This window comes from Patagioenas fasciata, chromosome 1, assembly GCF_037038585.1.
Source record: "Patagioenas fasciata isolate bPatFas1 chromosome 1, bPatFas1.hap1, whole genome shotgun sequence".
Lineage (NCBI taxonomy): Eukaryota > Metazoa > Chordata > Aves > Columbiformes > Columbidae > Patagioenas > Patagioenas fasciata.
Genome location: NC_092520.1, coordinates 132,155,738 through 132,227,191, shown reverse-complemented (window position 1 = coordinate 132,227,191; position 71,454 = coordinate 132,155,738).

Here is a 71,454-nt window from a genome sequence, read left to right as displayed (position 1 = left end):
CAGAAGCAATAGCGGACCGTTTCCCTCGGAGTGAACGCAGAAGAGCCGTCTATATACTCCCAGACACGGGAACGTGCCTCAATGCGGTCACAGAGGCAGCAGCTTTTGCACAGATGCTCTGGTGATTCTGGCACTTTCCAGGCACACTCCTGAAAGTCGCGCACACTGCTGTTCACTCGCTAAACGACCTCTTGGGAAACACGTCTCCGGTCGATGGACCGCTCAGATTGCTTCTCGTGTAACTGTGAACTGTGTCAGCGCAGGGAATCCCTCTCTGTTGAGCAGATGTCAATCCTGCCTCGCTTTTGCTTTGTTGCCTCTACCAAGATGATTTCCCGTTTCTCTCTTCACTGGAGCACGCAGACACAGCCAACGCACATCAAGTGTCAAGAGACACACTCTGCTGAGCTCAACGCTTGTGCAGATGCACATGTGCGACGAAGTCAACACACGTGCTTGTGGAGAGAAAGAAAGGGACTCCCAGGCGTGTGGAGCGACGGGGAGAAAGAGCGGGCGCTGAGGAACACAGTTTCAAACAGACTGTCTCCACACAAACAGGCACCTGTCTGCAGGTATCCTAGATCTTGATTCTTGAACTTGAGGAAACACGCGTCTGAGCAAAACTCCCAAACGCTTCCAGGAAAGACACAGGCTCTCCCACAAGCACACAAGTGTTTGCCCTCAGCTATAGATCAGGGACAAGCTTGTGAAGAGATGCCCTGCTATTCTTTCGCCTTATGGCATCATGTGTTTCGTTTCTCTTGGAGATCGATTGTTAAACGTCTTTCCTCGGGCGACTGTGAAGCATTTGCCAGCGGAGGAGAAGTAGCACGGAGCAGCATTCAGTACTGCCTACGAGTGTCTTTGCTACCCTACTAGCAAAGCTCCAAGAACAGGCACACATCTCCAGGTACCTTCCAAATGTGGATTCCCCTGCAGCCCCGTAGGCGGGCGTGCAGTACGCCAACCATCAACGGACGTTTTTCCCCTCAAGCCTGTCAGGACGTTGCTCGTCCGTCTTTCCCTCAATAGATGGGAGTAGGCGCGCTTGCGGATGTGTGCGTGTGTGTGGCCACGCGTTTGCTTAGGCATCAGTGTGTGAAAAGGTAGGTGCTTTTCTCTAGCTGCGTGTGCGTGCACGTGGTGCTGGGTGCACATCCCTGGGTGCTCGTGGAAAGGTTTCTGCATGGTTTTCGCTGAGGAATCGTGTGTGTGCACATGGACAAAGAGAAGGCGCAGCAACCAGGTTCCAGCGCCGAAGAAGGCAAAAGGCGAGGTTTCCGGCGCTATCTCCTTCTCTCCGCAGATCTAGTCGCGCAAAGCAAGCCGCTAAGCCGGCGACCGGCAAGAGAGCTACAACGAAGCATGCCGAACGGAGAAAATAGCAGCAGCGCATCTGTTCACACCTTGTTTCTGCCATGTGCTTGAACGCCAAGACGTTCGCGCTTCTGTGAGATGAAAGACGTCCTTCTGCATATGTGGTTGCTCACACCGGTGCACTTGTTAGTGTATCCATTCAGTCCTGGGCTGCGGGGCATTCAGAAGTGGCTCTGTGGAGACGTCTGCATAGAGGCAGCTGTCAGAACACGCACACTCGATTGTTCACCAAAACATATGCAGACGCGTCCTTAGCCTGTAGATTTGGATGCACAGAGTTCCCTGTGTTCGCAAGAGACAAGGGAATCGCGTCTGTACGCACAGAAGCAATAGCGGACCGTTTCCCTCGGAGTGAACGCGAAAGAGCCGTCTATGTACTCGGAGACACGGGAACGTGCCTCAATGCGGTCACAGAGGCAGCAGCTTTTGCACAGATGCTCTGGTGATTCTGGCACTTTCCAGGCACACTCCTGAAAGTCGCGCACACTGCTGTTCACTCGCTAAACGACCTCTTGGGAAACACGTCTCCGGTCGATGGACCGCTCAGATTGCTTCTCGTGTAACTGTGAACTGTGTCAGCGCAGGGAATCCGTCTCTGTTGAGCAGATGTCAATCCTGCCTCGCTTTTGCTTTGTTGCCTCTACCAAGATGATTTCCCGTTTCTCTCTTCACTGGAGCACGCAGACACAGCCAACGCACATCAAGTGTCAAGAGACACACTCTGCTGAGCTCAACGCTTGTGCAGATGCACATGTGCGACGAAGTCAACACACGTGCTTGTGGAGAGAAAGAAAGGGACTCCCAGGCGTGTGGAGCGACGGGGAGAAAGAGCGGGCGCTGAGGAACACAGTTTCAAACAGACTGTCTCCACACAAACAGGCACCTGTCTGCAGGTATCCTAGATCTTGATTCTTGAACTTGAGGAAACACGCGTCTGAGCAAAACTCCCAAACGCTTCCAGGAAAGACACAGGCTCTCCCACAAGCACACAAGTGTTTGCCCTCAGCTATACATCAGGGACAAGCTTGTGAAGAGATGCCCTGCTATTCTTTCGCCTTATGGCATCATGGGTTTCGTTTCTCTTGGAGATCGATTGTTAAACGTCTTTCCTCGGGCGACTGTGAAGCATTTGCCAGCGGAGGAGAAGTAGCACGGAGCAGCATTCAGTACTGCCTACGAGTGTCTTTGCTACCCTACTAGCGGAGCTCCAAGAACAGGCACACATCTTCAGGTACCTTCCAAATGTGGATTCCCCTGCAGCCCCGTAGGCGGGCGTGCAGTACGCCAACCATCAACGGACGTTTTTCCCCTCAAGCCTGTCAGGACGTTGCTCGTCCGTCTTTCCCTCAATAGATGGGAGTAGGCGCGCTTGCGGATGTGTGCGTGTGTGTGGCCACGCGTTTGCTTAGGCATCAGTGTGTGAAAAGGTAGGTGCTTTTCTCTAGCTGCGTGTGCGTGCACGTGGTGCTGGGTGCACATCCCTGGGTGCTCGTGGAAAGGTTTCTGCATGGTTTTCGCTGAGGAATCGTGTGTGTGCACATGGACAAAGAGAAGGCGCAGCAACCAGGTTCCAGCGCCGAAGAAGGCAAAAGGCAAGGTTTCCGGCGCTATCTCCTTCTCTCCGCAGACCTAGTCGCGCAAAGCAAGCCGCTAAGCCGGCGACCGGCAAGAGAGCTACAACGAAGCATGCCGAACGGAGAAAATAGCAGCAGCGCATCTGTTCACACCTTGTTTCTGCCATGTGCTTGAACGCCAAGACGTTCGTGCTTCTGTGAGATGAAAGACGTCCTTCTGCATATGTGGTTGCTCACACCGGTGCACTTGTTAGTGTATCCATTCAGTCCTGGGCTGCGGGGCATTCAGAAGTGGCTCTGTGGAGACGTCTGCATAGAGGCAGCTGTCAGAACACGCACACTCGATTGTTCACCAAAACATATGCAGACGCGTCCTTAGCCTGTAGATTTGGATGCACAGAGTTCCCTGTGTTCGCAAGAGACAAGGGAATCGCGTCTGTACGCACAGAAGCAATAGCGGACCGTTTCCCTCGGAGTGAACGCGGAAGAGCCGTCTATGTACTCGGAGACACGGGAACGTGCCTCAATGCGGTCACAGAGGCAGCAGCTTTTGCACAGATGCTCTGGTGATTCTGGCACTTTCCAGGCACACTCCTGAAAGTCGCGCACACTGCTGTTCACTCGCTAAACGACCTCTTGGGAAACACGTCTCCGGTCGATGGACCGCTCAGATTGCTTCTCGTGTAACTGTGAACTGTGTCAGCGCAGGGAATCCGTCTCTGTTGAGCAGATGTCAATCCTGCCTCGCTTTTGCTTTGTTGCCTCTACCAAGATGATTTCCCGTTTCTCTCTTCACTGGAGCACGCAGACACAGCCAACGCACATCAAGTGTCAAGAGACACACTCTGCTGAGCTCAACGCTTGTGCAGATGCACATGTGCGACGAAGTCAACACACGTGCTTGTGGAGAGAAAGAAAGGGACTCCCAGGCGTGTGGAGCGACGGGGAGAAAGAGCGGGCGCTGAGGAACACAGTTTCAAACAGACTGTCTCCACACAAACAGGCACCTGTCTGCAGGTATCCTAGATCTTGATTCTTGAACTTGAGGAAACACGCGTCTGAGCAAAACTCCCAAACGCTTCCAGGAAAGACACAGGCTCTCCCACAAGCACACAAGTGTTTGCCCTCAGCTATAGATCAGGGACAAGCTTGTGAAGAGATGCCCTGCTATTCTTTCGCCTTATGGCATCATGTGTTTCGTTTCTCTTGGAGATCGATTGTTAAACGTCTTTCCTCGGGCGACTGTGAAGCATTTGCCAGCGGAGGAGAAGTAGCACGGAGCAGCATTCAGTACTGCCTACGAGTGTCTTTGCTACCCTACTAGCAAAGCTCCAAGAACAGGCACACATCTCCAGGTACCTTCCAAATGTGGATTCCCCTGCAGCCCCGTAGGCGGGCGTGCAGTACGCCAACCATCAACGGACGTTTTTCCCCTCAAGCCTGTCAGGACGTTGCTCGTCCGTCTTTCCCTCAATAGATGGGAGTAGGCGCGCTTGCGGATGTGTGCGTGTGTGTGGCCACGCGTTTGCTTAGGCATCAGTGTGTGAAAAGGTAGGTGCTTTTCTCTAGCTGCGTGTGCGTGCACGTGGTGCTGGGTGCACATCCCTGGGTGCTCGTGGAAAGGTTTCTGCATGGTTTTCGCTGAGGAATCGTGTGTGTGCACATGGACAAAGAGAAGGCGCAGCAACCAGGTTCCAGCGCCGAAGAAGGCAAAAGGCGAGGTTTCCGGCGCTATCTCCTTCTCTCCGCAGTCCTAGTCGCGCAAAGCAAGCCGCTAAGCCGGCGACCGGCAAGAGAGCTACAACGAAGCATGCCGAACGGAGAAAATAGCAGCAGCGCATCTGTTCACACCTTGTTTCTGCCATGTGCTTGAACGCCAAGACGTTCGCGCTTCTGTGAGATGAAAGACGTCCTTCTGCATATGTGGTTGCTCACACCGGTGCACTTGTTAGTGTATCCATTCAGTCCTGGGCTGCGGGGCATTCAGAAGTGGCTCTGTGGAGACGTCTGCATAGAGGCAGCTGTCAGAACACGCACACTCGATTGTTCACCAAAACATATGCAGACGCGTCCTTAGCCTGTAGATTTGGATGCACAGAGTTCCCTGTGTTCGCAAGAGACAAGGGAATCGCGTCTGTACGCACAGAAGCAATAGCGGACCGTTTCCCTCGGAGTGAACGCGAAAGAGCCGTCTATGTACTCGGAGACACGGGAACGTGCCTCAATGCGGTCACAGAGGCAGCAGCTTTTGCACAGATGCTCTGGTGATTCTGGCACTTTCCAGGCACACTCCTGAAAGTCGCGCACACTGCTGTTCACTCGCTAAACGACCTCTTGGGAAACACGTCTCCGGTCGATGGACCGCTCAGATTGCTTCTCGTGTAACTGTGAACTGTGTCAGCGCAGGGAATCCGTCTCTGTTGAGCAGATGTCAATCCTGCCTCGCTTTTGCTTTGTTGCCTCTACCAAGATGATTTCCCGTTTCTCTCTTCACTGGAGCACGCAGACACAGCCAACGCACATCAAGTGTCAAGAGACACACTCTGCTGAGCTCAACGCTTGTGCAGATGCACATGTGCGACGAAGTCAACACACGTGCTTGTGGAGAGAAAGAAAGGGACTCCCAGGCGTGTGGAGCGACGGGGAGAAAGAGCGGGCGCTGAGGAACACAGTTTCAAACAGACTGTCTCCACACAAACAGGCACCCGTCTGCAGGTATCCTAGATCTTGATTCTTGAACTTGAGGAAACACGCGTCTGAGCAAAACTCCCAAACGCTTCCAGGAAAGACACAGGCTCTCCCACAAGCACACAAGTGTTTGCCCTCAGCTATAGATCAGGGACAAGCTTGTGAAGAGATGCCCTGCTATTCTTTCGCCTTATGGCATCATGTGTTTCGTTTCTCTTGGAGATCGATTGCTAAACGTCTTTCCTCGGGCGACTGTGAAGCATTTGCCAGCGGAGGAGAAGTAGCACGGAGCAGCATTCAGTACTGCCTACGAGTGTCTTTGCTACCCTACTAGCGGAGCTCCAAGAACAGGCACACATCTCCAGGTACCTTCCAAATGTGGATTCCCCTGCAGCCCCGTAGGCGGGCGTGCAGTACGCCAACCATCAACGGACGTTTTTCCCCTCAAGCCTGTCAGGACGTTGCTCGTCCGTCTTTCCCTCAATAGATGGGAGTAGGCGCGCTTGCGGATGTGTGCGTGTGTGTGGCCACGCGTTTGCTTAGGCATCAGTGTGTGAAAAGGTAGGTGCTTTTCTCTAGCTGCGTGTGCGTGCACGTGGTGCTGGGTGCACATCCCTGGGTGCTCGTGGAAAGGTTTCTGCATGGTTTTCGCTGAGGAATCGTGTGTGTGCACATGGACAAAGAGAAGGCGCAGCAACCAGGTTCCAGCGCCGAAGAAGGCAAAAGGCGAGGTTTCCGGCGCTATCTCCTTCTCTCCGCAGATCTAGTCGCCCAAAGCAAGCCGCTAAGCCGGCGACCGGCAAGAGAGCTACAACGAAGCATGCCGAACGGAGAAAATAGCAGCAGCGCATCTGTTCACACCTTGTTTCTGCCATGTGCTTGAACGCCAAGACGTTCGCGCTTCTGTGAGATGAAAGACGTCCTTCTGCATATGTGGTTGCTCACACCGGTGCACTTGTTAGTGTATCCATTCAGTCCTGGGCTGCGGGGCATTCAGAAGTGGCTCTGTGGAGACGTCTGCATAGAGGCAGCTGTCAGAACACGCACACTCGATTGTTCACCAAAACATATGCAGACGCGTCCTTAGCCTGTAGATTTGGATGCACAGAGTTCCCTGTGTTCGCAAGAGACAAGGGAATCGCGTCTGTACGCACAGAAGCAATAGCGGACCGTTTCCCTCGGAGTGAACGCGAAAGAGCCGTCTATGTACTCGGAGACACGGGAACGTGCCTCAATGCGGTCACAGAGGCAGCAGCTTTTGCACAGATGCTCTGGTGATTCTGGCACTTTCCAGGCACACTCCTGAAAGTCGCGCACACTGCTGTTCACTCGCTAAACGACCTCTTGGGAAACACGTCTCCGGTCGATGGACCGCTCAGATTGCTTCTCGTGTAACTGTGAACTGTGTCAGCGCAGGGAATCCGTCTCTGTTGAGCAGATGTCAATCCTGCCTCGCTTTTGCTTTGTTGCCTCTACCAAGATGATTTCCCGTTTCTCTCTTCACTGGAGCACGCAGACACAGCCAACGCACATCAAGTGTCAAGAGACACACTCTGCTGAGCTCAACGCTTGTGCAGATGCACATGTGCGACGAAGTCAACACACGTGCTTGTGGAGAGAAAGAAAGGGACTCCCAGGCGTGTGGAGCGACGGGGAGAAAGAGCGGGCGCTGAGGAACACAGTTTCAAACAGACTGTCTCCACACAAACAGGCACCTGTCTGCAGGTATCCTAGATCTTGATTCTTGAACTTGAGGAAACACGCGTCTGAGCAAAACTCCCAAACGCTTCCAGGAAAGACACAGGCTCTCCCACAAGCACACAAGTGTTTGCCCTCAGCTATAGATCAGGGACAAGCTTGTGAAGAGATGCCCTGCTATTCTTTCGCCTTATGGCATCATGTGTTTCGTTTCTCTTGGAGATCGATTGTTAAACGTCTTTCCTCGGGCGACTGTGAAGCATTTGCCAGCGGAGGAGAAGTAGCACGGAGCAGCATTCAGTACTGCCTACGAGTGTCTTTGCTACCCTACTAGCGGAGCTCCAAGAACAGGCACACATCTCCAGGTACCTTCCAAATGTGGATTCCCCTGCAGCCCCGTAGGCGGGCGTGCAGTACGCCAACCATCAACGGACGTTTTTCCCCTCAAGCCTGTCAGGACGTTGCTCGTCCGTCTTTCCCTCAATAGATGGGAGTAGGCGCGCTTGCGGATGTGTGCGTGTGTGTGGCCACGCGTTTGCTTAGGCATCAGTGTGTGAAAAGGTAGGTGCTTTTCTCTAGCTGCGTGTGCGTGCACGTGGTGCTGGGTGCACATCCCTGGGTGCTCGTGGAAAGGTTTCTGCATGGTTTTCGCTGAGGAATCGTGTGTGTGCACATGGACAAAGAGAAGGCGCAGCAACCAGGTTCCAGCGCCGAAGAAGGCAAAAGGCAAGGTTTCCGGCGCTATCTCCTTCTCTCCGCAGACCTAGTCGCGCAAAGCAAGCCGCTAAGCCGGCGACCGGCAAGAGAGCTACAACGAAGCATGCCGAACGGAGAAAATAGCAGCAGCGCATCTGTTCACACCTTGTTTCTGCCATGTGCTTGAACGCCAAGACGTTCGCGCTTCTGTGAGATGAAAGACGTCCTTCTGCATATGTGGTTGCTCACACCGGTGCACTTGTTAGTGTATCCATTCAGTCCTGGGCTGCGGGGCATTCAGAAGTGGCTCTGTGGAGACGTCTGCATAGAGGCAGCTGTCAGAACACGCACACTCGATTGTTCACCAAAACATATGCAGACGCGTCCTTAGCCTGTAGATTTGGATGCACAGAGTTCCCTGTGTTCGCAAGAGACAAGGGAATCGCGTCTGTACGCACAGAAGCAATAGCGGACCGTTTCCCTCGGAGTGAACGCGAAAGAGCCGTCTATGTACTCGGAGACACGGGAACGTGCCTCAATGCGGTCACAGAGGCAGCAGCTTTTGCACAGATGCTCTGGTGATTCTGGCACTTTCCAGGCACACTCCTGAAAGTCGCGCACACTGCTGTTCACTCGCTAAACGACCTCTTGGGAAACACGTCTCCGGTCGATGGACCGCTCAGATTGCTTCTCGTGTAACTGTGAACTGTGTCAGCGCAGGGAATCCGTCTCTGTTGAGCAGATGTCAATCCTGCCTCGCTTTTGCTTTGTTGCCTCTACCAAGATGATTTCCCGTTTCTCTCTTCACTGGAGCACGCAGACACAGCCAACGCACATCAAGTGTCAAGAGACACACTCTGCTGAGCTCAACGCTTGTGCAGATGCACATGTGCGACGAAGTCAACACACGTGCTTGTGGAGAGAAAGAAAGGGACTCCCAGGCGTGTGGAGCGACGGGGAGAAAGAGCGGGCGCTGAGGAACACAGTTTCAAACAGACTGTCTCCACACAAACAGGCACCCGTCTGCAGGTATCCTAGATCTTGATTCTTGAACTTGAGGAAACACGCGTCTGAGCAAAACTCCCAAACGCTTCCAGGAAAGACACAGGCTCTCCCACAAGCACACAAGTGTTTGCCCTCAGCTATAGATCAGGGACAAGCTTGTGAAGAGATGCCCTGCTATTCTTTCGCCTTATGGCATCATGTGTTTCGTTTCTCTTGGAGATCGATTGCTAAACGTCTTTCCTCGGGCGACTGTGAAGCATTTGCCAGCGGAGGAGAAGTAGCACGGAGCAGCATTCAGTACTGCCTACGAGTGTCTTTGCTACCCTACTAGCGGAGCTCCAAGAACAGGCACACATCTCCAGGTACCTTCCAAATGTGGATTCCCCTGCAGCCCCGTAGGCGGGCGTGCAGTACGCCAACCATCAACGGACGTTTTTCCCCTCAAGCCTGTCAGGACGTTGCTCGTCCGTCTTTCCCTCAATAGATGGGAGTAGGCGCGCTTGCGGATGTGTGCGTGTGTGTGGCCACGCGTTTGCTTAGGCATCAGTGTGTGAAAAGGTAGGTGCTTTTCTCTAGCTGCGTGTGCGTGCACGTGGTGCTGGGTGCACATCCCTGGGTGCTCGTGGAAAGGTTTCTGCATGGTTTTCGCTGAGGAATCGTGTGTGTGCACATGGACAAAGAGAAGGCGCAGCAACCAGGTTCCAGCGCCGAAGAAGGCAAAAGGCGAGGTTTCCGGCGCTATCTCCTTCTCTCCGCAGATCTAGTCGCCCAAAGCAAGCCGCTAAGCCGGCGACCGGCAAGAGAGCTACAACGAAGCATGCCGAACGGAGAAAATAGCAGCAGCGCATCTGTTCACACCTTGTTTCTGCCATGTGCTTGAACGCCAAGACGTTCGCGCTTCTGTGAGATGAAAGACGTCCTTCTGCATATGTGGTTGCTCACACCGGTGCACTTGTTAGTGTATCCATTCAGTCCTGGGCTGCGGGGCATTCAGAAGTGGCTCTGTGGAGACGTCTGCATAGAGGCAGCTGTCAGAACACGCACACTCGATTGTTCACCAAAACATATGCAGACGCGTCCTTAGCCTGTAGATTTGGATGCACAGAGTTCCCTGTGTTCGCAAGAGACAAGGGAATCGCGTCTGTACGCACAGAAGCAATAGCGGACCGTTTCCCTCGGAGTGAACGCGAAAGAGCCGTCTATGTACTCGGAGACACGGGAACGTGCCTCAATGCGGTCACAGAGGCAGCAGCTTTTGCACAGATGCTCTGGTGATTCTGGCACTTTCCAGGCACACTCCTGAAAGTCGCGCACACTGCTGTTCACTCGCTAAACGACCTCTTGGGAAACACGTCTCCGGTCGATGGACCGCTCAGATTGCTTCTCGTGTAACTGTGAACTGTGTCAGCGCAGGGAATCCGTCTCTGTTGAGCAGATGTCAATCCTGCCTCGCTTTTGCTTTGTTGCCTCTACCAAGATGATTTCCCGTTTCTCTCTTCACTGGAGCACGCAGACACAGCCAACGCACATCAAGTGTCAAGAGACACACTCTGCTGAGCTCAACGCTTGTGCAGATGCACATGTGCGACGAAGTCAACACACGTGCTTGTGGAGAGAAAGAAAGGGACTCCCAGGCGTGTGGAGCGACGGGGAGAAAGAGCGGGCGCTGAGGAACACAGTTTCAAACAGACTGTCTCCACACAAACAGGCACCTGTCTGCAGGTATCCTAGATCTTGATTCTTGAACTTGAGGAAACACGCGTCTGAGCAAAACTCCCAAACGCTTCCAGGAAAGACACAGGCTCTCCCACAAGCACACAAGTGTTTGCCCTCAGCTATAGATCAGGGACAAGCTTGTGAAGAGATGCCCTGCTATTCTTTCGCCTTATGGCATCATGTGTTTCGTTTCTCTTGGAGATCGATTGTTAAACGTCTTTCCTCGGGCGACTGTGAAGCATTTGCCAGCGGAGGAGAAGTAGCACGGAGCAGCATTCAGTACTGCCTACGAGTGTCTTTGCTACCCTACTAGCGGAGCTCCAAGAACAGGCACACATCTCCAGGTACCTTCCAAATGTGGATTCCCCTGCAGCCCCGTAGGCGGGCGTGCAGTACGCCAACCATCAACGGACGTTTTTCCCCTCAAGCCTGTCAGGACGTTGCTCGTCCGTCTTTCCCTCAATAGATGGGAGTAGGCGCGCTTGCGGATGTGTGCGTGTGTGTGGCCACGCGTTTGCTTAGGCATCAGTGTGTGAAAAGGTAGGTGCTTTTCTCTAGCTGCGTGTGCGTGCACGTGGTGCTGGGTGCACATCCCTGGGTGCTCGTGGAAAGGTTTCTGCATGGTTTTCGCTGAGGAATCGTGTGTGTGCACATGGACAAAGAGAAGGCGCAGCAACCAGGTTCCAGCGCCGAAGAAGGCAAAAGGCAAGGTTTCCGGCGCTATCTCCTTCTCTCCGCAGACCTAGTCGCGCAAAGCAAGCCGCTAAGCCGGCGACCGGCAAGAGAGCTACAACGAAGCATGCCGAACGGAGAAAATAGCAGCAGCGCATCTGTTCACACCTTGTTTCTGCCATGTGCTTGAACGCCAAGACGTTCGTGCTTCTGTGAGATGAAAGACGTCCTTCTGCATATGTGGTTGCTCACACCGGTGCACTTGTTAGTGTATCCATTCAGTCCTGGGCTGCGGGGCATTCAGAAGTGGCTCTGTGGAGACGTCTGCATAGAGGCAGCTGTCAGAACACGCACACTCGATTGTTCACCAAAACATATGCAGACGCGTCCTTAGCCTGTAGATTTGGATGCACAGAGTTCCCTGTGTTCGCAAGAGACAAGGGAATCGCGTCTGTACGCACAGAAGCAATAGCGGACCGTTTCCCTCGGAGTGAACGCGGAAGACCCGTCTATATACTCGGAGACACGGGAACGTGCCTCAATGCGGTCACAGAGGCAGCAGCTTTTGCACAGATGCTCTGGTGATTCTGGCACTTTCCAGGCACACTCCTGAAAGTCGCGCACACTGCTGTTCACTCGCTAAACGACCTCTTGGGAAACACGTCTCCGGTCGATGGACCGCTCAGATTGCTTCTCGTGTAACTGTGAACTGTGTCAGCGCAGGGAATCCGTCTCTGTTGAGCAGATGTCAATCCTGCCTCGCTTTTGCTTTGTTGCCTCTACCAAGATGATTTCCCGTTTCTCTCTTCACTGGAGCACGCAGACACAGCCAACGCACATCAAGTGTCAAGAGACACACTCTGCTGAGCTCAACGCTTGTGCAGATGCACATGTGCGACGAAGTCAACACACGTGCTTGTGGAGAGAAAGAAAGGGACTCCCAGGCGTGTGGAGCGACGGGGAGAAGAGCGGGCGCTGAGGAACACAGTTTCAAACAGACTGTCTCCACACAAACAGGCACCTGTCTGCAGGTATCCTAGATCTTGATTCTTGAACTTGAGGAAACACGCGTCTGAGCAAAACTCCCAAACGCTTCCAGGAAAGACACAGGCTCTCCCACAAGCACACAAGTGTTTGCCCTCAGCTATAGATCAGGGACAAGCTTGTGAAGAGATGCCCTGCTATTCTTTCGCCTTATGGCATCATGTGTTTCGTTTCTCTTGGAGATCGATTGCTAAACGTCTTTCCTCGGGCGACTGTGAAGCATTTGCCAGCGGAGGAGAAGTAGCACGGAGCAGCATTCAGTACTGCCTACGAGTGTCTTTGCTACCCTACTAGCGGAGCTCCAAGAACAGGCACACATCTTCAGGTACCTTCCAAATGTGGATTCCCCTGCAGCCCCGTAGGCGGGCGTGCAGTACGCCAACCATCAACGGACGTTTTTCCCCTCAAGCCTGTCAGGACGTTGCTCGTCCGTCTTTCCCTCAATAGATGGGAGTAGGCGCGCTTGCGGATGTGTGCGTGTGTGTGGCCACGCGTTTGCTTAGGCATCAGTGTGTGAAAAGGTAGGTGCTTTTCTCTAGCTGCGTGTGCGTGCACGTGGTGCTGGGTGCACATCCCTGGGTGCTCGAGGTAAGGTTTCTGCATGGTTTTCGCTGAGGAATCGTGTGTGTGCACATGGACAAAGAGAAGGCGCAGCAACCAGGTTCCAGCGCCGAAGAAGGCAAAAGGCAAGGTTTCCGGCGCTATCTCCTTCTCTCCGCAGATCTAGTCGCGCAAAGCAAGCCGCTAAGCCGGCGACCGGCAAGAGAGCTACAACGAAGCATGCCGAACGGAGAAAATAGCAGCAGCGCATCTGTTCACACCTTGTTTCTGCCATGTGCTTGAACGCCAAGACGTTCGCGCTTCTGTGAGATGAAAGACGTCCTTCTGCATATGTGGTTGCTCACACCGGTGCACTTGTTAGTGTATCCATTCAGTCCTGGGCTGCGGGGCATTCAGAAGTGGCTCTGTGGAGACGTCTGCATAGAGGCAGCTGTCAGAACACGCACACTCGATTGTTCACCAAAACATATGCAGACGCGTCCTTAGCCTGTAGATTTGGATGCACAGAGTTCCCTGTGTTCGCAAGAGACAAGGGAATCGCGTCTGTACGCACAGAAGGAATAGCGGACCGTTTCCCTCGGAGTGAACGCGAAAGAGCCGTCTATATACTCGCAGACACGGGAACGTGCCTCAATGCGGTCACAGAGGCAGCAGCTTTTGCACAGATGCTCTGGTGATTCTGGCACTTTCCAGGCACACTCCTGAAAGTCGCGCACACTGCTGTTCACTCGCTAAACGACCTCTTGGGAAACACGTCTGCGGTCGATGGACCGCTCAGATTGCTTCTCGTGTAACTGTGAACTGTGTCAGCGCAGGGAATCCGTCTCTGTTGAGCAGATGTCAATCCTGCCTCGCTTTTGCTTTGTTGCCTCTACCAAGATGATTTCCCGTTTCTCTCTTCACTGGAGCACGCAGACACAGCCAACGCACATCAAGTGTCAAGAGACACACTCTGCTGAGCTCAACGCTTGTGCAGATGCACATGTGCGACGAAGTCAACACACGTGCTTGTGGAGAGAAAGAAAGGGACTCCCAGGCGTGTGGAGCGACGGGGAGAAAGAGCGGGCGCTGAGGAACACAGTTTCAAACAGACTGTCTCCACACAAACAGGCACCTGTCTGCAGGTATCCTAGATCTTGATTCTTGAACTTGAGGAAACACGCGTCTGAGCAAAACTCCTAAACGCTTCCAGGAAAGACACAGGCTCTCCCACAAGCACACAAGTGTTTGCCCTCAGCTATAGATCAGGGACAAGCTTGTGAAGAGATGCCCTGCTATTCTTTCGCCTTATGGCATCATGTGTTTCGTTTCTCTTGGAGATCGATTGCTAAACGTCTTTCCTCGGGCGACTGTGAAGCATTTGCCAGCGGAGGAGAAGTAGCACGGAGCAGCATTCAGTACTGCCTACGAGTGTCTTTGCTACCCTACTAGCGGAGCTCCAAGAACAGGCACACATCTTCAGGTACCTTCCAAATGTGGATTCCCCTGCAGCCCCGTAGGCGGGCGTGCAGTACGCCAACCATCAACGGACGTTTTTCCCCTCAAGCCTGTCAGGACGTTGCTCGTCCGTCTTTCCCTCAATAGATGGGAGTAGGCGCGCTTGCGGATGTGTGCGTGTGTGTGGCCACGCGTTTGCTTAGGCATCAGTGTGTGAAAAGGTAGGTGCTTTTCTCTAGCTGCGTGTGCGTGCACGTGGTGCTGGGTGCACATCCCTGGGTGCTCGAGGTAAGGTTTCTGCATGGTTTTCGCTGAGGAATCGTGTGTGTGCACATGGACAAAGAGAAGGCGCAGCAACCAGGTTCCAGCGCCGAAGAAGGCAAAAGGCAAGGTTTCCGGCGCTATCTCCTTCTCTCCGCAGATCTAGTCGCGCAAAGCAAGCCGCTAAGCCGGCGACCGGCAAGAGAGCTACAACGAAGCATGCCGAACGGAGAAAATAGCAGCAGCGCATCTGTTCACACCTTGTTTCTGCCATGTGCTTGAACGCCAAGACGTTCGCGCTTCTGTGAGATGAAAGACGTCCTTCTGCATATGTGGTTGCTCACACCGGTGCACTTGTTAGTGTATCCATTCAGTCCTGGGCTGCGGGGCATTCAGAAGTGGCTCTGTGGAGACGTCTGCATAGAGGCAGCTGTCAGAACACGCACACTCGATTGTTCACCAAAACATATGCAGACGCGTCCTTAGCCTGTAGATTTGGATGCACAGAGTTCCCTGTGTTCGCAAGAGACAAGGGAATCGCGTCTGTACGCACAGAAGGAATAGCGGACCGTTTCCCTCGGAGTGAACGCGAAAGAGCCGTCTATATACTCGCAGACATGGGAACGTGCCTCAATGCGGTCACAGAGGCAGCAGCTTTTGCACAGATGCTCTGGTGATTCTGGCACTTTCCAGGCACACTCCTGAAAGTCGCGCACACTGCTGTTCACTCGCTAAACGACCTCTTGGGAAACACGTCTCCGGTCGATGGACCGCTCAGATTGCTTCTCGTGTAACTGTGAACTGTGTCAGCGCAGGGAATCCGTCTCTGTTGAGCAGATGTCAATCCTGCCTCGCTTTTGCTTTGTTGCCTCTACCAAGATGATTTCCCGTTTCTCTCTTCACTGGAGCACGCAGACACAGCCAACGCACATCAAGTGTCAAGAGACACACTCTGCTGAGCTCAACGCTTGTGCAGATGCACATGTGCGACGAAGTCAACACACGTGCTTGTGGAGAGAAAGAAAGGGACTCCCAGGCGTGTGGAGCGACGGGGAGAAAGAGCGGGCGCTGAGGAACACAGTTTCAAACAGACTGTCTCCACACAAACAGGCACCTGTCTGCAGGTATCCTAGATCTTGATTCTTGAACTTGAGGAAACACGCGTCTGAGCAAAACTCCCAAACGCTTCCAGGAAAGACACAGGCTCTCCCACAAGCACACAAGTGTTTGCCCTCAGCTATAGACCAGGGACAAGCTTGTGAAGAGATGCCCTGCTATTCTTTCGCCTTATGGCATCATGTGTTTCGTTTCTCTTGGAGATCGATTGCTAAACGTCTTTCCTCGGGCGACTGTGAAGCATTTGCCAGCGGAGGAGAAGTAGCACGGAGCAGCATTCAGTACTGCCTACGAGTGTCTTTGCTACCCTACTAGCGGAGCTCCAAGAACAGGCACACATCTTCAGGTACCTTCCAAATGTGGATTCCCCTGCAGCCCCGTAGGCGGGTGTGCAGTACGCCAACCATCAACGGACGTTTTTCCCCTCAAGCCTGTCAGGACGTTGCTCGTCCGTCTTTCCCTCAATAGATGGGAGTAGGCGCGCTTGCGGATGTGTGCGTGTGTGTGGCCACGCGTTTGCTTAGGCATCAGTGTGTGAAAAGGTAGGTGCTTTTCTCTAGCTGCGTGTGCGTGCACGTGGTGCTGGGTGCACATCCCTGGGTGCTCGAGGTAAGGTTTCTGCATGGTTTTCGCTGAGGAATCGTGTGTGTGCACATGGACAAAGAGAAGGCGCAGCAACCAGGTTCCAGCGCCGAAGAAGGCAAAAGGCAAGGTTTCCGGCGCTATCTCCTTCACTCCCCAGACCTAGTCGCGCAAAGCAAGCCGCTAAGCCGGCGACCGGCAAGAGAGCTACAACGAAGCATGCCGAACGGAGAAAATAGCAGCAGCGCATCTGTTCACACCTTGTTTCTGCCATGTGCTTGAACGCCAAGACGTTCGCGCTTCTGTGAGATGAAAGACGTCCTTCTGCATATGTGGTTGCTCACAGCGGTGCACTTGTTAGTGTATCCATTCAGTCCTGGGCTGCGGGGCATTCAGAAGTGGCTCTGTGGAGACGTCTGCATAGAGGCAGCTGTCAGAACACGCACACTCGATTGTTCACCAAAACATATGCAGACGCGTCCTTAGCCTGTAGATTTGGATGCACAGAGTTCCCTGTGTTCGCAAGAGACAAGGGAATCGCGTCTGTACGCACAGAAGGAATAGCGGACCGTTTCCCTCGGAGTGAACGCGAAAGAGCCGTCTATATACTCGCAGACACGGGAACGTGCCTCAATGCGGTCACAGAGGCAGCAGCTTTTGCACAGATGCTCTGGTGATTCTGGCACTTTCCAGGCACACTCCTGAAAGTCGCGCACACTGCTGTTCACTCGCTAAACGACCTCTTGGGAAACACGTCTGCGGTCGATGGACCGCTCAGATTGCTTCTCGTGTAACTGTGAACTGTGTCAGCGCAGGGAATCCGTCTCTGTTGAGCAGATGTCAATCCTGCCTCGCTTTTGCTTTGTTGCCTCTACCAAGATGATTTCCCGTTTCTCTCTTCACTGGAGCACGCAGACACAGCCAACGCACATCAAGTGTCAAGAGACACACTCTGCTGAGCTCAACGCTTGTGCAGATGCACATGTGCGACGAAGTCAACACACGTGCTTGTGGAGAGAAAGAAAGGGACTCCCAGGCGTGTGGAGCGACGGGGAGAAAGAGCGGGCGCTGAGGAACACAGTTTCAAACAGACTGTCTCCACACAAACAGGCACCTGTCTGCAGGTATCCTAGATCTTTATTCTTGAACTTGAGGAAACACGCGTCTGAGCAAAACTCCCAAACGCTTCCAGGAAAGACACAGGCTCTCCCACAAGCACACAAGTGTTTGCCCTCAGCTATAGATCAGGGACAAGCTTGTGAAGAGATGCCCTGCTATTCTTTCGCCTTATGGCATCATGTGTTTCGTTTCTCTTGGAGATCGATTGCTAAACGTCTTTCCTCGGGCGACTGTGAAGCATTTGCCAGCGGAGGAGAAGTAGCACGGAGCAGCATTCAGTACTGCCTACGAGTGTCTTTGCTACCCTACTAGCGGAGCTCCAAGAACAGGCACACATCTTCAGGTACCTTCCAAATGTGGATTCCCCTGCAGCCCCGTAGGCGGGCGTGCAGTACGCCAACCATCAACGGACGTTTTTCCCCTCAAGCCTGTCAGGACGTTGCTCGTCCGTCTTTCCCTCAATAGATGGGAGTAGGCGCGCTTGCGGATGTGTGCGTGTGTGTGGCCACGCGTTTGCTTAGGCATCAGTGTGTGAAAAGGTAGGTGCTTTTCTCTAGCTGCGTGTGCGTGCACGTGGTGCTGGGTGCACATCCCTGGGTGCTCGAGGTAAGGTTTCTGCATGGTTTTCGCTGAGGAATCGTGTGTGTGCACATGGACAAAGAGAAGGCGCAGCAACCAGGTTCCAGCGCCGAAGAAGGCAAAAGGCAAGGTTTCCGGCGCTATCTCCTTCACTCCCCAGACCTAGTCGCGCAAAGCAAGCCGCTAAGCCGGCGACCGGCAAGAGAGCTACAACGAAGCATGCCGAACGGAGAAAATAGCAGCAGCGCATCTGTTCACACCTTGTTTCTGCCATGTGCTTGAACGCCAAGACGTTCGCGCTTCTGTGAGATGAAAGACGTCCTTCTGCATATGTGGTTGCTCACACCGGTGCACTTGTTAGTGTATCCATTCAGTCCTGGGCTGCGGGGCATTCAGAAGTGGCTCTGTGGAGACGTCTGCATAGAGGCAGCTGTCAGAACACGCACACTCGATTGTTCACCAAAACATATGCAGACGCGTCCTTAGCCTGTAGATTTGGATGCACAGAGTTCCCTGTGTTCGCAAGAGACAAGGGAATCGCGTCTGTACGCACAGAAGCAATAGCGGACCGTTTCCCTCGGAGTGAACGCGAAAGAGCCGTCTATATACTCGCAGACACGGGAACGTGCCTCAATGCGGTCACAGAGGCAGCAGCTTTTGCACAGATGCTCTGGTGATTCTGGCACTTTCCAGGCACACTCCTGAAAGTCGCGCACACTGCTGTTCACTCGCTAAACGACCTCTTGGGAAACACGTCTCCGGTCGATGGACCGCTCAGATTGCTTCTCGTGTAACTGTGAACTGTGTCAGCGCAGGGAATCCGTCTCTGTTGAGCAGATGTCAATCCTGCCTCGCTTTTGCTTTGTTGCCTCTACCAAGATGATTTCCCGTTTCTCTCTTCACTGGAGCACGCAGACACAGCCAACGCACATCAAGTGTCAAGAGACACGCTCTGCTGAGCTCAACGCTTGTGCAGATGCACATGTGCGACGAAGTCAACACACGTGCTTGTGGAGAGAAAGAAAGGGACTCCCAGGCGTGTGGAGCGACGGGGAGAAAGAGCGGGCGCTGAGGAACACAGTTTCAAACAGACTGTCTCCACACAAACAGGCACCTGTCTGCAGGTATCCTAGATCTTGATTCTTGAACTTGAGGAAACACGCGTCTGAGCAAAACTCCCAAACGCTTCCAGGAAAGACACAGGCTCTCCCACAAGCACACAAGTGTTTGCCCTCAGCTATAGATCAGGGACAAGCTTGTGAAGAGATGCCCTGCTATTCTTTCGCCTTATGGCATCATGTGTTTCGTTTCTCTTGGAGATCGATTGCTAAACGTCTTTCCTCGGGCGACTGTGAAGCATTTGCCAGCGGAGGAGAAGTAGCACGGAGCAGCATTCAGTACTGCCTACGAGTGTCTTTGCTACCCTACTAGCGGAGCTCCAAGAACAGGCACACATCTTCAGGTACCTTCCAAATGTGGATTCCCCTGCAGCCCCGTAGGCGGGCGTGCAGTACGCCAACCATCAACGGACGTTTTTCCCCTCAAGCCTGTCAGGACGTTGCTCGTCCGTCTTTCCCTCAATAGATGGGAGTAGGCGCGCTTGCGGATGTGTGCGTGTGTGTGGCCACGCGTTTGCTTAGGCATCAGTGTGTGAAAAGGTAGGTGCTTTTCTCTAGCTGCGTGTGCGTGCACGTGGTGCTGGGTGCACATCCCTGGGTGCTCGAGGTAAGGTTTCTGCATGGTTTTCGCTGAGGAATCGTGTGTGTGCACATGGACAAAGAGAAGGCGCAGCAACCAGGTTCCAGCGCCGAAGAAGGCAAAAGGCAAGGTTTCCGGCGTTATCTCCTTCACTCCCCAGTCCTAGTCGCGCAAAGCAAGCCGCTAAGCCGGCGACCGGCAAGAGAGCTACAACGAAGCATGCCGAACGGAGAAAATAGCAGCAGCGCATCTGTTCACACCTTGTTTCTGCCATGTGCTTGAACGCCAAGACGTTCGCGCTTCTGTGAGATGAAAGACGTCCTTCTGCATATGTGGTTGCTCACAGCGGTGCACTTGTTAGTGTATCCATTCAGTCCTGGGCTGCGGGGCATTCAGAAGTGGCTCTGTGGAGACGTCTGCATAGAGGCAGCTGTCAGAACACGCACACTCGATTGTTCACCAAAACATATGCAGACGCGTCCTTAGCCTGTAGATTTGGATGCACAGAGTTCCCTGTGTTCGCAAGAGACAAGGGAATCGCGTCTGTACGCACAGAAGGAATAGCGGACCGTTTCCCTCGGAGTGAACGCGAAAGGGCCGTCTATATACTCGCAGACACGGGAACGTGCCTCAATGCGGTCACAGAGGCAGCAGCTTTTGCACAGATGCTCTGGTGATTCTGGCACTTTCCAGGCACACTCCTGAAAGTCGCGCACACTGCTGTTCACTCGCTAAACGACCTCTTGGGAAACACGTCTCCGGTCGATGGACCGCTCAGATTGCTTCTCGTGTAACTGTGAACTGTGTCAGCGCAGGGAATCCGTCTCTGTTGAGCAGATGTCAATCCTGCCTCGCTTTTGCTTTGTTGCCTCTACCAAGATGATTTCCCGTTTCTCTCTTCACTGGAGCAGGCAGACACAGCCAACGCACATCAAGTGTCAAGAGACACGCTCTGCTGAGCTCAACGCTTGTGCAGATGCACATGTGCGACGAAGTCAACACACGTGCTTGTGGAGAGAAAGAAAGGGACTCCCAGGCGTGTGGAGCGACGGGGAGAAAGAGCGGGCGCTGAGGAACACAGTTTCAAACAGACTGTCTCCACACAAACAGGCACCTGTCTGCAGGTATCCTAGATCTTGATTCTTGAACTTGAGGAAACACGCGTCTGAGCAAAACTCCCAAACGCTTCCAGGAAAGACACAGGCTCTCCCACAAGCACACAAGTGTTTGCCCTCAGCTATAGATCAGGGACAAGCTTGTGAAGAGATGCCCTGCTATTCTTTCGCCTTATGGCATCATGTGTTTCGTTTCTCTTGGAGATCGATTGCTAAACGTCTTTCCTCGGGCGACTGTGAAGCATTTGCCAGCGGAGGAGAAGTAGCACGGAGCAGCATTCAGTACTGCCTACGAGTGTCTTTGCTACCCTACTAGCGGAGCTCCAAGAACAGGCACACATCTTCAGGTACCTTCCAAATGTGGATTCCCCTGCAGCCCCGTAGGCGGGCGTGCAGTACGCCAACCATCAACGGACGTTTTTCCCCTCAAGCCTGTCAGGACGTTGCTCGTCCGTCTTTCCCTCAATAGATGGGAGTAGGCGCGCTTGCGGATGTGTGCGTGTGTGTGGCCACGCGTTTGCTTAGGCATCAGTGTGTGAAAAGGTAGGTGCTTTTCTCTAGCTGCGTGTGCGTGCACGTGGTGCTGGGTGCACATCCCTGGGTGCTCGTGGAAAGGTTTCTGCATGGTTTTCGCTGAGGAATCGTGTGTGTGCACATGGACAAAGAGAAGGCGCAGCAACCAGGTTCCAGCGCCGAAGAAGGCAAAAGGCAAGGTTTCCGGCGTTATCTCCTTCACTCCCCAGTCCTAGTCGCGCAAAGCAAGCCGCTAAGCCGGCGACCGGCAAGAGAGCTACAACGAAGCATGCCGAACGGAGAAAATAGCAGCAGCGCATCTGTTCACACCTTGTTTCTGCCATGTGCTTGAACGCCAAGACGTTCGCGCTTCTGTGAGATGAAAGACGTCCTTCTGCATATGTGGTTGCTCACACCGGTGCACTTGTTAGTGTATCCATTCAGTCCTGGGCTGCGGGGCATTCAGAAGTGGCTCTGTGGAGACGTCTGCATAGAGGCAGCTGTCAGAACACGCACACTCGATTGTTCACCAAAACATATGCAGACGCGTCCTTAGCCTGTAGATTTGGATGCACAGAGTTCCCTGTGTTCGCAAGAGACAAGGGAATCGCGTCTGTACGCACAGAAGCAATAGCGGACCGTTTCCCTCGGAGTGAACGCGAAAGAGCCGTCTATATACTCGCAGACACGGGAACGTGCCTCAATGCGGTCACAGAGGCAGCAGCTTTTGCACAGATGCTCTGGTGATTCTGGCACTTTCCAGGCACACTCCTGAAAGTCGCGCACACTGCTGTTCACTCGCTAAACGACCTCTTGGGAAACACGTCTCCGGTCGATGGACCGCTCAGATTGCTTCTCGTGTAACTGTGAACTGTGTCAGCGCAGGGAATCCGTCTCTGTTGAGCAGATGTCAATCCTGCCTCGCTTTTGCTTTGTTGCCTCTACCAAGATGATTTCCCGTTTCTCTCTTCACTGGAGCACGCAGACACAGCCAACGCACATCAAGTGTCAAGAGACACGCTCTGCTGAGCTCAACGCTTGTGCAGATGCACATGTGCGACGAAGTCAACACACGTGCTTGTGGAGAGAAAGAAAGGGACTCCCAGGCGTGTGGAGCGACGGGGAGAAAGAGCGGGCGCTGAGGAACACAGTTTCAAACAGACTGTCTCCACACAAACAGGCACCTGTCTGCAGGTATCCTAGATCTTGATTCTTGAACTTGAGGAAACACGCGTCTGAGCAAAACTCCCAAACGCTTCCAGGAAAGACACAGGCTCTCCCACAAGCACACAAGTGTTTGCCCTCAGCTATAGATCAGGGACAAGCTTGTGAAGAGATGCCCTGCTATTCTTTCGCCTTATGGCATCATGTGTTTCGTTTCTCTTGGAGATCGATTGCTAAACGTCTTTCCTCGGGCGACTGTGAAGCATTTGCCAGCGGAGGAGAAGTAGCACGGAGCAGCATTCAGTACTGCCTACGAGTGTCTTTGCTACCCTACTAGCGGAGCTCCAAGAACAGGCACACATCTTCAGGTACCTTCCAAATGTGGATTCCCCTGCAGCCCCGTAGGCGGGCGTGCAGTACGCCAACCATCAACGGACGTTTTTCCCCTCAAGCCTGTCAGGACGTTGCTCGTCCGTCTTTCCCTCAATAGATGGGAGTAGGCGCGCTTGCGGATGTGTGCGTGTGTGTGGCCACGCGTTTGCTTAGGCATCAGTGTGTGAAAAGGTAGGTGCTTTTCTCTAGCTGCGTGTGCGTGCACGTGGTGCTGGGTGCACATCCCTGGGTGCTCGTGGAAAGGTTTCTGCATGGTTTTCGCTGAGGAATCGTGTGTGTGCACATGGACAAAGAGAAGGCGCAGCAACCAGGTTCCAGCGCCGAAGAAGGCAAAAGGCAAGGTTTCCGGCGTTATCTCCTTCACTCCCCAGTCCTAGTCGCGCAAAGCAAGCCGCTAAGCCGGCGACCGGCAAGAGAGCTACAACGAAGCATGCCGAACGGAGAAAATAGCAGCAGCGCATCTGTTCACACCTTGTTTCTGCCATGTGCTTGAACGCCAAGACGTTCGCGCTTCTGTGAGATGAAAGACGTCCTTCTGCATATGTGGTTGCTCACACCGGTGCACTTGTTAGTGTATCCATTCAGTCCTGGGCTGCGGGGCATTCAGAAGTGGCTCTGTGGAGACGTCTGCATAGAGGCAGCTGTCAGAACACGCACACTCGATTGTTCACCAAAACATATGCAGACGCGTCCTTAGCCTGTAGATTTGGATGCACAGAGTTCCCTGTGTTCGCAAGAGACAAGGGAATCGCGTCTGTACGCACAGAAGCAATAGCGGACCGTTTCCCTCGGAGTGAACGCGAAAGAGCCGTCTATATACTCGCAGACACGGGAACGTGCCTCAATGCGGTCACAGAGGCAGCAGCTTTTGCACAGATGCTCTGGTGATTCTGGCACTTTCCAGGCACACTCCTGAAAGTCGCGCACACTGCTGTTCACTCGCTAAACGACCTCTTGGGAAACACGTCTCCGGTCGATGGACCGCTCAGATTGCTTCTCGTGTAACTGTGAACTGTGTCAGCGCAGGGAATCCGTCTCTGTTGAGCAGATGTCAATCCTGCCTCGCTTTTGCTTTGTTGCCTCTACCAAGATGATTTCCCGTTTCTCTCTTCACTGGAGCACGCAGACACAGCCAACGCACATCAAGTGTCAAGAGACACGCTCTGCTGAGCTCAACGCTTGTGCAGATGCACATGTGCGACGAAGTCAACACACGTGCTTGTGGAGAGAAAGAAAGGGACTCCCAGGCGTGTGGAGCGACGGGGAGAAAGAGCGGGCGCTGAGGAACACAGTTTCAAACAGACTGTCTCCACACAAACAGGCACCTGTCTGCAGGTATCCTAGATCTTGATTCTTGAACTTGAGGAAACACGCGTCTGAGCAAAACTCCCAAACGCTTCCAGGAAAGACACAGGCTCTCCCACAAGCACACAAGTGTTTGCCCTCAGCTATAGATCAGGGACAAGCTTGTGAAGAGATGCCCTGCTATTCTTTCGCCTTATGGCATCATGTGTTTCGTTTCTCTTGGAGATCGATTGCTAAACGTCTTTCCTCGGGCGACTGTGAAGCATTTGCCAGCGGAGGAGAAGTAGCACGGAGCAGCATTCAGTACTGCCTACGAGTGTCTTTGCTACCCTACTAGCGGAGCTCCAAGAACAGGCACACATCTTCAGGTACCTTCCAAATGTGGATTCCCCTGCAGCCCCGTAGGCGGGCGTGCAGTACGCCAACCATCAACGGACGTTTTTCCCCTCAAGCCTGTCAGGACGTTGCTCGTCCGTCTTTCCCTCAATAGATGGGAGTAGGCGCGCTTGCGGATGTGTGCGTGTGTGTGGCCACGCGTTTGCTTAGGCATCAGTGTGTGAAAAGGTAGGTGCTTTTCTCTAGCTGCGTGTGCGTGCACGTGGTGCTGGGTGCACATCCCTGGGTGCTCGTGGAAAGGTTTCTGCATGGTTTTCGCTGAGGAATCGTGTGTGTGCACATGGACAAAGAGAAGGCGCAGCAACCAGGTTCCAGCGCCGAAGAAGGCAAAAGGCAAGGTTTCCGGCGTTATCTCCTTCACTCCCCAGTCCTAGTCGCGCAAAGCAAGCCGCTAAGCCGGCGACCGGCAAGAGAGCTACAACGAAGCATGCCGAACGGAGAAAATAGCAGCAGCGCATCTGTTCACACCTTGTTTCTGCCATGTGCTTGAACGCCAAGACGTTCGCGCTTCTGTGAGATGAAAGACGTCCTTCTGCATATGTGGTTGCTCACACCGGTGCACTTGTTAGTGTATCCATTCAGTCCTGGGCTGCGGGGCATTCAGAAGTGGCTCTGTGGAGACGTCTGCATAGAGGCAGCTGTCAGAACACGCACACTCGATTGTTCACCAAAACATATGCAGACGCGTCCTTAGCCTGTAGATTTGGATGCACAGAGTTCCCTGTGTTCGCAAGAGACAAGGGAATCGCGTCTGTACGCACAGAAGGAATAGCGGACCGTTTCCCTCGGAGTGAACGCGAAAGAGCCGTCTATATACTCGCAGACACGGGAACGTGCCTCAATGCGGTCACAGAGGCAGCAGCTTTTGCACAGATGCTCTGGTGATTCTGGCACTTTCCAGGCACACTCCTGAAAGTCGCGCACACTGCTGTTCACTCGCTAAACGACCTCTTGGGAAACACGTCTCCGGTCGATGGACCGCTCAGATTGCTTCTCGTGTAACTGTGAACTGTGTCAGCGCAGGGAATCCGTCTCTGTTGAGCAGATGTCAATCCTGCCTCGCTTTTGCTTTGTTGCCTCTACCAAGATGATTTCCCGTTTCTCTCTTCACTGGAGCACGCAGACACAGCCAACGCACATCAAGTGTCAAGAGACACGCTCTGCTGAGCTCAACGCTTGTGCAGATGCACATGTGCGACGAAGTCAACACACGTGCTTGTGGAGAGAAAGAAAGGGACTCCCAGGCGTGTGGAGCGACGGGGAGAAAGAGCGGGCGCTGAGGAACACAGTTTCAAACAGACTGTCTCCACACAAACAGGCACCTGTCTGCAGGTATCCTAGATCTTGATTCTTGAACTTGAGGAAACACGCGTCTGAGCAAAACTCCCAAACGCTTCCAGGAAAGACACAGGCTCTCCCACAAGCACACAAGTGTTTGCCCTCAGCTATAGATCAGGGACAAGCTTGTGAAGAGATGCCCTGCTATTCTTTCGCCTTATGGCATCATGTGTTTCGTTTCTCTTGGAGATCGATTGCTAAACGTCTTTCCTCGGGCGACTGTGAAGCATTTGCCAGCGGAGGAGAAGTAGCACGGAGCAGCATTCAGTACTGCCTACGAGTGTCTTTGCTACCCTACTAGCGGAGCTCCAAGAACAGGCACACATCTTCAGGTACCTTCCAAATGTGGATTCCCCTGCAGCCCCGTAGGCGGGCGTGCAGTACGCCAACCATCAACGGACGTTTTTCCCCTCAAGCCTGTCAGGACGTTGCTCGTCCGTCTTTCCCTCAATAGATGGGAGTAGGCGCGCTTGCGGATGTGTGCGTGTGTGTGGCCACGCGTTTGCTTAGGCATCAGTGTGTGAAAAGGTAGGTGCTTTTCTCTAGCTGCGAGTGCGTGCACGTGGTGCTGGGTGCACATCCCTGGGTGCTCGTGGAAAGGTTTCTGCATGGTTTTCGCTGAGGAATCGTGTGTGTGCACATGGACAAAGAGAAGGCGCAGCAACCAGGTTCCAGCGCCGAAGAAGGCAAAAGGCAAGGTTTCCGGCGTTATCTCCTTCACTCCCCAGTCCTAGTCGCGCAAAGCAAGCCGCTAAGCCGGCGACCGGCAAGAGAGCTACAACGAAGCATGCCGAACGGAGAAAATAGCAGCAGCGCATCTGTTCACACCTTGTTTCTGCCATGTGCTTGAACGCCAAGACGTTCGCGCTTCTGTGAGATGAAAGACGTCCTTCTGCATATGTGGTTGCTCACAGCGGTGCACTTGTTAGTGTATCCATTCAGTCCTGGGCTGCGGGGCATTCAGAAGTGGCTCTGTGGAGACGTCTGCATAGAGGCAGCTGTCAGAACACGCACACTCGATTGTTCACCAAAACATATGCAGACGCGTCCTTAGCCTGTAGATTTGGATGCACAGAGTTCCCTGTGTTCGCAAGAGACAAGGGAATCGCGTCTGTACGCACAGAAGCAATAGCGGACCGTTTCCCTCGGAGTGAACGCGAAAGAGCCGTCTATATACTCGCAGACACGGGAACGTGCCTCAATGCGGTCACAGAGGCAGCAGCTTTTGCACAGATGCTCTGGTGATTCTGGCACTTTCCAGGCACACTCCTGAAAGTCGCGCACACTGCTGTTCACTCGCTAAACGACCTCTTGGGAAACACGTCTCCGGTCGATGGACCGCTCAGATTGCTTCTCGTGTAACTGTGAACTGTGTCAGCGCAGGGAATCCGTCTCTGTTGAGCAGATGTCAATCCTGCCTCGCTTTTGCTTTGTTGCCTCTACCAAGATGATTTCCCGTTTCTCTCTTCACTGGAGCACGCAGACACAGCCAACGCACATCAAGTGTCAAGAGACACACTCTGCTGAGCTCAACGCTTGTGCAGATGCACATGTGCGACGAAGTCAACACACGTGCTTGTGGAGAGAAAGAAAGGGACTCCCAGGCGTGTGGAGCGACGGGGAGAAAGAGCGGGCGCTGAGGAACACAGTTTCAAACAGACTGTCTCCACACAAACAGGCACCTGTCTGCAGGTATCCTAGATCTTGATTCTTGAACTTGAGGAAACACGCGTCTGAGCAAAACTCCCAAACGCTTCCAGGAAAGACACAGGCTCTCCCACAAGCACACAAGTGTTTGCCCTCAGCTATAGATCAGGGACAAGCTTGTGAAGAGATGCCCTGCTATTCTTTCGCCTTATGGCATCATGTGTTTCGTTTCTCTTGGAGATCGATTGCTAAACGTCTTTCCTCGGGCGACTGTGAAGCATTTGCCAGCGGAGGAGAAGTAGCACGGAGCAGCATTCAGTACTGCCTACGAGTGTCTTTGCTACCCTACTAGCGGAGCTCCAAGAACAGGCACACATCTTCAGGTACCTTCCAAATGTGGATTCCCCTGCAGCCCCGTAGGCGGGCGTGCAGTACGCCAACCATCAACGGACGTTTTTCCCCTCAAGCCTGTCAGGACGTTGCTCGTCCGTCTTTCCCTCAATAGATGGGAGTAGGCGCGCTTGCGGATGTGTGCGTGTGTGTGGCCACGCGTTTGCTTAGGCATCAGTGTGTGAAAAGGTAGGTGCTTTTCTCTAGCTGCGTGTGCGTGCACGTGGTGCTGGGTGCACATCCCTGGGTGCTCGAGGTAAGGTTTCTGCATGGTTTTCGCTGAGGAATCGTGTGTGTGCACATGGACAAAGAGAAGGCGCAGCAACCAGGTTCCAGCGCCGAAGAAGGCAAAAGGCAAGGTTTCCGGCGCTATCTCCTTCACTCCCCAGACCTAGTCGCGCAAAGCAAGCCGCTAAGCCGGCGACCGGCAAGAGAGCTACAACGAAGCATGCCGAACGGAGAAAATAGCAGCAGCGCATCTGTTCACACCTTGTTTCTGCCATGTGCTTGAACGCCAAGACGTTCGCGCTTCTGTGAGATGAAAGACGTCCTTCTGCATATGTGGTTGCTCACAGCGGTGCACTTGTTAGTGTATCCATTCAGTCCTGGGCTGCGGGGCATTCAGAAGTGGCTCTGTGGAGACGTCTGCATAGAGGCAGCTGTCAGAACACGCACACTCGATTGTTCACCAAAACATATGCAGACGCGTCCTTAGCCTGTAGATTTGGATGCACAGAGTTCCCTGTGTTCGCAAGAGACAAGGGAATCGCGTCTGTACGCACAGAAGGAATCGCGGACCGTTTCCCTCGGAGTGAACGCGAAAGAGCCGTCTATATACTCGCAGACACGGGAACGTGCCTCAATGCGGTCACAGAGGCAGCAGCTTTTGCACAGATGCTCTGGTGATTCTGGCACTTTCCAGGCACACTCCTGAAAGTCGCGCACACTGCTGTTCACTCGCTAAACGACCTCTTGGGAAACACGTCTCCGGTCGATGGACCGCTCAGATTGCTTCTCGTGTAACTGCGAACTGTGTCAGCGCAGGGAATCCGTCTCTGTTGAGCAGATGTCAATCCTGCCTCGCTTTTGCTTTGTTGCCTCTACCAAGATGATTTCCCGTTTCTCTCTTCACTGGAGCACGCAGACACAGCCAACGCACATCAAGTGTCAAGAGACACACTCTGCTGAGCTCAACGCTTGTGCAGATGCACATGTGCGACGAAGTCAACACACGTGCTTGTGGAGAGAAAGAAAGGGACTCCCAGGCGTGTGGAGCGACGGGGAGAAAGAGCGGGCGCTGAGGAACACAGTTTCAAACAGACTGTCTCCACACAAACAGGCACCTGTCTGCAGGTATCCTAGATCTTGATTCTTGAACTTGAGGAAACACGCGTCTGAGCAAAACTCCCAAACGCTTCCAGGAAAGACACAGGCTCTCCCACAAGCACACAAGTGTTTGCCCTCAGCTATACATCAGGGACAAGCTTGTGAAGAGATGCCCTGCTATTCTTTCGCCTTATGGCATCATGTGTTTCGTTTCTCTTGGAGATCGATTGTTAAACGTCTTTCCTCGGGCGACTGTGAAGCATTTGCCAGCGGAGGAGAAGTAGCACGGAGCAGCATTCAGTACTGCCTACGAGTGTCTTTGCTACCCTACTAGCGGAGCTCCAAGAACAGGCACACATCTTCAGGTACCTTCCAAATGTGGATTCCCCTGCAGCCCCGTAGGCGGGCGTGCAGTACGCCAACCATCAACGGACGTTTTTCCCCTCAAGCCTGTCAGGACGTTGCTCGTCCGTCTTTCCCTCAATAGATGGGAGTAGGCGCGCTTGCGGATGTGTGCGTGTGTGTGGCCACGCGTTTGCTTAGGCATCAGTGTGTGAAAAGGTAGGTGCTTTTCTCTAGCTGTGTGTGCGTGCACGTGGTGCTGGGTGCACATCCCTGGGTGCTCGTGGAAAGGTTTCTGCATGGTTTTCGCTGAGGAATCGTGTGTGTGCACATGGACAAAGAGAAGGCGCAGCAACCAGGTTCCAGCGCCGAAGAAGGCAAAAGGCAAGGTTTCCGGCGCTATCTCCTTCTCTCCGCAGATCTAGTCGCGCAAAGCAAGCCGCTAAGCCGGCGACCGGCAAGAGAGCTACAACGAAGCATGCCGAACGGAGAAAATAGCAGCAGCGCATCTGTTCACACCTTGTTTCTGCCATGTGCTTGAACGCCAAGACGTTCGCGCTTCTGTGAGATGAAAGACGTCCTTCTGCATATGTGGTTGCTCACACCGGTGCACTTGTTAGTGTATCCATTCAGTCCTGGGCTGCGGGGCATTCAGAAGTGGCTCTGTGGAGACGTCTGCATAGAGGCAGCTGTCAGAACACGCACACTCGATTGTTCACCAAAACATATGCAGACGCGTCCTTAGCCTGTAGATTTGGATGCACAGAGTTCCCTGTGTTCGCAAGAGACAAGGGAATCGCGTCTGTACGCACAGAAGGAATAGCGGACCGTTTCCCTCGGAGTGAACGCGAAAGAGCCGTCTATATACTCGCAGACACGGGAACGTGCCTCAATGCGGTCACAGAGGCAGCAGCTTTTGCACAGATGCTCTGGTGATTCTGGCACTTTCCAGGCACACTCCTGAAAGTCGCGCACACTGCTGTTCACTCGCTAAACGACCTCTTGGGAAACACGTCTCCGGTCGATGGACCGCTCAGATTGCTTCTCGTGTAACTGTGAACTGTGTCAGCGCAGGGAATCCGTCTCTGTTGAGCAGATGTCAATCCTGCCTCGCTTTTGCTTTGTTGCCTCTACCAAGATGATTTCCCGTTTCTCTCTTCACTGGAGCACGCAGACACAGCCAACGCACATCAAGTGTCAAGAGACACACTCTGCTGAGCTCAACGCTTGTGCAGATGCACATGTGCGACGAAGTCAACACACGTGCTTGTGGAGAGAAAGAAAGGGACTCCCAGGCGTGTGGAGCGACGGGGAGAAAGAGCGGGCGCTGAGGAACACAGTTTCAAACAGACTGTCTCCACACAAACAGGCACCTGTCTGCAGGTATCCTAGATCTTGATTCTTGAACTTGAGGAAACACGCGTCTGAGCAAAACTCCCAAACGCTTCCAGGAAAGACACAGGCTCTCCCACAAGCACACAAGTGTTTGCCCTCAGCTATAGATCAGGGACAAGCTTGTGAAGAGATGCCCTGCTATTCTTTCGCCTTATGGCATCATGTGTTTCGTTTCTCTTGGAGATCGATTGCTAAACGTCTTTCCTCGGGCGACTGTGAAGCATTTGCCAGCGGAGGAGAAGTAGCACGGAGCAGCATTCAGTACTGCCTACGAGTGTCTTTGCTACCCTACTAGCGGAGCTCCAAGAACAGGCACACATCTTCAGGTACCTTCCAAATGTGGATTCCCCTGCAGCCCCGTAGGCGGGCGTGCAGTACGCCAACCATCAACGGACGTTTTTCCCCTCAAGCCTGTCAGGACGTTGCTCGTCCGTCTTTCCCTCAATAGATGGGAGTAGGCGCGCTTGCGGATGTGTGCGTGTGTGTGGCCACGCGTTTGCTTAGGCATCAGTGTGTGAAAAGGTAGGTGCTTTTCTCTAGCTGCGTGTGCGTGCACGTGGTGCTGGGTGCACATCCCTGGGTGCTCGTGGAAAGGTTTCTGCATGGTTTTCGCTGAGGAATCGTGTGTGTGCACATGGACAAAGAGAAGGCGCAGCAACCAGGTTCCAGCGCCGAAGAAGGCAAAAGGCAAGGTTTCCGGCGCTATCTCCTTCACTCCCCAGACCTAGTCGCGCAAAGCAAGCCGCTAAGCCGGCGACCGGCAAGAGAGCTACAACGAAGCATGCCGAACGGAGAAAATAGCAGCAGCGCATCTGTTCACACCTTGTTTCTGCCATGTGCTTGAACGCCAAGACGTTCGCGCTTCTGTGAGATGAAAGACGTCCTTCTGCATATGTGGTTGCTCACAGCGGTGCACTTGTTAGTGTATCCATTCAGTCCTGGGCTGCGGGGCATTCAGAAGTGGCTCTGTGGAGACGTCTGCATAGAGGCAGCTGTCAGAACACGCACACTCGATTGTTCACCAAAACATATGCAGACGCGTCCTTAGCCTGTAGATTTGGATGCACAGAGTTCCCTGTGTTCGCAAGAGACAAGGGAATCGCGTCTGTACGCACAGAAGGAATAGCGGACCGTTTCCCTCGGAGTGAACGCGAAAGAGCCGTCTATATACTCGCAGACACGGGAACGTGCCTCAATGCGGTCACAGAGGCAGCAGCTTTTGCACAGATGCTCTGGTGATTCTGGCACTTTCCAGGCACACTCCTGAAAGTCGCGCACACTGCTGTTCACTCGCTAAACGACCTCTTGGGAAACACGTCTCCGGTCGATGGACCGCTCAGATTGCTTCTCGTGTAACTGTGAACTGTGTCAGCGCACGGAATCCGTCTCTGTTGAGCAGATGTCAATCCTGCCTCGCTTTTGCTTTGTTGCCTCTACCAAGATGATTTCCCGTTTCTCTCTTCACTGGAGCACGCAGACACAGCCAACGCACATCAAGTGTCAAGAGACACACTCTGCTGAGCTCAACGCTTGTGCAGATGCACATGTGCGACGAAGTCAACACACGTGCTTGTGGAGAGAAAGAAAGGGACTCCCAGGCGTGTGGAGCGACGGGGAGAAAGAGCGGGCGCTGAGGAACACAGTTTCAAACAGACTGTCTCCACACAAACAGGCACCTGTCTGCAGGTATCCTAGATCTTGATTCTTGAACTTGAGGAAACACGCGTCTGAGCAAAACTCCCAAACGCTTCCAGGAAAGACACAGGCTCTCCCACAAGCACACAAGTGTTTGCCCTCAGCTATAGATCAGGGACAAGCTTGTGAAGAGATGCCCTGCTATTCTTTCGCCTTATGGCATCATGTGTTTCGTTTCTCTTGGAGATCGATTGTTAAACGTCTTTCCTCGGGCGACTGTGAAGCATTTGCCAGCGGAGGAGAAGTAGCACGGAGCAGCATTCAGTACTGCCTACGAGTGTCTTTGCTACCCTACTAGCGGAGCTCCAAGAACAGGCACACATCTTCAGGTACCTTCCAAATGTGGATTCCCCTGCAGCCCCGTAGGCGGGCGTGCAGTACGCCAACCATCAACGGACGTTTTTCCCCTCAAGCCTGTCAGGACGTTGCTCGTCCGTCTTTCCCTCAATAGATGGGAGTAGGCGCGCTTGCGGATGTGTGCGTGTGTGTGGCCACGCGTTTGCTTAGGCATCAGTGTGTGAAAAGGTAGGTGCTTTTCTCTAGCTGCGTGTGCGTGCACGTGGTGCTGGGTGCACATCCCTGGGTGCTCGTGGAAAGGTTTCTGCATGGTTTTCGCTGAGGAATCGTGTGTGTGCACATGGACAAAGAGAAGGCGCAGCAACCAGGTTCCAGCGCCGAAGAAGGCAAAAGGCAAGGTTTCCGGCGCTATCTCCTTCACTCCCCAGACCTAGTCGCGCAAAGCAAGCCGCTAAGCCGGCGACCGGCAAGAGAGCTACAACGAAGCATGCCGAACGGAGAAAATAGCAGCAGCGCATCTGTTCACACCTTGTTTCTGCCATGTGCTTGAACGCCAAGACGTTCGCGCTTCTGTGAGATGAAAGACGTCCTTCTGCATATGTGGTTGCTCACAGCGGTGCACTTGTTAGTGTATCCATTCAGTCCTGGGCTGCGGGGCATTCAGAAGTGGCTCTGTGGAGACGTCTGCATAGAGGCAGCTGTCAGAACACGCACACTCGATTGTTCACCAAAACATATGCAGACGCGTCCTTAGCCTGTAGATTTGGATGCACAGAGTTCCCTGTGTTCGCAAGAGACAAGGGAATCGCGTCTGTACGCACAGAAGGAATAGCGGACCGTTTCCCTCGGAGTGAACGCGAAAGAGCCGTCTATATACTCGCAGACACGGGAACGTGCCTCAATGCGGTCACAGAGGCAGCAGCTTTTGCACAGATGCTCTGGTGATTCTGGCACTTTCCAGGCACACTCCTGAAAGTCGCGCACACTGCTGTTCACTCGCTAAACGACCTCTTGGGAAACACGTCTCCGGTCGATGGACCGCTCAGATTGCTTCTCGTGTAACTGTGAACTGTGTCAGCGCAGGGAATCCCTCTCTGTTGAGCAGATGTCAATCCTGCCTCGCTTTTGCTTTGTTGCCTCTACCAAGATGATTTCCCGTTTCTCTCTTCACTGGAGCACGCAGACACAGCCAACGCACATCAAGTGTCAAGAGACACACTCTGCTGAGCTCAACGCTTGTGCAGATGCACATGTGCGACGAAGTCAACACACGTGCTTGTGGAGAGAAAGAAAGGGACTCCCAGGCGTGTGGAGCGACGGGGAGAAAGAGCGGGCGCTGAGGAACACAGTTTCAAACAGACTGTCTCCACACAAACAGGCACCTGTCTGCAGGTATCCTAGATCTTGATTCTTGAACTTGAGGAAACACGCGTCTGAGCAAAACTCCCAAACGCTTCCAGGAAAGACACAGGCTCTCCCACAAGCACACAAGTGTTTGCCCTCAGCTATACATCAGGGACAAGCTTGTGAAGAGATGCCCTGCTATTCTTTCGCCTTATGGCATCATGTGTTTCGTTTCTCTTGGAGATCGATTGTTAAACGTCTTTCCTCGGGCGACTGTGAAGCATTTGCCAGCGGAGGAGAAGTAGCACGGAGCAGCATTCAGTACTGCCTACGAGTGTCTTTGCTACCCTACTAGCGGAGCTCCAAGAACAGGCACACATCTTCAGGTACCTTCCAAATGTGGATTCCCCTGCAGCCCCGTAGGCGGGCGTGCAGTACGCCAACCATCAACGGACGTTTTTCCCCTCAAGCCTGTCAGGACGTTGCTCGTCCGTCTTTCCCTCAATAGATGGGAGTAGGCGCGCTTGCGGATGTGTGCGTGTGTGTGGCCACGCGTTTGCTTAGGCATCAGTGTGTGAAAAGGTAGGTGCTTTTCTCTAGCTGCGTGTGCGTGCACGTGGTGCTGGGTGCACATCCCTGGGTGCTCGAGGTAAGGTTTCTGCATGGTTTTCGCTGAGGAATCGTGTGTGTGCACATGGACAAAGAGAAGGCGCAGCAACCAGGTTCCAGCGCCGAAGAAGGCAAAAGGCAAGGTTTCCGGCGCTATCTCCTTCACTCCCCAGACCTAGTCGCGCAAAGCAAGCCGCTAAGCCGGCGACCGGCAAGAGAGCTACAACGAAGCATGCCGAACGGAGAAAATAGCAGCAGCGCATCTGTTCACACCTTGTTTCTGCCATGTGCTTGAACGCCAAGACGTTCGCGCTTCTGTGAGATGAAAGACGTCCTTCTGCATATGTGGTTGCTCACAGCGGTGCACTTGTTAGTGTATCCATTCAGTCCTGGGCTGCGGGGCATTCAGAAGTGGCTCTGTGGAGACGTCTGCATAGAGGCAGCTGTCAGAACACGCACACTCGATTGTTCACCAAAACATATGCAGACGCGTCCTTAGCCTGTAGATTTGGATGCACAGAGTTCCCTGTGTTTGCAAGAGACAAGGGAATCGCGTCTGTACGCACAGAAGGAATAGCGGACCGTTTCCCTCGGAGTGAACGCGAAAGAGCCGTCTATATACTCGCAGACACGGGAACGTGCCTCAATGCGGTCACAGAGGCAGCAGCTTTTGCACAGATGCTCTGGTGATTCTGGCACTTTCCAGGCACACTCCTGAAAGTCGCGCACACTGCTGTTCACTCGCTAAACGACCTCTTGGGAAACACGTCTCCGGTCGATGGACCGCTCAGATTGCTTCTCGTGTAACTGTGAACTGTGTCAGCGCAGGGAATCCTTCTCTGTTGAGCAGATGTCAATCCTGCCTCGCTTTTGCTTTGTTGCCTCTACCAAGATGATTTCCCGTTTCTCTCTTCACTGGAGCACGCAGACACAGCCAACGCACATCAAGTGTCAAGAGACACACTCTGCTGAGCTCAACGCTTGTGCAGATGCACATGTGCGACGAAGTCAACACACGTGCTTGTGGAGAGAAAGAAAGGGACTCCCAGGCGTGTGGAGCGACGGGGAGAAAGAGCGGGCGCTGAGGAACACAGTTTCAAACAGACTGTCTCCACACAAACAGGCACCTGTCTGCAGGTATCCTAGATCTTGATTCTTGAACTTGAGGAAACACGCGTCTGAGCAAAACTCCCAAACGCTTCCAGGAAAGACACAGGCTCTCCCACAAGCACACAAGTGTTTGCCCTCAGCTATACATCAGGGACAAGCTTGTGAAGAGATGCCCTGCTATTCTTTCGCCTTATGGCATCATGTGTTTCGTTTCTCTTGGAGATCGATTGCTAAACGTCTTTCCTCGGGCGACTGTGAAGCATTTGCCAGCGGAGGAGAAGTAGCACGGAGCAGCATTCAGTACTGCCTACGAGTGTCTTTGCTACCCTACTAGCGGAGCTCCAAGAACAGGCACACATCTTCAGGTACCTTCCAAATGTGGATTCCCCTGCAGCCCCGTAGGCGGGCGTGCAGTACGCCAACCATCAACGGACGTTTTTCCCCTCAAGCCTGTCAGGACGTTGCTCGTCCGTCTTTCCCTCAATAGATGGGAGTAGGCGCGCTTGCGGATGTGTGCGTGTGTGTGGCCACGCGTTTGCTTAGGCATCAATGTGTGAAAAGGTAGGTGCTTATCTCTAGCTGCGTGTGCGTGCACGTGGTGCTGGGTGCACATCCCTGGGTGCTCGTGGAAAGGTTTCTGCATGGTTTTCTCTGAGGAATCGTGTGTGTGCACATGGACAAAGAGAAGGCGCAGCAACCAGGTTCCAGCGCCGAAGAAGGCAAAAGGCAAGGTTTCCGGCGCTATCTCCTTCTCTCCGCAGATCTAGTCGCGCAAAGCAAGCCGCTAAGCCGGCGACCGGCAAGAGAGCTACAACGAAGCATGCCGAACGGAGAAAATAGCAGCAGCGCATCTGTTCACACCTTGTTTCTGCCATGTGCTTGAACGCCAAGACGTTCGCGCTTCTGTGAGATGAAAGACGTCCTTCTGCATATGTGGTTGCTCACACCGGTGCACTTGTTAGTGTATCCATTCAGTCCTGGGCTGCGGGGCATTCAGAAGTGGCTCTGTGGAGACGTCTGCATAGAGGCAGCTGTCAGAACACGCACACTCGATTGTTCACCAAAACATATGCAGACGCGTCCTTAGCCTGTAGATTTGGATGCACAGAGTTCCCTGTGTTCGCAAGAGACAAGGGAATCGCGTCTGTACGCACAGAAGCAATAGCGGACCGTTTCCCTCGGAGTGAACGCGAAAGAGCCGTCTATATACTCGCAGACACGGGAACGTGCCTCAATGCGGTCACAGAGGCAGCAGCTTTTGCACAGATGCTCTGGTGATTCTGGCACTTTCCAGGCACACTCCTGAAAGTCGCGCACACTGCTGTTCACTCGCTAAACGACCTCTTGGGAAACACGTCTCCGGTCGATGGACCGCTCAGATTGCTTCTCGTGTAACTGTGAACTGTGTCAGCGCAGGGAATCCGTCTCTGTTGAGCAGATGTCAATCCTGCCTCGCTTTTGCTTTGTTGCCTCTACCAAGATGATTTCCCGTTTCTCTCTTCACTGGAGCACGCAGACACAGCCAACGCACATCAAGTGTCAAGAGACACACTCTGCTGAGCTCAACGCTTGTGCAGATGCACATGTGCGACGAAGTCAACACACGTGCTTGTGGAGAGAAAGAAAGGGACTCCCAGGCGTGTGGAGCGACGGGGAGAAAGAGCGGGCGCTGAGGAACACAGTTTCAAACAGACTGTCTCCACACAAACAGGCACCTGTCTGCAGGTATCCTAGATCTTGATTCTTGAACTTGAGGAAACACGCGTCTGAGCAAAACTCCCAAACGCTTCCAGGAAAGACACAGGCTCTCCCACAAGCACACAAGTGTTTGCCCTCAGCTATACATCAGGGACAAGCTTGTGAAGAGATGCCCTGCTATTCTTTCGCCTTATGGCATCATGTGTTTCGTTTCTCTTGGAGATCGATTGCTAAACGTCTTTCCTCGGGCGACTGTGAAGCATTTGCCAGCGGAGGAGAAGTAGCACGGAGCAGCATTCAGTACTGCCTACGAGTGTCTTTGCTACCCTACTAGCGGAGCTCCAAGAACAGGCACACATCTTCAGGTACCTTCCAAATGTGGATTCCCCTGCAGCCCCGTAGGCGGGCGTGCAGTACGCCAACCATCAACGGACGTTTTTCCCCTCAAGCCTGTCAGGACGTTGCTCGTCCGTCTTTCCCTCAATAGATGGGAGTAGGCGCGCTTGCGGATGTGTGCGTGTGTGTGGCCACGCGTTTGCTTAGGCATCAATGTGTGAAAAGGTAGGTGCTTATCTCTAGCTGCGTGTGCGTGCACGTGGTGCTGGGTGCACATCCCTGGGTGCTCGTGGAAAGGTTTCTGCATGGTTTTCTCTGAGGAATCGTGTGTGTGCACATGGACAAAGAGAAGGCGCAGCAACCAGGTTCCAGCGCCGAAGAAGGCAAAAGGCAAGGTTTCCGGCGCTATCTCCTTCTCTCCGCAGATCTAGTCGCGCAAAGCAAGCCGCTAAGCCGGCGACCGGCAAGAGAGCTACAACGAAGCATGCCGAACGGAGAAAATAGCAGCAGCGCATCTGTTCACACCTTGTTTCTGCCATGTGCTTGAACGCCAAGACGTTCGCGCTTCTGTGAGATGAAAGACGTCCTTCTGCATATGTGGTTGCTCACACCGGTGCACTTGTTAGTGTATCCATTCAGTCCTGGGCTGCGGGGCATTCAGAAGTGGCTCTGTGGAGACGTCTGCATAGAGGCAGCTGTCAGAACACGCACACTCGATTGTTCACCAAAACATATGCAGACGCGTCCTTAGCCTGTAGATTTGGATGCACAGAGTTCCCTGTGTTCGCAAGAGACAAGGGAATCGCGTCTGTACGCACAGAAGCAATAGCGGACCGTTTCCCTCGGAGTGAACGCGAAAGAGCCGTCTATATACTCGCAGACACGGGAACGTGCCTCAATGCGGTCACAGAGGCAGCAGCTTTTGCACAGATGCTCTGGTGATTCTGGCACTTTCCAGGCACACTCCTGAAAGTCGCGCACACTGCTGTTCACTCGCTAAACGACCTCTTGGGAAACACGTCTCCGGTCGATGGACCGCTCAGATTGCTTCTCGTGTAACTGTGAACTGTGTCAGCGCAGGGAATCCGTCTCTGTTGAGCAGATGTCAATCCTGCCTCGCTTTTGCTTTGTTGCCTCTACCAAGATGATTTCCCGTTTCTCTCTTCACTGGAGCACGCAGACACAGCCAACGCACATCAAGTGTCAAGAGACACACTCTGCTGAGCTCAACGCTTGTGCAGATGCACATGTGCGACGAAGTCAACACACGTGCTTGTGGAGAGAAAGAAAGGGACTCCCAGGCGTGTGGAGCGACGGGGAGAAAGAGCGGGCGCTGAGGAACACAGTTTCAAACAGACTGTCTCCACACAAACAGGCACCTGTCTGCAGGTATCCTAGATCTTGATTCTTGAACTTGAGGAAACACGCGTCTGAGCAAAACTCCCAAACGCTTCCAGGAAAGACACAGGCTCTCCCACAAGCACACAAGTGTTTGCCCTCAGCTATACATCAGGGACAAGCTTGTGAAGAGATGCCCTGCTATTCTTTCGCCTTATGGCATCATGTGTTTCGTTTCTCTTGGAGATCGATTGTTAAACGTCTTTCCTCGGGCGACTGTGAAGCATTTGCCACCGGCGGAGAAGTAGCACGGAGCAGCATTCAGTACTGCCTACGAGTGTCTTTGCTACCCTACTAGCGGAGCTCCAAGAACAGGCACACATCTTCAGGTACCTTCCAAATGTGGATTCCCCTGCAGCCCCGTAGGCGGGCGTGCAGTACGCCAACCATCAACGGACGTTTTTCCCCTCAAGCCTGTCAGGACGTTGCTCGTCCGTCTTTCCCTCAATAGATGGGAGTAGGCGCGCTTGCGGATGTGTGCGTGTGTGTGGCCACGCGTTTGCTTAGGCATCAGTGTGTGAAAAGGTAGGTGCTTTTCTCTAGCTGCGTGTGCGTGCACGTGGTGCTGGGTGCACATCCCTGGGTGCTCGAGGTAAGGTTTCTGCATGGTTTTCGCTGAGGAATCGTGTGTGTGCACATGGACAAAGAGAAGGCGCAGCAACCAGGTTCCAGCGCCGAAGAAGGCAAAAGGCAAGGTTTCCGGCGCTATCTCCTCTCCCCAGACCTAGTCGCGCAAAGCAAGCCGCTAAGCCGGCGACCGGCAAGAGAGCTACAACGAAGCATGCCGAACGGAGAAAATAGCAGCAGCTCATCTGTTCACACCTTGTTTCTGCCATGTGCTTGAACGCCAAGACGTTCGCGCTTCTGTGAGATGAAAGACGTCCTTCTGCATATGTGGTTGCTCACAGCGGTGCACTTGTTAGTGTATCCATTCAGTCCTGGGCTGCGGGGCATTCAGAAGTGGCTCTGTGGAGACGTCTGCATAGAGGCAGCTGTCAGAACACGCACACTCGATTGTTCACCAAAACATATGCAGACGCGTCCTTAGCCTGTAGATTTGGATGCACAGAGTTCCCTGTGTTCGCAAGAGACAAGGGAATCGCGTCTGTACGCACAGAAGCAATAGCGGACCGTTTCCCTCGGAGTGAACGCGAAAGAGCCGTCTATGTACTCGGAGACACGGGAACGTGCCTCAATGCGGTCACAGAGGCAGCAGCTTTTGCACAGGTGCTCTGGTGATTCTGGCACTTTCCAGGCACACTCCTGAAAGTCGCGCACACTGCTGTTCACTCGCTAAACGACCTCTTGGGAAACACGTCTCCGGTCGATGGACCGCTCAGATTGCTTCTCGTGTAACTGTGAACTGTGTCAGCGCAGGGAATCCCTCTCTGTTGAGCAGATGTCAATCCTGCCTCGCTTTTGCTTTGTTGCCTCTACCAAGATGATTTCCCGTTTCTCTCTTCACTGGAGCACGCAGACACAGCCAACGCACATCAAGTGTCAAGAGACACACTCTGCTGAGCTCAACGCTTGTGCAGATGCACATGTGCGACGAAGTCAACACACGTGCTTGTGGAGAGAAAGAAAGGGACTCCCAGGCGTGTGGAGCGACGGGGAGAAAGAGCGGGCGCTGAGGAACACAGTTTCAAACAGACTGTCTCCACACAAACAGGCACCTGTCTGCAGGTATCCTAGATCTTGATTCTTGAACTTGAGGAAACACGCGTCTGAGCAAAACTCCCAAACGCTTCCAGGAAAGACACAGGCTCTCCCACAAGCACACAAGTGTTTGCCCTCAGCTATACATCAGGGACAAGCTTGTGAAGAGATGCCCTGCTATTCTTTCGCCTTATGGCATCATGTGTTTCGTTTCTCTTGGAGATCGATTGCTAAACGTCTTTCCTCGGGCGACTGTGAAGCATTTGCCAGCGGAGGAGAAGTAGCACGGAGCAGCATTCAGTACTGCCTACGAGTGTCTTTGCTACCCTACTAGCGGAGCTCCAAGAACAGGCACACATCTTCAGGTACCTTCCAAATGTGGATTCCCCTGCAGCCCCGTAGGCGGGCGTGCAGTACGCCAACCATCAACGGACGTTTTTCCCCTCAAGCCTGTCAGGACGTTGCTCGTCCGTCTTTCCCTCAATAGATGGGAGTAGGCGCGCTTGCGGATGTGTGCGTGTGTGTGGCCACGCGTTTGCTTAGGCATCAATGTGTGAAAAGGTAGGTGCTTATCTCTAGCTGCGTGTGCGTGCACGTGGTGCTGGGTGCACATCCCTGGGTGCTCGTGGAAAGGTTTCTGCATGGTTTTCTCTGAGGAATCGTGTGTGTGCACATGGACAAAGAGAAGGCGCAGCAACCAGGTTCCAGCGCCGAAGAAGGCAAAAGGCAAGGTTTCCGGCGCTATCTCCTTCTCTCCGCAGATCTAGTCGCGCAAAGCAAGCCGCTAAGCCGGCGACCGGCAAGAGAGCTACAACGAAGCATGCCGAACGGAGAAAATAGCAGCAGCGCATCTGTTCACACCTTGTTTCTGCCATGTGCTTGAACGCCAAGACGTTCGCGCTTCTGTGAGATGAAAGACGTCCTTCTGCATATGTGGTTGCTCACACCGGTGCACTTGTTAGTGTATCCATTCAGTCCTGGGCTGCGGGGCATTCAGAAGTGGCTCTGTGGAGACGTCTGCATAGAGGCAGCTGTCAGAACACGCACACTCGATTGTTCACCAAAACATATGCAGACGCGTCCTTAGCCTGTAGATTTGGATGCACAGAGTTCCCTGTGTTCGCAAGAGACAAGGGAATCGCGTCTGTACGCACAGAAGCAATAGCGGACCGTTTCCCTCGGAGTGAACGCGAAAGAGCCGTCTATATACTCGCAGACACGGGAACGTGCCTCAATGCGGTCACAGAGGCAGCAGCTTTTGCACAGATGCTCTGGTGATTCTGGCACTTTCCAGGCACACTCCTGAAAGTCGCGCACACTGCTGTTCACTCGCTAAACGACCTCTTGGGAAACACGTCTCCGGTCGATGGACCGCTCAGATTGCTTCTCGTGTAACTGTGAACTGTGTCAGCGCAGGGAATCCCTCTCTGTTGAGCAGATGTCAATCCTGCCTCGCTTTTGCTTTGTTGCCTCTACCAAGATGATTTCCCGTTTCTCTCTTCACTGGAGCACGCAGACACAGCCAACGCACATCAAGTGTCAAGAGACACACTCTGCTGAGCTCAACGCTTGTGCAGATGCACATGTGCGACGAAGTCAACACACGTGCTTGTGGAGAGAAAGAAAGGGACTCCCAGGCGTGTGGAGCGACGGGGAGAAAGAGCGGGCGCTGAGGAACACAGTTTCAAACAGACTGTCTCCACACAAACAGGCACCTGTCTGCAGGTATCCTAGATCTTGATTCTTGAACTTGAGGAAACACGCGTCTGAGCAAAACTCCCAAACGCTTCCAGGAAAGACACAGGCTCTCCCACAAGCACACAAGTGTTTGCCCTCAGCTATAGATCAGGGACAAGCTTGTGAAGAGATGCCCTGCTATTCTTTCGCCTTATGGCATCATGTGTTTCGTTTCTCTTGGAGATCGATTGTTAAACGTCTTTCCTCGGGCGACTGTGAAGCATTTGCCACCGGCGGAGAAGTAGCACGGAGCAGCATTCAGTACTGCCTACGAGTGTCTTTGCTACCCTACTAGCGGAGCTCCAAGAACAGGCACACATCTTCAGGTACCTTCCAAATGTGGATTCCCCTGCAGCCCCGTAGGCGGGCGTGCAGTACGCCAACCATCAACGGACGTTTTTCCCCTCAAGCCTGTCAGGACGTTGCTCGTCCGTCTTTCCCTCAATAGATGGGAGTAGGCGCGCTTGCGGATGTGTGCGTGTGTGTGGCCACGCGTTTGCTTAGGCATCAGTGTGTGAAAAGGTAGGTGCTTTTCTCTAGCTGCGTGTGCGTGCACGTGGTGCTGGGTGCACATCCCTGGGTGCTCGAGGTAAGGTTTCTGCATGGTTTTCGCTGAGGAATCGTGTGTGTGCACATGGACAAAGAGAAGGCGCAGCAACCAGGTTCCAGCGCCGAAGAAGGCAAAAGGCAAGGTTTCCGGCGCTATCTCCTCTCCCCAGACCTAGTCGCGCAAAGCAAGCCGCTAAGCCGGCGACCGGCAAGAGAGCTACAACGAAGCATGCCGAACGGAGAAAATAGCAGCAGCTCATCTGTTCACACCTTGTTTCTGCCATGTGCTTGAACGCCAAGACGTTCGCGCTTCTGTGAGATGAAAGACGTCCTTCTGCATATGTGGTTGCTCACACCGGTGCACTTGTTAGTGTATCCATTCAGTCCTGGGCTGCGGGGCATTCAGAAGTGGCTCTGTGGAGACGTCTGCATAGAGGCAGCTGTCAGAACACGCACACTCGATTGTTCACCAAAACATATGCAGACGCGTCCTTAGCCTGTAGATTTGGATGCACAGAGTTCCCTGTGTTCGCAAGAGACAAGGGAATCGCGTCTGTACGCACAGAAGCAATAGCGGACCGTTTCCCTCGGAGTGAACGCGAAAGAGCCGTCTATGTACTCGGAGACACGGGAACGTGCCTCAATGCGGTCACAGAGGCAGCAGCTTTTGCACAGGTGCTCTGGTGATTCTGGCACTTTCCAGGCACACTCCTGAAAGTCGCGCACACTGCTGTTCACTCGCTAAACGACCTCTTGGGAAACACGTCTCCGGTCGATGGACCGCTCAGATTGCTTCTCGTGTAACTGTGAACTGTGTCAGCGCAGGGAATCCCTCTCTGTTGAGCAGATGTCAATCCTGCCTCGCTTTTGCTTTGTTGCCTCTACCAAGATGATTTCCCGTTTCTCTCTTCACTGGAGCACGCAGACACAGCCAACGCACATCAAGTGTCAAGAGACACACTCTGCTGAGCTCAACGCTTGTGCAGATGCACATGTGCGACGAAGTCAACACACGTGCTTGTGGAGAGAAAGAAAGGGACTCCCAGGCGTGTGGAGCGACGGGGAGAAAGAGCGGGCGCTGAGGAACACAGTTTCAAACAGACTGTCTCCACACAAACAGGCACCTGTCTGCAGGTATCCTAGATCTTGATTCTTGAACTTGAGGAAACACGCGTCTGAGCAAAACTCCCAAACGCTTCCAGGAAAGACACAGGCTCTCCCACAAGCACACAAGTGTTTGCCCTCAGCTATAGATCAGGGACAAGCTTGTGAAGAGATGCCCTGCTATTCTTTCGCCTTATGGCATCATGTGTTTCGTTTCTCTTGGAGATCGATTGTTAAACGTCTTTCCTCGGGCGACTGTGAAGCATTTGCCACCGGCGGAAAAGTAGGACGGAGCAGCATTCAGTACTGCCTACGAGTGTCTTTGCTACCCTACTAGCGGAGCTCCAAGAACAGGCACACATCTTCAGGTACCTTCCAAATGTGGATTCCCCTGCAGCCCCGTAGGCGGGCGTGCAGTACGCCAACCATCAACGGACGTTTTTCCCCTCAAGCCTGTCAGGACGTTGCTCGTCCGTCTTTCCCTCAATAGATGGGAGTAGGCGCGCTTGCGGATGTGTGCGTGTGTGTGGCCACGCGTTTGCTTAGGCATCAGTGTGTGAAAAGGTAGGTGCTTTTCTCTAGCTGCGTGTGCGTGCACGTGGTGCTGGGTGCACATCCCTGGGTGCTCGAGGTAAGGTTTCTGCATGGTTTTCGCTGAGGAATCGTGTGTGTGCACATGGACAAAGAGAAGGCGCAGCAACCAGGTTCCAGCGCCGAAGAAGGCAAAAGGCAAGGTTTCCGGCGCTATCTCCTTCTCTCCGCAGATCTAGTCGCGCAAAGCAAGCCGCTAAGCCGGCGACCGGCAAGAGAGCTACAACGAAGCATGCCGAACGGAGAAAATAGCAGCAGCGCATCTGTTCACACCTTGTTTCTGCCATGTGCTTGAACGCCAAGACGTTCGCGCTTCTGTGAGATGAAAGACGTCCTTCTGCATATGTGGTTGCTCACACCGGTGCACTTGTTAGTGTATCCATTCAGTCCTGGGCTGCGGGGCATTCAGAAGTGGCTCTGTGGAGACGTCTGCATAGAGGCAGCTGTCAGAACACGCACACTCGATTGTTCACCAAAACATATGCAGACGCGTCCTTAGCCTGTAGATTTGGATGCACAGAGTTCCCTGTGTTCGCAAGAGACAAGGGAATCGCGTCTGTACGCACAGAAGCAATAGCGGACCGTTTCCCTCGGAGTGAACGCGAAAGAGCCGTCTATGTACTCGGAGACACGGGAACGTGCCTCAATGCGGTCACAGAGGCAGCAGCTTTTGCACAGATGCTCTGGTGATTCTGGCACTTTCCAGGCACACTCCTGAAAGTCGCGCACACTGCTGTTCACTCGCTAAACGACCTCTTGGGAAACACGTCTCCGGTCGATGGACCGCTCAGATTGCTTCTCGTGTAACTGTGAACTGTGTCAGCGCAGGGAATCCGTCTCTGTTGAGCAGATGTCAATCCTGCCTCGCTTTTGCTTTGTTGCCTCTACCAAGATGATTTCCCGTTTCTCTCTTCACTGGAGCACGCAGACACAGCCAACGCACATCAAGTGTCAAGAGACACACTCTGCTGAGCTCAACGCTTGTGCAGATGCACATGTGCGACGAAGTCAACACACGTGCTTGTGGAGAGAAAGAAAGGGACTCCCAGGCGTGTGGAGCGACGGGGAGAAAGAGCGGGCGCTGAGGAACACAGTTTCAAACAGACTGTCTCCACACAAACAGGCACCTGTCTGCAGGTATCCTAGATCTTGATTCTTGAACTTGAGGAAACACGCGTCTGAGCAAAACTCCCAAACGCTTCCAGGAAAGACACAGGCTCTCCCACAAGCACACAAGTGTTTGCCCTCAGCTATAGATCAGGGACAAGCTTGTGAAGAGATGCCCTGCTATTCTTTCGCCTTATGGCATCATGTGTTTCGTTTCTCTTGGAGATCGATTGCTAAACGTCTTTCCTCGGGCGACTGTGAAGCATTTGCCAGCGGAGGAGAAGTAGCACGGAGCAGCATTCAGTACTGCCTACGAGTGTCTTTGCTACCCTACTAGCGGAGCTCCAAGAACAGGCACACATCTTCAGGTACCTTCCAAATGTGGATTCCCCTGCAGCCCCGTAGGCGGGCGTGCAGTACGCCAACCATCAACGGACGTTTTTCCCCTCAAGCCTGTCAGGACGTTGCTCGTCCGTCTTTCCCTCAATAGATGGGAGTAGGCGCGCTTGCGGATGTGTGCGTGTGTGTGGCCACGCGTTTGCTTAGGCATCAGTGTGTGAAAAGGTAGGTGCTTTTCTCTAGCTGCGTGTGCGTGCACGTGGTGCTGGGTGCACATCCCTGGGTGCTCGAGGTAAGGTTTCTGCATGGTTTTCGCTGAGGAATCGTGTGTGTGCACATGGACAAAGAGAAGGCGCAGCAACCAGGTTCCAGCGCCGAAGAAGGCAAAAGGCAAGGTTTCCGGCGCTATCTCCTTCTCTCCGCAGACCTAGTCGCGCAAAGGAAGCCGCTAAGCCGGCGACCGGCAAGAGAGCTACAACGAAGCATGCCGAACGGAGAAAATAGCAGCAGCTCATCTGTTCACACCTTGTTTCTGCCATGTGCTTGAACGCCAAGACGTTCGCGCTTCTGTGAGATGAAAGACGTCCTTCTGCATATGTGGTTGCTCACACCGGTGCACTTGTTAGTGTATCCATTCAGTCCTGGGCTGCGGGGCATTCAGAAGTGGCTCTGTGGAGACGTCTGCATAGAGGCAGCTGTCAGAACACGCACACTCGATTGTTCACCAAAACATATGCAGACGCGTCCTTAGCCTGTAGATTTGGATGCACAGAGTTCCCTGTGTTCGCAAGAGACAAGGGAATCGCGTCTGTACGCACAGAAGCAATAGCGGACCGTTTCCCTCGGAGTGAACGCGAAAGAGCCGTCTATATACTCGCAGACACGGGAACGTGCCTCAATGCGGTCACAGAGGCAGCAGCTTTTGCACAGATGCTCTGGTGATTCTGGCACTTTCCAGGCACACTCCTGAAAGTCGCGCACACTGCTGTTCACTCGCTAAACGACCTCTTGGGAAACACGTCTCCGGTCGATGGACCGCTCAGATTGCTTCTCGTGTAACTGTGAACTGTGTCAGCGCAGGGAATCCGTCTCTGTTGAGCAGATGTCAATCCTGCCTCGCTTTTGCTTTGTTGCCTCTACCAAGATGATTTCCCATTTCTCTCTTCACTGGAGCACGCAGACACAGCCAACGCACATCAAGTGTCAAGAGACACACTCTGCTGAGCTCAACGCTTGTGCAGATGCACATGTGCGACGAAGTCAACACACGTGCTTGTGGAGAGAAAGAAAGGGACTCCCAGGCGTGTGGAGCGACGGGGAGAAAGAGCGGGCGCTGAGGAACACAGTTTCAAACAGACTGTCTCCACACAAACAGGCACCTGTCTGCAGGTATCCTAGATCTTGATTCTTGAACTTGAGGAAACACGCGTCTGAGCAAAACTCCCAAACGCTTCCAGGAAAGACACAGGCTCTCCCACAAGCACACAAGTGTTTGCCCTCAGCTATAGATCAGGGACAAGCTTGTGAAGAGATGCCCTGCTATTCTTTCGCCTTATGGCATCATGTGTTTCGTTTCTCTTGGAGATGGATTGTTAAACGTCTTTCCTCGGGCGACTGTGAAGCATTTGCCAGCGGAGGAGAAGTAGCACGGAGCAGCATTCAGTACTGCCTACGAGTGTCTTTGCTACCCTACTAGCGGAGCTCCAAGAACAGGCACACATCTTCAGGTACCTTCCAAATGTGGATTCCCCTGCAGCCCCGTAGGCGGGCGTGCAGTACGCCAACCATCAACGGACGTTTTTCCCCTCAAGCCTGTCAGGACGTTGCTCGTCCGTCTTTCCCTCAATAGATGGGAGTAGGCGCGCTTGCGGATGTGTGCGTGTGTGTGGCCACGCGTTTGCTTAGGCATCAGTGTGTGAAAAGGTAGGTGCTTTTCTCTAGCTGCGTGTGCGTGCACGTGGTGCTGGGTGCACATCCCTGGGTGCTCGAGGTAAGGTTTCTGCATGGTTTTCGCTGAGGAATCGTGTGTGTGCACATGGACAAAGAGAAGGCGCAGCAACCAGGTTCCAGCGCCGAAGAAGGCAAAAGGCAAGGTTTCCGGCGCTATCTCCTTCTCTCCGCAGACCTAGTCGCGCAAAGGAAGCCGCTAAGCCGGCGACCGGCAAGAGAGCTACAACGAAGCATGCCGAACGGAGAAAATAGCAGCAGCTCATCTGTTCACACCTTGTTTCTGCCATGTGCTTGAACGCCAAGACGTTCGCGCTTCTGTGAGATGAAAGACGTCCTTCTGCATATGTGGTTGCTCACACCGGTGCACTTGTTAGTGTATCCATTCAGTCCTGGGCTGCGGGGCATTCAGAAGTGGCTCTGTGGAGACGTCTGCATAGAGGCAGCTGTCAGAACACGCACACTCGATTGTTCACCAAAACATATGCAGACGCGTCCTTAGCCTGTAGATTTGGATGCACAGAGTTCCCTGTGTTCGCAAGAGACAAGGGAATCGCGTCTGTACGCACAGAAGCAATAGCGGACCGTTTCCCTCGGAGTGAACGCGAAAGAGCCGTCTATATACTCCCAGACACGGGAACGTGCCTCAATGCGGTCACAGAGGCAGCAGCTTTTGCACAGATGCTCTGGTGATTCTGGCACTTTCCAGGCACACTCCTGAAAGTCGCGCACACTGCTGTTCACTCGCTAAACGACCTCTTGGGAAACACGTCTCCGGTCGATGGACCGCTCAGATTGCTTCTCGTGTAACTGTGAACTGTGTCAGCGCAGGGAATCCGTCTCTGTTGAGCAGATGTCAATCCTGCCTCGCTTTTGCTTTGTTGCCTCTACCAAGATGATTTCCCATTTCTCTCTTCACTGGAGCACGCAGACACAGCCAACGCACATCAAGTGTCAAGAGACACACTCTGCTGAGCTCAACGCTTGTGCAGATGCACATGTGCGACGAAGTCAACACACGTGCTTGTGGAGAGAAAGAAAGGGACTCCCAGGCGTGTGGAGCGACGGGGAGAAAGAGCGGGCGCTGAGGAACACAGTTTCAAACAGACTGTCTCCACACAAACAGGCACCTGTCTGCAGGTATCCTAGATCTTGATTCTTGAACTTGAGGAAACACGCGTCTGAGCAAAACTCCCAAACGCTTCCAGGAAAGACACAGGCTCTCCCACAAGCACACAAGTGTTTGCCCTCAGCTATAGATCAGGGACAAGCTTGTGAAGAGATGCCCTGCTATTCTTTCGCCTTATGGCATCATGTGTTTCGTTTCTCTTGGAGATGGATTGTTAAACGTCTTTCCTCGGGCGACTGTGAAGCATTTGCCAGCGGAGGAGAAGTAGCACGGAGCAGCATTCAGTACTGCCTACGAGTGTCTTTGCTACCCTACTAGCGGAGCTCCAAGAACAGGCACACATCTTCAGGTACCTTCCAAATGTGGATTCCCCTGCAGCCCCGTAGGCGGGCGTGCAGTACGCCAACCATCAACGGACGTTTTTCCCCTCAAGCCTGTCAGGACGTTGCTCGTCCGTCTTTCCCTCAATAGATGGGAGTAGGCGCGCTTGCGGATGTGTGCGTGTGTGTGGCCACGCGTTTGCTTAGGCATCAGTGTGTGAAAAGGTAGGTGCTTTTCTCTAGCTGCGTGTGCGTGCACGTGGTGCTGGGTGCACATCCCTGGGTGCTCGAGGTAAGGTTTCTGCATGGTTTTCGCTGAGGAATCGTGTGTGTGCACATGGACAAAGAGAAGGCGCAGCAACCAGGTTCCAGCGCCGAAGAAGGCAAAAGGCAAGGTTTCCGGCGCTATCTCCTTCTCTCCGCAGACCTAGTCGCGCAAAGGAAGCCGCTAAGCCGGCGACCGGCAAGAGAGCTACAACGAAGCATGCCGAACGGAGAAAATAGCAGCAGCTCATCTGTTCACACCTTGTTTCTGCCATGTGCTTGAACGCCAAGACGTTCGCGCTTCTGTGAGATGAAAGACGTCCTTCTGCATATGTGGTTGCTCACACCGGTGCACTTGTTAGTGTATCCATTCAGTCCTGGGCTGCGGGGCATTCAGAAGTGGCTCTGTGGAGACGTCTGCATAGAGGCAGCTGTCAGAACACGCACACTCGATTGTTCACCAAAACATATGCAGACGCGTCCTTAGCCTGTAGATTTGGATGCACAGAGTTCCCTGTGTTCGCAAGAGACAAGGGAATCGCGTCTGTACGCACAGAAGCAATAGCGGACCGTTTCCCTCGGAGTGAACGCGAAAGAGCCGTCTATATACTCGGAGACACGGGAACGTGCCTCAATGCGGTCACAGAGGCAGCAGCTTTTGCACAGGTGCTCTGGTGATTCTGGCACTTTCCAGGCACACTCCTGAAAGTCGCGCACACTGCTGTTCACTCGCTAAACGACCTCTTGGGAAACACGTCTCCGGTCGATGGACCGCTCAGATTGCTTCTCGTGTAACTGTGAACTGTGTCAGCGCAGGGAATCCCTCTCTGTTGAGCAGATGTCAATCCTGCCTCGCTTTTGCTTTGTTGCCTCTACCAAGATGATTTCCCGTTTCTCTCTTCACTGGAGCACGCAGACACAGCCAACGCACATCAAGTGTCAAGAGACACACTCTGCTGAGCTCAACGCTTGTGCAGATGCACATGTGCGACGAAGTCAACACACGTGCTTGTGGAGAGAAAGAAAGGGACTCCCAGGCGTGTGGAGCGACGGGGAGAAAGAGCGGGCGCTGAGGAACACAGTTTCAAACAGACTGTCTCCACACAAACAGGCACCTGTCTGCAGGTATCCTAGATCTTGATTCTTGAACTTGAGGAAACACGCGTCTGAGCAAAACTCCCAAACGCTTCCAGGAAAGACACAGGCTCTCCCACAAGCACACAAGTGTTTGCCCTCAGCTATAGATCAGGGACAAGCTTGTGAAGAGATGCCCTGCTATTCTTTCGCCTTATGGCATCATGTGTTTCGTTTCTCTTGGAGATCGATTGTTAAACGTCTTTCCTCGGGCGACTGTGAAGCATTTGCCAGCGGAGGAGAAGTAGCACGGAGCAGCATTCAGTACTGCCTACGAGTGTCTTTGCTACCCTACTAGCGGAGCTCCAAGAACAGGCACACATCTTCAGGTACCTTCCAAATGTGGATTCCCCTGCAGCCCCGTAGGCGGGCGTGCAGTACGCCAACCATCAACGGACGTTTTTCCCCTCAAGCCTGTCAGGACGTTGCTCGTCCGTCTTTCCCTCAATAGATGGGAGTAGGCGCGCTTGCGGATGTGTGCGTGTGTGTGGCCACGCGTTTGCTTAGGCATCAGTGTGTGAAAAGGTAGGTGCTTTTCTCTAGCTGCGTGTGCGTGCACGTGGTGCTGGGTGCACATCCCTGGGTGCTCGAGGTAAGGTTTCTGCATGGTTTTCGCTGAGGAATCGTGTGTGTGCACATGGACAAAGAGAAGGCGCAGCAACCAGGTTCCAGCGCCGAAGAAGGCAAAAGGCAAGGTTTCCGGCGCTATCTCCTTCTCTCCCCAGACCGAGTCGCGCAAAGCAAGCCGCTAAGCCGGCGACCGGCAAGAGAGCTACAACGAAGCATGCCGAACGGAGAAAATAGCAGCAGCTCATCTGTTCACACCTTGTTTCTGCCATGTGCTTGAACGCCAAGACGTTCGCGCTTCTGTGAGATGAAAGACGTCCTTCTGCATATGTGGTTGCTCACACCGGTGCACTTGTTAGTGTATCCATTCAGTCCTGGGCTGCGGGGCATTCAGAAGTGGCTCTGTGGAGACGTCTGCATAGAGGCAGCTGTCAGAACACGCACACTCGATTGTTCACCAAAACATATGCAGACGCGTCCTTAGCCTGTAGATTTGGATGCACAGAGTTCCCTGTGTTCGCAAGAGACAAGGGAATCGCGTCTGTACGCACAGAAGCAATAGCGGACCGTTTCCCTCGGAGTGAACGCGAAAGAGCCGTCTATATACTCGCAGACACGGGAACGTGCCTCAATGCGGTCACAGAGGCAGCAGCTTTTGCACAGGTGCTCTGGTGATTCTGGCACTTTCCAGGCACACTCCTGAAAGTCGCGCACACTGCTGTTCACTCGCTAAACGACCTCTTGGGAAACACGTCTCCGGTCGACGGACCGCTCAGATTGCTTCTCGTGTAACTGTGAACTGTGTCAGCGCAGGGAATCCGTCTCTGTTGAGCAGATGTCAATCCTGCCTCGCTTTTGCTTTGTTGCCTCTACCAAGATGATTTCCCGTTTCTCTCTTCACTGGAGCACGCAGACACAGCCAACGCACATCAAGTGTCAAGAGACACACTCTGCTGAGCTCAACGCTTGTGCAGATGCACATGTGCGACGAAGTCAACACACGTGCTTGTGGAGAGAAAGAAAGGGACTCCCAGGCGTGTGGAGCGACGGGGAGAAAGAGCGGGCGCTGAGGAACACAGTTTCAAACAGACTGTCTCCACACAAACAGGCACCTGTCTGCAGGTATCCTAGATCTTGATTCTTGAACTTGAGGAAACACGCGTCTGAGCAAAACTCCCAAACGCTTCCAGGAAAGACACAGGCTCTCCCACAAGCACACAAGTGTTTGCCCTCAGCTATAGATCAGGGACAAGCTTGTGAAGAGATGCCCTGCTATTCTTTCGCCTTATGGCATCATGTGTTTCGTTTCTCTTGGAGATGGATTGTTAAACGTCTTTCCTCGGGCGACTGTGAAGCATTTGCCAGCGGAGGAGAAGTAGCACGGAGCAGCATTCAGTACTGCCTACGAGTGTCTTTGCTACCCTACTAGCGGAGCTCCAAGAACAGGCACACATCTTCAGGTACCTTCCAAATGTGGATTCCCCTGCAGCCCCGTAGGCGGGCGTGCAGTACGCCAACCATCAACGGACGTTTTTCCCCTCAAGCCTGTCAGGACGTTGCTCGTCCGTCTTTCCCTCAATAGATGGGAGTAGGCGCGCTTGCGGATGTGTGCGTGTGTGTGGCCACGCGTTTGCTTAGGCATCAGTGTGTGAAAAGGTAGGTGCTTTTCTCTAGCTGCGTGTGCGTGCACGTGGTGCTGGGTGCACATCCCTGGGTGCTCGAGGTAAGGTTTCTGCATGGTTTTCGCTGAGGAATCGTGTGTGTGCACATGGACAAAGAGAAGGCGCAGCAACCAGGTTCCAGCGCCGAAGAAGGCAAAAGGCAAGGTTTCCGGCGCTATCTCCTTCTCTCCGCAGACCTAGTCGCGCAAAGGAAGCCGCTAAGCCGGCGACCGGCAAGAGAGCTACAACGAAGCATGCCGAACGGAGAAAATAGCAGCAGCTCATCTGTTCACACCTTGTTTCTGCCATGTGCTTGAACGCCAAGACGTTCGCGCTTCTGTGAGATGAAAGACGTCCTTCTGCATATGTGGTTGCTCACACCGGTGCACTTGTTAGTGTATCCATTCAGTCCTGGGCTGCGGGGCATTCAGAAGTGGCTCTGTGGAGACGTCTGCATAGAGGCAGCTGTCAGAACACGCACACTCGATTGTTCACCAAAACATATGCAGACGCGTCCTTAGCCTGTAGATTTGGATGCACAGAGTTCCCTGTGTTCGCAAGAGACAAGGGAATCGCGTCTGTACGCACAGAAGCAATAGCGGACCGTTTCCCTCGGAGTGAACGCGAAAGAGCCGTCTATATACTCGCAGACACGGGAACGTGCCTCAATGCGGTCACAGAGGCAGCAGCTTTTGCACAGGTGCTCTGGTGATTCTGGCACTTTCCAGGCACACTCCTGAAAGTCGCGCACACTGCTGTTCACTCGCTAAACGACCTCTTGGGAAACACGTCTCCGGTCGATGGACCGCTCAGATTGCTTCTCGTGTAACTGTGAACTGTGTCAGCGCAGGGAATCCCTCTCTGTTGAGCAGATGTCAATCCTGCCTCGCTTTTGCTTTGTTGCCTCTACCAAGATGATTTCCCGTTTCTCTCTTCACTGGAGCACGCAGACACAGCCAACGCACATCAAGTGTCAAGAGACACACTCTGCTGAGCTCAACGCTTGTGCAGATGCACATGTGCGACGAAGTCAACACACGTGCTTGTGGAGAGAAAGAAAGGGACTCCCAGGCGTGTGGAGCGACGGGGAGAAAGAGCGGGCGCTGAGGAACACAGTTTCAAACAGACTGTCTCCACACAAACAGGCACCTGTCTGCAGGTATCCTAGATCTTGATTCTTGAACTTGAGGAAACACGCGTCTGAGCAAAACTCCCAAACGCTTCCAGGAAAGACACAGGCTCTCCCACAAGCACACAAGTGTTTGCCCTCAGCTATAGATCAGGGACAAGCTTGTGAAGAGATGCCCTGCTATTCTTTCGCCTTATGGCATCATGTGTTTCGTTTCTCTTGGAGATCGATTGTTAAACGTCTTTCCTCGGGCGACTGTGAAGCATTTGCCACCGGCGGAAAAGTAGCACGGAGCAGCATTCAGTACTGCCTACGAGTGTCTTTGCTACCCTACTAGCGGAGCTCCAAGAACAGGCACACATCTTCAGGTACCTTCCAAATGTGGATTCCCCTGCAGCCCCGTAGGCGGGCGTGCAGTACGCCAACCATCAACGGACGTTTTTCCCCTCAAGCCTGTCAGGACGTTGCTCGTCCGTCTTTCCCTCAATAGATGGGAGTAGGCGCGCTTGCGGATGTGTGCGTGTGTGTGGCCACGCGTTTGCTTAGGCATCAGTGTGTGAAAAGGTAGGTGCTTTTCTCTAGCTGCGTGTGCGTGCACGTGGTGCTGGGTGCACATCCCTGGGTGCTCGAGGTAAGGTTTCTGCATGGTTTTCGCTGAGGAATCGTGTGTGTGCACATGGACAAAGAGAAGGCGCAGCAACCAGGTTCCAGCGCCGAAGAAGGCAAAAGGCAAGGTTTCCGGCGCTATCTCCTTCTCTCCCCAGACCGAGTCGCGCAAAGCAAGCCGCTAAGCCGGCGACCGGCAAGAGAGCTACAACGAAGCATGCCGAACGGAGAAAATAGCAGCAGCTCATCTGTTCACACCTTGTTTCTGCCATGTGCTTGAACGCCAAGACGTTCGCGCTTCTGTGAGATGAAAGACGTCCTTCTGCATATGTGGTTGCTCACACCGGTGCACTTGTTAGTGTATCCATTCAGTCCTGAGCTGCGGGGCATTCAGAAGTGGCTCTGTGGAGACGTCTGCATAGAGGCAGCTGTCAGAACACGCACACTCGATTGTTCACCAAAACATATGCAGACGCGTCCTTAGCCTGTAGATTTGGATGCACAGAGTTCCCTGTGTTCGCAAGAGACAAGGGAATCGCGTCTGTACGCACAGAAGCAATAGCGGACCGTTTCCCTCGGAGTGAACGCGAAAGAGCCGTCTATATACTCCCAGACACGGGAACGTGCCTCAATGCGGTCACAGAGGCAGCAGCTTTTGCACAGATGCTCTGGTGATTCTGGCACTTTCCAGGCACACTCCTGAAAGTCGCGCACACTGCTGTTCACTCGCTAAACGACCTCTTGGGAAACACGTCTCCGGTCGATGGACCGCTCAGATTGCTTCTCGTGTAACTGTGAACTGTGTCAGCGCAGGGAATCCGTCTCTGTTGAGCAGATGTCAATCCTGCCTCGCTTTTGCTTTGTTGCCTCTACCAAGATGATTTCCCATTTCTCTCTTCACTGGAGCACGCAGACACAGCCAACGCACATCAAGTGTCAAGAGACACACTCTGCTGAGCTCAACGCTTGTGCAGATGCACATGTGCGACGAAGTCAACACACGTGCTTGTGGAGAGAAAGAAAGGGACTCCCAGGCGTGTGGAGCGACGGGGAGAAAGAGCGGGCGCTGAGGAACACAGTTTCAAACAGACTGTCTCCACACAAACAGGCACCTGTCTGCAGGTATCCTAGATCTTGATTCTTGAACTTGAGGAAACACGCGTCTGAGCAAAACTCCCAAACGCTTCCAGGAAAGACACAGGCTCTCCCACAAGCACACAAGTGTTTGCCCTCAGCTATAGATCAGGGACAAGCTTGTGAAGAGATGCCCTGCTATTCTTTCGCCTTATGGCATCATGTGTTTCGTTTCTCTTGGAGATGGATTGTTAAACGTCTTTCCTCGGGCGACTGTGAAGCATTTGCCAGCGGAGGAGAAGTAGCACGGAGCAGCATTCAGTACTGCCTACGAGTGTCTTTGCTACCCTACTAGCGGAGCTCCAAGAACAGGCACACATCTTCAGGTACCTTCCAAATGTGGATTCCCCTGCAGCCCCGTAGGCGGGCGTGCAGTACGCCAACCATCAACGGACGTTTTTCCCCTCAAGCCTGTCAGGACGTTGCTCGTCCGTCTTTCCCTCAATAGATGGGAGTAGGCGCGCTTGCGGATGTGTGCGTGTGTGTGGCCACGCGTTTGCTTAGGCATCAGTGTGTGAAAAGGTAGGTGCTTTTCTCTAGCTGCGTGTGCGTGCACGTGGTGCTGGGTGCACATCCCTGGGTGCTCGAGGTAAGGTTTCTGCATGGTTTTCGCTGAGGAATCGTGTGTGTGCACATGGACAAAGAGAAGGCGCAGCAACCAGGTTCCAGCGCCGAAGAAGGCAAAAGGCAAGGTTTCCGGCGCTATCTCCTTCTCTCCGCAGACCTAGTCGCGCAAAGGAAGCCGCTAAGCCGGCGACCGGCAAGAGAGCTACAACGAAGCATGCCGAACGGAGAAAATAGCAGCAGCTCATCTGTTCACACCTTGTTTCTGCCATGTGCTTGAACGCCAAGACGTTCGCGCTTCTGTGAGATGAAAGACGTCCTTCTGCATATGTGGTTGCTCACACCGGTGCACTTGTTAGTGTATCCATTCAGTCCTGGGCTGCGGGGCATTCAGAAGTGGCTCTGTGGAGACGTCTGCATAGAGGCAGCTGTCAGAACACGCACACTCGATTGTTCACCAAAACATATGCAGACGCGTCCTTAGCCTGTAGATTTGGATGCACAGAGTTCCCTGTGTTCGCAAGAGACAAGGGAATCGCGTCTGTACGCACAGAAGCAATAGCGGACCGTTTCCCTCGGAGTGAACGCGAAAGAGCCGTCTATATACTCGGAGACACGGGAACGTGCCTCAATGCGGTCACAGAGGCAGCAGCTTTTGCACAGGTGCTCTGGTGATTCTGGCACTTTCCAGGCACACTCCTGAAAGTCGCGCACACTGCTGTTCACTCGCTAAACGACCTCTTGGGAAACACGTCTCCGGTCGATGGACCGCTCAGATTGCTTCTCGTGTAACTGTGAACTGTGTCAGCGCAGGGAATCCCTCTCTGTTGAGCAGATGTCAATCCTGCCTCGCTTTTGCTTTGTTGCCTCTACCAAGATGATTTCCCGTTTCTCTCTTCACTGGAGCACGCAGACACAGCCAACGCACATCAAGTGTCAAGAGACACACTCTGCTGAGCTCAACGCTTGTGCAGATGCACATGTGCGACGAAGTCAACACACGTGCTTGTGGAGAGAAAGAAAGGGACTCCCAGGCGTGTGGAGCGACGGGGAGAAAGAGCGGGCGCTGAGGAACACAGTTTCAAACAGACTGTCTCCACACAAACAGGCACCTGTCTGCAGGTATCCTAGATCTTGATTCTTGAACTTGAGGAAACACGCGTCTGAGCAAAACTCCCAAACGCTTCCAGGAAAGACACAGGCTCTCCCACAAGCACACAAGTGTTTGCCCTCAGCTATAGATCAGGGACAAGCTTGTGAAGAGATGCCCTGCTATTCTTTCGCCTTATGGCATCATGTGTTTCGTTTCTCTTGGAGATCGATTGTTAAACGTCTTTCCTCGGGCGACTGTGAAGCATTTGCCAGCGGAGGAGAAGTAGCACGGAGCAGCATTCAGTACTGCCTACGAGTGTCTTTGCTACCCTACTAGCGGAGCTCCAAGAACAGGCACACATCTTCAGGTACCTTCCAAATGTGGATTCCCCTGCAGCCCCGTAGGCGGGCGTGCAGTACGCCAACCATCAACGGACGTTTTTCCCCTCAAGCCTGTCAGGACGTTGCTCGTCCGTCTTTCCCTCAATAGATGGGAGTAGGCGCGCTTGCGGATGTGTGCGTGTGTGTGGCCACGCGTTTGCTTAGGCATCAGTGTGTGAAAAGGTAGGTGCTTTTCTCTAGCTGCGTGTGCGTGCACGTGGTGCTGGGTGCACATCCCTGGGTGCTCGAGGTAAGGTTTCTGCATGGTTTTCGCTGAGGAATCGTGTGTGTGCACATGGACAAAGAGAAGGCGCAGCAACCAGGTTCCAGCGCCGAAGAAGGCAAAAGGCAAGGTTTCCGGCGCTATCTCCTTCTCTCCCCAGACCGAGTCGCGCAAAGCAAGCCGCTAAGCCGGCGACCGGCAAGAGAGCTACAACGAAGCATGCCGAACGGAGAAAATAGCAGCAGCTCATCTGTTCACACCTTGTTTCTGCCATGTGCTTGAACGCCAAGACGTTCGCGCTTCTGTGAGATGAAAGACGTCCTTCTGCATATGTGGTTGCTCACACCGGTGCACTTGTTAGTGTATCCATTCAGTCCTGGGCTGCGGGGCATTCAGAAGTGGCTCTGTGGAGACGTCTGCATAGAGGCAGCTGTCAGAACACGCACACTCGATTGTTCACCAAAACATATGCAGACGCGTCCTTAGCCTGTAGATTTGGATGCACAGAGTTCCCTGTGTTCGCAAGAGACAAGGGAATCGCGTCTGTACGCACAGAAGCAATAGCGGACCGTTTCCCTCGGAGTGAACGCGAAAGAGCCGTCTATATACTCGCAGACACGGGAACGTGCCTCAATGCGGTCACAGAGGCAGCAGCTTTTGCACAGGTGCTCTGGTGATTCTGGCACTTTCCAGGCACACTCCTGAAAGTCGCGCACACTGCTGTTCACTCGCTAAACGACCTCTTGGGAAACACGTCTCCGGTCGACGGACCGCTCAGATTGCTTCTCGTGTAACTGTGAACTGTGTCAGCGCAGGGAATCCGTCTCTGTTGAGCAGATGTCAATCCTGCCTCGCTTTTGCTTTGTTGCCTCTACCAAGATGATTTCCCGTTTCTCTCTTCACTGGAGCACGCAGACACAGCCAACGCACATCAAGTGTCAAGAGACACACTCTGCTGAGCTCAACGCTTGTGCAGATGCACATGTGCGACGAAGTCAACACACGTGCTTGTGGAGAGAAAGAAAGGGACTCCCAGGCGTGTGGAGCGACGGGGAGAAAGAGCGGGCGCTGAGGAACACAGTTTCAAACAGACTGTCTCCACACAAACAGGCACCTGTCTGCAGGTATCCTAGATCTTGATTCTTGAACTTGAGGAAACACGCGTCTGAGCAAAACTCCCAAACGCTTCCAGGAAAGACACAGGCTCTCCCACAAGCACACAAGTGTTTGCCCTCAGCTATAGATCAGGGACAAGCTTGTGAAGAGATGCCCTGCTATTCTTTCGCCTTATGGCATCATGTGTTTCGTTTCTCTTGGAGATGGATTGTTAAACGTCTTTCCTCGGGCGACTGTGAAGCATTTGCCAGCGGAGGAGAAGTAGCACGGAGCAGCATTCAGTACTGCCTACGAGTGTCTTTGCTACCCTACTAGCGGAGCTCCAAGAACAGGCACACATCTTCAGGTACCTTCCAAATGTGGATTCCCCTGCAGCCCCGTAGGCGGGCGTGCAGTACGCCAACCATCAACGGACGTTTTTCCCCTCAAGCCTGTCAGGACGTTGCTCGTCCGTCTTTCCCTCAATAGATGGGAGTAGGCGCGCTTGCGGATGTGTGCGTGTGTGTGGCCACGCGTTTGCTTAGGCATCAGTGTGTGAAAAGGTAGGTGCTTTTCTCTAGCTGCGTGTGCGTGCACGTGGTGCTGGGTGCACATCCCTGGGTGCTCGAGGTAAGGTTTCTGCATGGTTTTCGCTGAGGAATCGTGTGTGTGCACATGGACAAAGAGAAGGCGCAGCAACCAGGTTCCAGCGCCGAAGAAGGCAAAAGGCAAGGTTTCCGGCGCTATCTCCTTCTCTCCGCAGACCTAGTCGCGCAAAGGAAGCCGCTAAGCCGGCGACCGGCAAGAGAGCTACAACGAAGCATGCCGAACGGAGAAAATAGCAGCAGCTCATCTGTTCACACCTTGTTTCTGCCATGTGCTTGAACGCCAAGACGTTCGCGCTTCTGTGAGATGAAAGACGTCCTTCTGCATATGTGGTTGCTCACACCGGTGCACTTGTTAGTGTATCCATTCAGTCCTGGGCTGCGGGGCATTCAGAAGTGGCTCTGTGGAGACGTCTGCATAGAGGCAGCTGTCAGAACACGCACACTCGATTGTTCACCAAAACATATGCAGACGCGTCCTTAGCCTGTAGATTTGGATGCACAGAGTTCCCTGTGTTCGCAAGAGACAAGGGAATCGCGTCTGTACGCACAGAAGCAATAGCGGACCGTTTCCCTCGGAGTGAACGCGAAAGAGCCGTCTATATACTCGGAGACACGGGAACGTGCCTCAATGCGGTCACAGAGGCAGCAGCTTTTGCACAGGTGCTCTGGTGATTCTGGCACTTTCCAGGCACACTCCTGAAAGTCGCGCACACTGCTGTTCACTCGCTAAACGACCTCTTGGGAAACACGTCTCCGGTCGATGGACCGCTCAGATTGCTTCTCGTGTAACTGTGAACTGTGTCAGCGCAGGGAATCCCTCTCTGTTGAGCAGATGTCAATCCTGCCTCGCTTTTGCTTTGTTGCCTCTACCAAGATGATTTCCCGTTTCTCTCTTCACTGGAGCACGCAGACACAGCCAACGCACATCAAGTGTCAAGAGACACACTCTGCTGAGCTCAACGCTTGTGCAGATGCACATGTGCGACGAAGTCAACACACGTGCTTGTGGAGAGAAAGAAAGGGACTCCCAGGCGTGTGGAGCGACGGGGAGAAAGAGCGGGCGCTGAGGAACACAGTTTCAAACAGACTGTCTCCACACAAACAGGCACCTGTCTGCAGGTATCCTAGATCTTGATTCTTGAACTTGAGGAAACACGCGTCTGAGCAAAACTCCCAAACGCTTCCAGGAAAGACACAGGCTCTCCCACAAGCACACAAGTGTTTGCCCTCAGCTATAGATCAGGGACAAGCTTGTGAAGAGATGCCCTGCTATTCTTTCGCCTTATGGCATCATGTGTTTCGTTTCTCTTGGAGATCGATTGTTAAACGTCTTTCCTCGGGCGACTGTGAAGCATTTGCCAGCGGAGGAGAAGTAGCACGGAGCAGCATTCAGTACTGCCTACGAGTGTCTTTGCTACCCTACTAGCGGAGCTCCAAGAACAGGCACACATCTTCAGGTACCTTCCAAATGTGGATTCCCCTGCAGCCCCGTAGGCGGGCGTGCAGTACGCCAACCATCAACGGACGTTTTTCCCCTCAAGCCTGTCAGGACGTTGCTCGTCCGTCTTTCCCTCAATAGATGGGAGTAGGCGCGCTTGCGGATGTGTGCGTGTGTGTGGCCACGCGTTTGCTTAGGCATCAGTGTGTGAAAAGGTAGGTGCTTTTCTCTAGCTGCGTGTGCGTGCACGTGGTGCTGGGTGCACATCCCTGGGTGCTCGAGGTAAGGTTTCTGCATGGTTTTCGCTGAGGAATCGTGTGTGTGCACATGGACAAAGAGAAGGCGCAGCAACCAGGTTCCAGCGCCGAAGAAGGCAAAAGGCAAGGTTTCCGGCGCTATCTCCTTCTCTCCCCAGACCGAGTCGCGCAAAGCAAGCCGCTAAGCCGGCGACCGGCAAGAGAGCTACAACGAAGCATGCCGAACGGAGAAAATAGCAGCAGCTCATCTGTTCACACCTTGTTTCTGCCATGTGCTTGAACGCCAAGACGTTCGCGCTTCTGTGAGATGAAAGACGTCCTTCTGCATATGTGGTTGCTCACACCGGTGCACTTGTTAGTGTATCCATTCAGTCCTGGGCTGCGGGGCATTCAGAAGTGGCTCTGTGGAGACGTCTGCATAGAGGCAGCTGTCAGAACACGCACACTCGATTGTTCACCAAAACATATGCAGACGCGTCCTTAGCCTGTAGATTTGGATGCACAGAGTTCCCTGTGTTCGCAAGAGACAAGGGAATCGCGTCTGTACGCACAGAAGCAATAGCGGACCGTTTCCCTCGGAGTGAACGCGAAAGAGCCGTCTATATACTCGCAGACACGGGAACGTGCCTCAATGCGGTCACAGAGGCAGCAGCTTTTGCACAGGTGCTCTGGTGATTCTGGCACTTTCCAGGCACACTCCTGAAAGTCGCGCACACTGCTGTTCACTCGCTAAACGACCTCTTGGGAAACACGTCTCCGGTCGACGGACCGCTCAGATTGCTTCTCGTGTAACTGTGAACTGTGTCAGCGCAGGGAATCCGTCTCTGTTGAGCAGATGTCAATCCTGCCTCGCTTTTGCTTTGTTGCCTCTACCAAGATGATTTCCCGTTTCTCTCTTCACTGGAGCACGCAGACACAGCCAACGCACATCAAGTGTCAAGAGACACACTCTGCTGAGCTCAACGCTTGTGCAGATGCACATGTGCGACGAAGTCAACACACGTGCTTGTGGAGAGAAAGAAAGGGACTCCCAGGCGTGTGGAGCGACGGGGAGAAAGAGCGGGCGCTGAGGAACACAGTTTCAAACAGACTGTCTCCACACAAACAGGCACCTGTCTGCAGGTATCCTAGATCTTGATTCTTGAACTTGAGGAAACACGCGTCTGAGCAAAACTCCCAAACGCTTCCAGGAAAGACACAGGCTCTCCCACAAGCACACAAGTGTTTGCCCTCAGCTATAGATCAGGGACAAGCTTGTGAAGAGATGCCCTGCTATTCTTTCGCCTTATGGCATCATGTGTTTCGTTTCTCTTGGAGATCGATTGTTAAACGTCTTTCCTCGGGCGACTGTGAAGCATTTGCCACCGGCGGAAAAGTAGCACGGAGCAGCATTCAGTACTGCCTACGAGTGTCTTTGCTACCCTACTAGCGGAGCTCCAAGAACAGGCACACATCTTCAGGTACCTTCCAAATGTGGATTCCCCTGCAGCCCCGTAGGCGGGCGTGCAGTACGCCAACCATCAACGGACGTTTTTCCCCTCAAGCCTGTCAGGACGTTGCTCGTCCGTCTTTCCCTCAATAGATGGGAGTAGGCGCGCTTGCGGATGTGTGCGTGTGTGTGGCCACGCGTTTGCTTAGGCATCAGTGTGTGAAAAGGTAGGTGCTTTTCTCTAGCTGCGTGTGCGTGCACGTGGTGCTGGGTGCACATCCCTGGGTGCTCGAGGTAAGGTTTCTGCATGGTTTTCGCTGAGGAATCGTGTGTGTGCACATGGACAAAGAGAAGGCGCAGCAACCAGGTTCCAGCGCCGAAGAAGGCAAAAGGCAAGGTTTCCGGCGCTATCTCCTTCTCTCCCCAGACCGAGTCGCGCAAAGCAAGCCGCTAAGCCGGCGACCGGCAAGAGAGCTACAACGAAGCATGCCGAACGGAGAAAATAGCAGCAGCGCATCTGTTCACACCTTGTTTCTGCCATGTGCTTGAACGCCAAGACGTTCGCGCTTCTGTGAGATGAAAGACGTCCTTCTGCATATGTGGTTGCTCACACCGGTGCACTTGTTAGTGTATCCATTCAGTCCTGAGCTGCGGGGCATTCAGAAGTGGCTCTGTGGAGACGTCTGCATAGAGGCAGCTGTCAGAACACGCACACTCGATTGTTCACCAAAACATATGCAGACGCGTCCTTAGCCTGTAGATTTGGATGCACAGAGTTCCCTGTGTTCGCAAGAGACAAGGGAATCGCGTCTGTACGCACAGAAGCAATAGCGGACCGTTTCCCTCGGAGTGAACGCGAAAGAGCCGTCTATATACTCCCAGACACGGGAACGTGCCTCAATGCGGTCACAGAGGCAGCAGCTTTTGCACAGATGCTCTGGTGATTCTGGCACTTTCCAGGCACACTCCTGAAAGTCGCGCACACTGCTGTTCACTCGCTAAACGACCTCTTGGGAAACACGTCTCCGGTCGATGGACCGCTCAGATTGCTTCTCGTGTAACTGTGAACTGTGTCAGCGCAGGGAATCCGTCTCTGTTGAGCAGATGTCAATCCTGCCTCGCTTTTGCTTTGTTGCCTCTACCAAGATGATTTCCCATTTCTCTCTTCACTGGAGCACGCAGACACAGCCAACGCACATCAAGTGTCAAGAGACACACTCTGCTGAGCTCAACGCTTGTGCAGATGCACATGTGCGACGAAGTCAACACACGTGCTTGTGGAGAGAAAGAAAGGGACTCCCAGGCGTGTGGAGCGACGGGGAGAAAGAGCGGGCGCTGAGGAACACAGTTTCAAACAGACTGTCTCCACACAAACAGGCACCTGTCTGCAGGTATCCTAGATCTTGATTCTTGAACTTGAGGAAACACGCGTCTGAGCAAAACTCCCAAACGCTTCCAGGAAAGACACAGGCTCTCCCACAAGCACACAAGTGTTTGCCCTCAGCTATAGATCAGGGACAAGCTTGTGAAGAGATGCCCTGCTATTCTTTCGCCTTATGGCATCATGTGTTTCGTTTCTCTTGGAGATCGATTGTTAAACGTCTTTCCTCGGGCGACTGTGAAGCATTTGCCAGCGGAGGAGAAGTAGCACGGAGCAGCATTCAGTACTGCCTACGAGTGTCTTTGCTACCCTACTAGCGGAGCTCCAAGAACAGGCACACATCTTCAGGTACCTTCCAAATGTGGATTCCCCTGCAGCCCCGTAGGCGGGCGTGCAGTACGCCAACCATCAACGGACGTTTTTCCCCTCAAGCCTGTCAGGACGTTGCTCGTCCGTCTTTCCCTCAATAGATGGGAGTAGGCGCGCTTGCGGATGTGTGCGTGTGTGTGGCCACGCGTTTGCTTAGGCATCAGTGTGTGAAAAGGTAGGTGCTTTTCTCTAGCTGCGTGTGCGTGCACGTGGTGCTGGGTGCACATCCCTGGGTGCTCGAGGTAAGGTTTCTGCATGGTTTTCGCTGAGGAATCGTGTGTGTGCACATGGACAAAGAGAAGGCGCAGCAACCAGGTTCCAGCGCCGAAGAAGGCAAAAGGCAAGGTTTCCGGCGCTATCTCCTTCTCTCCGCAGACCTAGTCGCGCAAAGGAAGCCGCTAAGCCGGCGACCGGCAAGAGAGCTACAACGAAGCATGCCGAACGGAGAAAATAGCAGCAGCTCATCTGTTCACACCTTGTTTCTGCCATGTGCTTGAACGCCAAGACGTTCGCGCTTCTGTGAGATGAAAGACGTCCTTCTGCATATGTGGTTGCTCACACCGGTGCACTTGTTAGTGTATCCATTCAGTCCTGGGCTGCGGGGCATTCAGAAGTGGCTCTGTGGAGACGTCTGCATAGAGGCAGCTGTCAGAACACGCACACTCGATTGTTCACCAAAACATATGCAGACGCGTCCTTAGCCTGTAGATTTGGATGCACAGAGTTCCCTGTGTTCGCAAGAGACAAGGGAATCGCGTCTGTACGCACAGAAGCAATAGCGGACCGTTTCCCTCGGAGTGAACGCGAAAGAGCCGTCTATATACTCGCAGACACGGGAACGTGCCTCAATGCGGTCACAGAGGCAGCAGCTTTTGCACAGGTGCTCTGGTGATTCTGGCACTTTCCAGGCACACTCCTGAAAGTCGCGCACACTGCTGTTCACTCGCTAAACGACCTCTTGGGAAACACGTCTCCGGTCGACGGACCGCTCAGATTGCTTCTCGTGTAACTGTGAACTGTGTCAGCGCAGGGAATCCGTCTCTGTTGAGCAGATGTCAATCCTGCCTCGCTTTTGCTTTGTTGCCTCTACCAAGATGATTTCCCGTTTCTCTCTTCACTGGAGCACGCAGACACAGCCAACGCACATCAAGTGTCAAGAGACACACTCTGCTGAGCTCAACGCTTGTGCAGATGCACATGTGCGACGAAGTCAACACACGTGCTTGTGGAGAGAAAGAAAGGGACTCCCAGGCGTGTGGAGCGACGGGGAGAAAGAGCGGGCGCTGAGGAACACAGTTTCAAACAGACTGTCTCCACACAAACAGGCACCTGTCTGCAGGTATCCTAGATCTTGATTCTTGAACTTGAGGAAACACGCGTCTGAGCAAAACTCCCAAACGCTTCCAGGAAAGACACAGGCTCTCCCACAAGCACACAAGTGTTTGCCCTCAGCTATAGATCAGGGACAAGCTTGTGAAGAGATGCCCTGCTATTCTTTCGCCTTATGGCATCATGTGTTTCGTTTCTCTTGGAGATGGATTGTTAAACGTCTTTCCTCGGGCGACTGTGAAGCATTTGCCACCGGCGGAAAAGTAGCACGGAGCAGCATTCAGTACTGCCTACGAGTGTCTTTGCTACCCTACTAGCGGAGCTCCAAGAACAGGCACACATCTTCAGGTACCTTCCAAATGTGGATTCCCCTGCAGCCCCGTAGGCGGGAGTGCAGTACGCCAACCATCAACGGACGTTTTTCCCCTCAAGCCTGTCAGGACGTTGCTCGTCCGTCTTTCCCTCAATAGATGGGAGTAGGCGCGCTTGCGGATGTGTGCGTGTGTGTGGCCACGCGTTTGCTTAGGCATCAGTGTGTGAAAAGGTAGGTGCTTTTCTCTAGCTGCGTGTGCGTGCACGTGGTGCTGGGTGCACATCCCTGGGTGCTCGAGGTAAGGTTTCTGCATGGTTTTCGCTGAGGAATCGTGTGTGTGCACATGGACAAAGAGAAGGCGCAGCAACCAGGTTCCAGCGCCGAAGAAGGCAAAAGGCAAGGTTTCCGGCGCTATCTCCTTCTCTCCCCAGACCGAGTCGCGCAAAGCAAGCCGCTAAGCCGGCGACCGGCAAGAGAGCTACAACGAAGCATGCCGAACGGAGAAAATAGCAGCAGCGCATCTGTTCACACCTTGTTTCTGCCATGTGCTTGAACGCCAAGACGTTCGCGCTTCTGTGAGATGAAAGACGTCCTTCTGCATATGTGGTTGCTCACACCGGTGCACTTGTTAGTGTATCCATTCAGTCCTGAGCTGCGGGGCATTCAGAAGTGGCTCTGTGGAGACGTCTGCATAGAGGCAGCTGTCAGAACACGCACACTCGATTGTTCACCAAAACATATGCAGACGCGTCCTTAGCCTGTAGATTTGGATGCACAGAGTTCCCTGTGTTCGCAAGAGACAAGGGAATCGCGTCTGTACGCACAGAAGCAATAGCGGACCGTTTCCCTCGGAGTGAACGCGAAAGAGCCGTCTATATACTCCCAGACACGGGAACGTGCCTCAATGCGGTCACAGAGGCAGCAGCTTTTGCACAGATGCTCTGGTGATTCTGGCACTTTCCAGGCACACTCCTGAAAGTCGCGCACACTGCTGTTCACTCGCTAAACGACCTCTTGGGAAACACGTCTCCGGTCGATGGACCGCTCAGATTGCTTCTCGTGTATCTGTGAACTGTGTCAGCGCAGGGAATCCGTCTCTGTTGAGCAGATGTCAATCCTGCCTCGCTTTTGCTTTGTTGCCTCTACCAAGATGATTTCCCGTTTCTCTCTTCACTGGAGCAGGCAGACACAGCCAACGCACATCAAGTGTCAAGAGACACACTCTGCTGAGCTCAACGCTTGTGCAGATGCACATGTGCGACGAAGTCAACACACGTGCTTGTGGAGAGAAAGAAAGGGACTCCCAGGCGTGTGGAGCGACGGGGAGAAAGAGCGGGCGCTGAGGAACACAGTTTCAAACAGACTGTCTCCACACAAACAGGCACCTGTCTGCAGGTATCCTAGATCTTGATTCTTGAACTTGAGGAAACACGCGTCTGAGCAAAACTCCCAAACGCTTCCAGGAAAGACACAGGCTCTCCCACAAGCACACAAGTGTTTGCCCTCAGCTATAGATCAGGGACAAGCTTGTGAAGAGATGCCCTGCTATTCTTTCGCCTTATGGCATCATGTGTTTCGTTTCTCTTGGAGATCGATTGTTAAACGTCTTTCCTCGGGCGACTGTGAAGCATTTGCCAGCGGAGGAGAAGTAGCACGGAGCAGCATTCAGTACTGCCTACGAGTGTCTTTGCTACCCTACTAGCGGAGCTCCAAGAACAGGCACACATCTTCAGGTACCTTCCAAATGTGGATTCCCCTGCAGCCCCGTAGGCGGGCGTGCAGTACGCCAACCATCAACGGACGTTTTTCCCCTCAAGCCTGTCAGGACGTTGCTCGTCCGTCTTTCCCTCAATAGATGGGAGTAGGCGCGCTTGCGGATGTGTGCGTGTGTGTGGCCACGCGTTTGCTTAGGCATCAGTGTGTGAAAAGGTAGGTGCTTTTCTCTAGCTGCGTGTGCGTGCACGTGGTGCTGGGTGCACATCCCTGGGTGCTCGAGGTAAGGTTTCTGCATGGTTTTCGCTGAGGAATCGTGTGTGTGCACATGGACAAAGAGAAGGCGCAGCAACCAGGTTCCAGCGCCGAAGAAGGCAAAAGGCAAGGTTTCCGGCGCTATCTCCTTCTCTCCGCAGACCTAGTCGCGCAAAGCAAGCCGCTAAGCCGGCGACCGGCAAGAGAGCTACAACGAAGCATGCCGAACGGAGAAAATAGCAGCAGCTCATCTGTTCACACCTTGTTTCTGCCATGTGCTTGAACGCCAAGACGTTCGCGCTTCTGTGAGATGAAAGACGTCCTTCTGCATATGTGGTTGCTCACACCGGTGCACTTGTTAGTGTATCCATTCAGTCCTGGGCTGCGGGGCATTCAGAAGTGGCTCTGTGGAGACGTCTGCATAGAGGCAGCTGTCAGAACACGCACACTCGATTGTTCACCAAAACATATGCAGACGCGTCCTTAGCCTGTAGATTTGGATGCACAGAGTTCCCTGTGTTCGCAAGAGACAAGGGAATCGCGTCTGTACGCACAGAAGCAATAGCGGACCGTTTCCCTCGGAGTGAACGCGAAAGAGCCGTCTATATACTCGCAGACACGGGAACGTGCCTCAATGCGGTCACAGAGGCAGCAGCTTTTGCACAGGTGCTCTGGTGATTCTGGCACTTTCCAGGCACACTCCTGAAAGTCGCGCACACTGCTGTTCACTCGCTAAACGACCTCTTGGGAAACACGTCTCCGGTCGACGGACCGCTCAGATTGCTTCTCGTGTAACTGTGAACTGTGTCAGCGCAGGGAATCCGTCTCTGTTGAGCAGATGTCAATCCTGCCTCGCTTTTGCTTTGTTGCCTCTACCAAGATGATTTCCCGTTTCTCTCTTCACTGGAGCAGGCAGACACAGCCAACGCACATCAAGTGTCAAGAGACACACTCTGCTGAGCTCAACGCTTGTGCAGATGCACATGTGCGACGAAGTCAACACACGTGCTTGTGGAGAGAAAGAAAGGGACTCCCAGGCGTGTGGAGCGACGGGGAGAAAGAGCGGGCGCTGAGGAACACAGTTTCAAACAGACTGTCTCCACACAAACAGGCACCTGTCTGCAGGTATCCTAGATCTTGATTCTTGAACTTGAGGAAACACGCGTCTGAGCAAAACTCCCAAACGCTTCCAGGAAAGACACAGGCTCTCCCACAAGCACACAAGTGTTTGCCCTCAGCTATAGATCAGGGACAAGCTTGTGAAGAGATGCCCTGCTATTCTTTCGCCTTATGGCATCATGTGTTTCGTTTCTCTTGGAGATGGATTGTTAAACGTCTTTCCTCGGGCGACTGTGAAGCATTTGCCACCGGCGGAAAAGTAGCACGGAGCAGCATTCAGTACTGCCTACGAGTGTCTTTGCTACCCTACTAGCGGAGCTCCAAGAACAGGCACACATCTTCAGGTACCTTCCAAATGTGGATTCCCCTGCAGCCCCGTAGGCGGGCGTGCAGTACGCCAACCATCAACGGACGTTTTTCCCCTCAAGCCTGTCAGGACGTTGCTCGTCCGTCTTTCCCTCAATAGATGGGAGTAGGCGCGCTTGCGGATGTGTGCGTGTGTGTGGCCACGCGTTTGCTTAGGCATCAGTGTGTGAAAAGGTAGGTGCTTTTCTCTAGCTGCGTGTGCGTGCACGTGGTGCTGGGTGCACATCCCTGGGTGCTCGAGGTAAGGTTTCTGCATGGTTTTCGCTGAGGAATCGTGTGTGTGCACATGGACAAAGAGAAGGCGCAGCAACCAGGTTCCAGCGCCGAAGAAGGCAAAAGGCAAGGTTTCCGGCGCTATCTCCTTCTCTCCCCAGACCGAGTCGCGCAAAGCAAGCCGCTAAGCCGGCGACCGGCAAGAGAGCTACAACGAAGCATGCCGAACGGAGAAAATAGCAGCAGCGCATCTGTTCACACCTTGTTTCTGCCATGTGCTTGAACGCCAAGACGTTCGCGCTTCTGTGAGATGAAAGACGTCCTTCTGCATATGTGGTTGCTCACACCGGTGCACTTGTTAGTGTATCCATTCAGTCCTGAGCTGCGGGGCATTCAGAAGTGGCTCTGTGGAGACGTCTGCATAGAGGCAGCTGTCAGAACACGCACACTCGATTGTTCACCAAAACATATGCAGACGCGTCCTTAGCCTGTAGATTTGGATGCACAGAGTTCCCTGTGTTCGCAAGAGACAAGGGAATCGCGTCTGTACGCACAGAAGCAATAGCGGACCGTTTCCCTCGGAGTGAACGCGAAAGAGCCGTCTATATACTCCCAGACACGGGAACGTGCCTCAATGCGGTCACAGAGGCAGCAGCTTTTGCACAGATGCTCTGGTGATTCTGGCACTTTCCAGGCAC